This window comes from Panicum virgatum, chromosome 5N (assembly GCF_016808335.1).
Source record: "Panicum virgatum strain AP13 chromosome 5N, P.virgatum_v5, whole genome shotgun sequence".
NCBI classification, from domain to species: domain Eukaryota; kingdom Viridiplantae; phylum Streptophyta; class Magnoliopsida; order Poales; family Poaceae; genus Panicum; species Panicum virgatum.
Window position 1 is genome coordinate 26,948,359 of NC_053149.1, and position 70,377 is coordinate 27,018,735.

General features: G+C 48.6%; 3 protein-coding genes across 5 annotated transcripts; 1 reads left to right on the forward strand and 2 right to left on the reverse strand.

Annotated features, from left to right (window-relative positions):
• The first annotated feature begins 15,995 nt into the window (after positions 1-15,995).
• Positions 15,996-22,830, forward strand: LOC120676072. Of its 3 annotated transcripts, none has more exons than XM_039957293.1 (8): positions 16,142-16,277; positions 18,123-18,486; positions 20,784-20,832; positions 20,915-21,223; positions 21,596-21,644; positions 21,725-21,819; positions 21,934-22,058; positions 22,477-22,830. In XM_039957293.1, the coding sequence occupies exons 2-8, from the start codon at positions 18,467-18,469 to the stop codon at positions 22,532-22,534; spliced, it is 705 nt and encodes a 234-aa protein (XP_039813227.1). In that variant the 5' UTR covers positions 16,142-16,277; positions 18,123-18,466; the 3' UTR covers positions 22,535-22,830. The 3 variants fall into 3 exon arrangements, with proteins under 3 accessions (XP_039813225.1, XP_039813227.1, XP_039813226.1); XM_039957292.1 differs by having other exon boundaries at positions 18,123-18,464; XM_039957291.1 differs by lacking the exon at positions 18,123-18,486 and having other exon boundaries at positions 15,996-16,277.
• Positions 22,831-36,078: 13,248 nt separating this feature from the next.
• LOC120672089 lies at positions 36,079-38,326 on the reverse strand. Its single transcript, XM_039952383.1, has 5 exons — positions 38,023-38,326; positions 37,826-37,933; positions 37,422-37,711; positions 36,584-36,659; positions 36,079-36,446 (listed from the first exon to the last, which is right to left on the reverse strand). The coding sequence occupies exons 1-5, from the start codon at positions 38,107-38,109 to the stop codon at positions 36,336-36,338; spliced, it is 672 nt and encodes a 223-aa protein (XP_039808317.1). The 5' UTR covers positions 38,110-38,326; the 3' UTR covers positions 36,079-36,335.
• Positions 38,327-39,211: 885 nt separating this feature from the next.
• LOC120672088 lies at positions 39,212-45,617 on the reverse strand. The gene is made up of 4 exons (XM_039952382.1): positions 44,893-45,617; positions 44,268-44,803; positions 39,444-39,531; positions 39,212-39,367 (listed from the first exon to the last, which is right to left on the reverse strand). The coding sequence occupies exons 1-2, from the start codon at positions 45,403-45,405 to the stop codon at positions 44,612-44,614; spliced, it is 705 nt and encodes a 234-aa protein (XP_039808316.1). The 5' UTR covers positions 45,406-45,617; the 3' UTR covers positions 39,212-39,367; positions 39,444-39,531; positions 44,268-44,611.
• Between the last annotated feature and the right edge of the window lie 24,760 nt (positions 45,618-70,377).

The following is a 70,377-nucleotide window of genomic DNA, read 5'->3' on the forward strand; positions in this document are numbered from 1 at the left end:
CTCCAGCGCGCGACCTTCGTTCTGGGGACTCTCTCCGCATGTCAATCTCATACGCGCAGTGTCCTCAGCCTCTTCACCAGCACCTCTGCATCGTCTTCCACCTCTTCCACGCGCAGTGCCCTCATCCTACCGCTCAGCATCTCCGCGTCCTCCATCTCGGCCGCCGCCGGCCGCGGGCAGCTGATGCCCTCCCGGGGACGGCGGCGGCGCTTCTGCGTCTGGCAACATCCGCTCCCGCGCACGATGGCGTCGACGTCCAGCACCGCTCGCATCTCCTCCAGCGCCGCGCGCGCCGCGACGATCCCCTCGGCCTTGGGGCTCCTGCCGAAGCCGCCCGCCCGCACCATCTCGAGCAGCGTGGTCTCCCGCGCGATCGCCTCGTCCAGGAGCGACCGGACCGTCCGCACCGCCCGGAGCAGGCCCTCCGACGACGCGTCCGGCCGGGCCTCCGCGTAGCTCCAGGTGATCGCTCCCCGCTCCCCGGCGCCGGGGACAACGACGGCGCGGGCCAGGTGGAGCGCCCCCGGCGCGACGCCGACGCTGGCGCGGGTGAGGCCGGGGTGGTTCTTGAGAGCAGGCGCCGCGCGGCCGCCGCCGGGGGGGCTGCTGGTGACGACGCGGCAGTGCGTGGGGCTGGCCTCCACGCGGAGCAGCGGCGAGCGGGGGTCGGCGGGGTCGACGGGCGCGCTGGCCTCGAGGACGCGCTGGCCGCCCTCCGGCGGCGCGATCTCGAGCAGCGCGGCGTACGCCTGGTCGATCGCGGCGAGAGCCGCCTTCTCCAGGACCTCCGCCGGGCGGTGGTCGGCGAGCAGCTGCAGCACTCGCGAGGCACCCTGGCACCGGCGCCGCACGGGAGGAGTTGTACAAGTGGAAGCGGCCACTCTCCTCGCGGGTTGCTTGGCCGCCGCCGCCGCCGCCGTCTCGGCGGTGGAGAGGGTGATCGTGAAGAAGTCCGGGCTAGGCATGGTGGCTGGCGAACGGCGCGGCGGAACGCGAGAGTGGTGGAGGGCTCGTGCAATTTATAATCTCGCGTGTGGCAGGCTGATGATGGCCGCGGCGGTTGCTACCGTCCACGTCTGACCGCTATGTATCGGACATTCGGACTAGGAGTTTGTTTCGTGACATGCAAGCAAACAGCGACAAGAAGCGATGAGTCGGCAAGTAGTTAGCGGGCTTACGTGTTGTCACGTACAAATCTAATTTTTCCTTATTTGTGAGATATTCATCTCCTCAGTGTCACACCAACTATAGTGCTACTTTGATTTGTGGCACCGAACTTGAATTTGTACATGTTTGTTCTAATGCACAATTTGAATTAGCACCTTATATGTTCGCATATTCTCAATTTGGTGCCCTCCTACTGCTCACAGGGGCGGCTCAAATAAGACACAATTTGAATCAGCTGATTTTGTGTGATATCTATTCAAACAAAAGGCCTAGCAGACCAATATAAGCCCAAGATCAGAACACTTGGGCCATAAACAATAGTATCAGCTCGGGGCCAGGCACCGGAAATCCAATACTACAATCGCGCTAGAGCGCTTCGCAGCGCGAGATGTTACAGGCCGGACGCAGCTGTCTCCTGTCTGCATCCATATCCTGACATCCAGGATTCCAGGTATTAATTTGCTTTATCTCTTTTCCATCTATACTATATTATTTTTTCTATATATTTCATAATGAAAAGTGTTATAAACTATTGTTTTCTTTTTTATGTTTACCTTTTACCTTGTGTTATGTTTTATCTGGAGAAGTTCTCTTCACAACTATTCTATGGAAATCGTAATACAAAAACAACATCGAGGATGTAACTAGAAGTTGTAAGGTTAATATGTGTGTAAAAGATTGTGCGAGAATTCTTCCTGATAACATCTTCATATAAGTTGTGTCCAAAGATTATCCTTTATTATTTTTTATAGCTATGCATTATGTATCGTAAAATTTATATAAAAAAGTATACATTAAGAAAGTATTATGAAAAGTTATACATAAAAATTATGTGTATAGTATATGATGAGGATTCATCCTGTCAAAAATTACATGCAAAAGTTGTGCACAAAATCATGTTCATAAGTTACATAGTACCAAATATAGAGGTTGTGGAGAAAAATACTTCCAAAAAAAATGATGTAATGTGTTGTTGGAGATCACGCGCCGCGAGCGCTACCGGCGCGCACGCATTATCAACCCCTAGGAACCCATACAATTTTCAGATCCGCCCCTAGATGCTCACTACCATCCATTGAAAGTAAAGAAGGATGACAAAGAAAAGAGGGGAAAGCGAAGAAAAAAAGGTGAAATGGTGGAGATGGAGGAGGAGAAAGCAACTCATCCTGTCAGACCTAGGGCCATGAGATAGCTGACATGGTATATATCTGTACAAGATTTGGGAAGAGGCATATCTCATATCTATACGTCATGTAATGTACTCGTGTAGATTTAGGACTAGTTGGCCAAGAAAGAAACTGCTCGAGTAGTACTCAAGAATGACTCTTAGGCTCATATTGATCTAGGGTTTCATGTAACTTTGTACGCCATGCTATATAAGGGCGGGCAGGGACTCCTCCAAAGCATACCCACAACATGCAAACCTCAAGCACTACAAACCACCCAACAGGACATAGGGTATTATGCTATTCGCAGTCCGAACATGTTTAAACCTTATGTTGTTTGCACCATTGTGTTCCTGATCTCGGCGACTCCCTGCCTACAATATACTACCTTGGGGTATCCCTAGTAGGCTTGCCGGGAAAACACCGACAACTGGTGCGCTATTGACGGTCTCATTCAACCCATTTTGACCGTCAACTCCGGCATGAAAACCATGCATAAAAGTGGAATAAGTGGTAGTCTAGGATTATATATTGACAAATTCTACAAGTGCTGGTTTGAGAATGTACGCAGGTGAACTTAAGCTTAATTTAGAGCTAGATGGCAGGTCATCATCCAAGGTACAACTTTTCAGCAAATCAGACGACGACACATGTCGTCACATGGATCAAAGGATCCACCAGAGAAAAAAATCCTACGTGGCAGAAGCTTAGGCACGTGTCAAGGCCATAGGGACCCACCAGGAAGCTTTCTGGCCAAATGTGGTAGCTAGGGGTGGGCCCCACCAGTCGGCCGACCACCCTGGTCGGCCGAGCAATGGCACCACCGACCTCCAACCTTTGCGTGTAGCTTCCTGGTTGCTTCCTTAAGTGGTAGCTAGGGGTGTAGCTTCCTGGTTGCTTCCTTAGGTCGCCCGAGAAGACCTCATTGCTCCTCCCTATAAATATGAAGGGGGGGGTTAGAATAGGACACACACATCTCACACCCTCACCTCTCATTCTTCACTTGGAGCTTGGGAGTTCTTCCTAGGAGCTTAGGAAGCCTAGGAGGTCATGAGAAATAGGGAGAGAGAGTGGGGAGAAGTCGGGGAAAGTGTCGGGTTTGTCGGCACTCTTCTCCGCTTGTACCTCGACGGATGCTTATGGATCTGTAAGTGTTCGTGACTATTTCAGTTTCATAATTTATTTCAAGTTCAGTTAGTAGTTTTATGTTGTTTGCTGGATTGAGTGTCTACTAGTATTAAGTAGTTAGCTCTAGTCTAAGACTCTTGATAGAGACGGATGCTCTTGGCCAGGACTAGAGTCAGTAAACGATAGTGTAGGCGTGGTGCCTAAGCTAGATTTTACCATTCGTTTGTTGTGCCTCCCATGGTTTGTAGAGGTAGCTTGCCGGTGGTGACAGTCCTGTTTAGTACCATCGTAATCCTCCATGTTCGGTTGCATGATAATAGCCTATGTTGGAACTTCTAGTTTGACCAGATGAAGCCGACGCCTGACATAAACAGTTGATTCTTAGTCTGATCTTACCTTGAATCTAAGTCCTCTCTACCATTGATCCTACCAGTGCTATGTCCTTGGATGAGTCTGAACCTTAGATATCGTACTCACGTTCCCTTGGATTCGACAACCCTTGAAATATTCCAAGGTGAAAGCTACATTGGTATCCGTATGCTTGCGGATTTATTCATGAGGTTCAGTATACCCAGGCTGCTTTCTAGCACCGTTACTGGTTAATCTAGTAGCGACGTTAGGAAACACCAACATGCGCCAGGTTGGGGAGTTCACCGACGATTCCCCAATGAATTCGATGGTAATCCTCAAATCCACCGCTGTGCATGAGGAGGGCACAACCTATGTCTTCTATTGGAAATATGCCCTAGAGGCAATCATATTTTCTTGTATTCATGGTTAATAAAGTGTTCCTTGAATATTCATGGATGATAACTTGTATTGATTAATGCTTATGTGAAGTATTTGTGAAACTCTTTACTTGTATGAATATTCTAAAGTGTTCCTAGTCGGAGTTCATGTGAGGACACACATGAATATTAGACTAGCACATGTATTAGTTGATTGACTATGTTTCACAAGTCATGGACATGGGGATATCAAACTAATAATGTGGGCTCATGTGAGACATGAGATTGAACTGACACAATACGAGATGATGACTTCTCATTACACAATATGTACGCTGTATCCTAAGACCTGAGATCGTCGTATGTACTCAAGATGTGAACCGACTTACTTAGGATCCATCAAACGCTGCACCGTAACAGGGTAGTCATAAAGGTGGCTTTCGGTTCTGTCAAGAAGTATGTTGTGAGACATAGTCGGCCAAGATGGGATTTGCCCCTCTCTACAAGAGAGAGATATCTCTGGGCCCCTCGAGTGATTCGGATCAGAAAATGCATGGTCATGGGTTAAGAGTTAACCAAGAATTCCGAATCACAGGATCGAGAAAGAGTGGTCGGCTTCAAGCTAGACCAAATATCGTGAGGCAAAGGGAACAAAATGTATAAGATTGTGACGGCTCGACAGATATGATTCGCGCGTGCTTAAGAGTTGACACGTCTTGCTAAAGACCGCTATCAACTATTGGCCAGTAGGAGTACTGGGCCATGTCTATCCACGCGTGAGCCCATAGGGTCACACACTTATGGGCCAGAAGCCTAATGAGGATGAGATCCAAATTAGACTAGGCTTTGATGCACTAATGGGCCTTGAGAGGCCCATAGGGTTGGACCCTTGGTGGGGCCCATAGCAACCCACCAAAGGGGCGCCCAAGGTGGGGAAAAGGGCAACCCACCTAGGGCGCCCAAGGTGGGGCCCACTAGAGCCCATCTAGGGGCGCCCACTAGGCCCGCCTATATAAGCAAGAGGGGCGGGCGCCATCCCTCTAACCCTAGCCCCCTTTGTTGGCCGCCGCCCTTTCTTCCGTGCATCAAGCCCTAGTTGTTCTCGCGGATCTATCAATCCGGAGTGCGACGCTTCTTCCCGTACGTGTGGACTTCGTGGAGGTGCTGCGCTTGCTGCACAAGGACGAGCCGTTCGTGAGGTGGTTCACACAACTGCACTGCCGGCTTCATCTGCACTACACCAACGCACTACAGAAGTTCCGCAACCGTGCGTCTAGTGATAATCCCGTGATCTATAACTGCAGTAATCCTGGTTTATGCAGTAGAAAATTTTTGTTTTTGCTACCCCATATTCCTACAGCGGTATCAAGAGCCAGTGCTGTTTCGTTATAGATTTGGACATGTGCATATGGAGATATGCGTAGTTTCAGATCGATCTATGATCTAGTTTTGTAAACTTACTGCGAAGGTTGTGCAACGACATACTCCTACCGGTCGGTTTTCCGCCATCGGAGTTAAGTGATGCACATAAACCTGGTCACTGTGGTTGGAGATCAATGTGATTGGTTGAATCGAAACTTATGGCATAAGCCAGATGCATGAGATGCATAGGGCAGTAGATTGGATCTACTGCGAATTCCGTTTTGTTGCAAAAGCGTGTTTTACAGTAAAACAATCATAACTTTTGCATACGAACTCGGATTGAGGCGAATTTTATATCGATTTGTATCTACAGAAAAATTTAGAGCTGGTCCAAAATAGCCTTTCTATTTTTTTGAAATTTATATTTGTGAAATTCGGCCCAGAAGATAGAGGTTTTGGCGATTTAAGTTCGGACGTCGGAATCGCATAACTCTGTTTTGCAGGTTTATGGAGATGGAGATCACCATGAGAACAAGGGCCATACTGATTCACAATTATGTGCTTGCCGTTCTTAACATTTTACAACTACGTGCATCAAAGTAGAAGTAGAACGATCCCTCATTAATTTCGAGCAATCATGCCCTACCAACTAAACCTTGCGCTGTTCCATGTCTTGTACGATTGGTGGTGGGTCTATGAAATTAGGGCGCCACTGGTTTTCCTTGACTAGACAGGCTGTATCGGATACATACACGCGTAAAGGGTTGGTGAGCTTGACAAGGTCATCTTAACGGTTAAGGACCTTGGGGCATAAAGGTTAGGAGCGAGACATGGAGATGTCACCCAACAACAAGAGTCATATATTAGCAAGAGTTGCTTACCGATCTACCTCGTCTTCTAGTGGTGATGCAAAAGCTCACTAATGGACGTGTTAGTTATGGGTCTTGAATCATTAAGAATCAACAGAGGGATATTGATTTTAGTGAGAGTAAATTCTATTAAATTGTTTAATATCATTTACTCCATCATGAATACTTTTGTCTTAGTATTTTGCATTTATTTGTTATAGATCAATGGCTCAAAACCAACCTTTTGCTTTACGTTCCATACTTGAGAGCAACAAATTGAATGAGACAAACTATGCGGATTGGATCCGCAACCTGAGAATTGTTCTCAGGGCAGCTAACAAGGAAGATGTTCTAGATAAACCACTGCCAGAGGAGCCTGCTGCAGATGCCCCTACTGCTGAGAGGAATGCTTATAGGACAGCGGTTGATAAAGACTGTGAAGTGAGCTGTCTCATGCTAGCTTGCATGGAACCTGAGCTGCAGATGCAGTTTGAGAATAACCATGCGGCGCACGATATGATCGTGGCACTACGGGACATGTTCCAGACTCAGGTCAGGACTGAAAGGTTCAATGTGTCTAAGGCCTTTGCTGAAACTAAGCTAGCAGAAGGAGAACAAGTGGGGCCGCGTGTAATCAAGATGGTTGGTTACACACAGAGGTTGGAGAAGCTGGGCTTCCCACTTGGCCAAGAGTTGGCCACTGACTTCATTCTTGCATCCTTACCTCCGAGCTATGAAAACTTCGTCTCGAACTACCACATGCACGGGGCTGAGAAGGGCTTGAATGAGCTGTGCGGCATGCTCAAGATGGCAGAGAGTGACATCAAGAAAAGCACAAGTGGCGGCCATGTGATGGCTGTCCAGAATAAGCCTACTTTCAAAAAAAAAGGTTCTTCTTGGAAGAAGATGAAGGATAAGGCTAAGGTTGCGAACCCCAAGCCAAACCCTACACCCAAGGCTAAACCTAGAACAGCTACAGACAAGGAGTGCTTTCATTGTCACCAGCCAAGACACTGGAAGAGGAACTGCAAGCTGTACCTAGCCTCATTGAAGAATCGTTCTTCCACTTCAGGTACGCTTGTTGTTCATATTACAAAAATATTTTTCGTTGACTTTTATGTTAATTCTTGGGTATTTGATACCGGATCGGTTGCTCATATATGCAATTCGATGCAGGGAATGACAAAGAGTAGAAGCGTTGAAAGAGGAGAAGTTGACTTCCGCGTCGGCAATAATGCAAGAGTTGCTGCTTTGGCCGTCGGGACGATGCAACTACACCTACAATCAGGATTTGTCTTGGAGCTTAATAATTGTTATTTTGTTCCTAGTTTGAGTCGAAACATTGTGTCTCTTTCATGTTTGATGAAGGATGGTTATTCTTTTGCGAGTGAAAACAATGGTTGTGTGATCTCTAAGAATAATATGATTGTGGCTTTGGTGTCCATTAAGAATGGGCTATTCATCTTAAATCTTGATGATTCTCCTATCTGTAATATAAGTGCTAAAAGGCCTCGGCTAAATGATTTGAAACCTACCTACATGTGGCATTGTCATCTCGGTCATATAAGCGAGAAACGCATGAAGAAGCTCCATGAGGATGGACTTCTAAGTTCGTTTGATTTTGAATCATACGAGACATGCGAAGCTTGTTTGCTGGGCAAGATGACCAAGACGCCGTTCACAGGTTTTCCAGAGAGAGCATCAGATTTGTTGGGACTCATACATACTGATGTGTATGGACCAATGAGCTCGACTGCTAGAGGAGGATTCCAATACTTCATCACTTTTACTGATGACTTAAGAAGACATGGCTATGTCTACTTGATGAGGCATAAGTCTGAAACCATTGAAAAGTTCAAGGAATTTCAGAATGAAGTTGAAAATTAGCGTGGCAAGAAGATTAAAGCCTTGCGATCTGATCATGGGGGCGAATATCTGAGTCATGAATTTAGCGATCATTTGAAGAGTTGCAGAATTGTTCAAAAACTTACGCCGCTTGGAATGCCTCAAAGGAACAGGGTTTCCGAGCGATGTAATCAAACTCTGTTGGACATGGTTTGATCACTGATGAGCCAATCGGACTTACCATTGTCATTTTGGGGTTATGCTCTAGAAACAGCAGCTTTCACACTGAACAGGGTGCCATCAAAATTTGTAGATAAGACACCATATGAGATATGAAATGACAAGACTCCCAGTTTGTCTTTTCTAAAAATTTGGGGTTGTGAAGCATTTGTCAAACGACTTCAGTCTGACAAGCTTGCACCCAAATCAGATAAGTGCATATTCGTGGGATACACGAAGGAGACCTTAGGGTATTACTTGTACAATCGATCTGAGGGCAAAGTATTTATCGCTCGGAACGGAGTCTTCCTAGAGAAAGAGTTTCTCAAAGGAGAGAAAAGTGGAAGAACGGTGCAACGCGAAGAAGTTCGAGATGAGTCAATAGGACAAGACTCTACAAGTGATGCTAATGTAGCTGAACAAGTTGAGATGCCTATGGCAACAGAAGCACCTCCGCAACCACGAAGGTCAGCAAGGCTCCGCGCTGCGCGGGAATTATTATTGTTAGACAATGATGAGCTAGCGACATATGCAGAGGCGATGGCAGACCCTGACTCCGAGAGATGGCAAGATGCCATGAAATCCGAAATAGAATCCATGAAGGAAAATCAAGTTTGAAACTTGGTAGACACGCCTGATGGTGTGAGAACCATAGAGTGCAAATGGATCTATAAGAAGAAGAAAGATATGGATGGAAATGTTCACATCTATAAAGCTCGATTTGTCGCAAAAGGTTTTCGTCAAGTTCAAGGAGTTGACTACGACGAGACTTTCTCGCCCGTAGCGATGCTTAAATTTGTTCGGATTATTCTAGCTATTGCTGCATATTTCGATTATGAAATATGGCAGATGGATGTCAAAACAGCTTTCCTTAATGGAAATCTGACCGAGGACGTGTATATGATGCAGCCCGAGGGTTTTGTCGATCCGACCAATGCTGGAAAGATATGCAAGCTTCAAAAATCCATTTATGGATTAAAGCAAGCATCTCGGAGTTGGAATATTTGTTTTGATGAAGTAGTCAAAGGGTTTGGCTTCATTAAAAACGAAGAAGAAAGCTTGTGTTTACAAGAAGGAAAGTGGGAGCTCTGTTGCATTTCTAATCCTGTATGTAGATGACATACTACTGATTGGAAATAATATTCCTATACTTGAGTCCGTAAAGACTTCACTAAAAAATAGTTTTTCGATGAAGGATTTAGGAGAACCAGCATACATACCGGGCATCAAGATCTATAGAGATAGATCAAAGAGGCTTATAGGATTAGCCAAGATACTTACATTGACAAAGTGTTTAAGCGGTTCAACATGAAAGAGGCAAAGAAAGGGTTCTTGCCTATGTCACATGGCATACATCTTAGCAAGACTCAGTATCCTACGACGACTGATGAGAGAGAGCGCTTGAGCAAAGTTCCATTTGCCTCAGCTGTGATAAGTACACACCCAGATGTTTCTTATGCTCTAAGTGTTATGAGTAGGTACCAGTCAGATCCAGGTGAGAGTCACTGGACAGCTGTGAAAAACATTCTCAAGTACTTGAGAAGAACTAAGGATGTGTTTCTAGTCTATGGAGGTGAGGAGGAGTTTGTTGTAACTAGTTACACTGATGCTAGCTTCCAAACCGACAAACACGATTCAAAGTCTCAGTCTGGTTTCGTGTTCAAAGTAAATGGTGGTGCGGTTAGCTGGAAGAGTTTCAAGCAGGAGACGGTGGCCGATTCTACAACAGAAACCGAGTACATCGCAGCTTCGGATGCTGCGAAGGAAGGTGTTTGGATAAGGAAGTTCCTCATTGAGCTGGTTGTGTTCCCTAATGCCTCTAGCCCACTGGATCTCTACTGTGACAACAGTGGAGCTATTGCGCAAGCCAAGGAGCCAAGGAATCACCAGAAGAGCAAACACGTTATGCGGCGATTTCATCTCATTCGAGAGTTCATCGATCGTGGTGAGATCAAGATATGTAAAATAAAAACAAACCTGAACATTTCAGATCCGTTGACAAAACCCCTTCCACAGCCCAAGCATGAGAGGCACACAAGAGCAATGGGTATTAGATACATTCTAGATTGACTCTAGTGCAAGTGGAAGATAGATGGAAATATGCCCTAGAGGCAATCATATTTCCTTGTATTCATGATTAATAAAGTGTTCCTTGAATATTCATGGATGACAACTTGTATTGATTAATGCTTATGTGAAGTATTTGTGAAACTCTTTACTTGTATGAATATTCTAAAGTGTTCCTAGTCGGAGTTCATGTGAAGATACATATGAATATTAGACTAGCACATGTATTAGTCGATTGACTACGTTTCACAAGTCATGGACATGGGGATGTCAAACTAATAATGTGGGCTCATGTGAGACATGAGATTGAACTGACCCAACACGAGATGTGACTTCTCATTACACAATATGTATGATGTGTCCTAAGACATAAGATTGTCGTATGTACTCAAGATTTGAACCGACTTACTTAGGATCCATCAAACGCTGCACCGTAATAGGATAGTCATAAAGGAGGCTTTCGGGTCTGTCAAGAAGCATGTTGTGAGACATAGTCGGCCAAGATAGGATTTGCCCCTCTCTACAAGAGAGAGATATCTCTGGCCCCCTCGAGTGATTCGGATCAGGAAATGCATGGTCATGGGTTAAGAGTCACAGGATCGAGAAAGAGTCGTCGGCTTCAACCTAGACCAAATATCGTGAGGCAAAAGGAACAACATGTATAAGATTGTGACGACTCGATAGATATGATTTGCGCGTGCTTAGGAGTTGACACGTCTTGCTAGAGACCGCTATCAACTATTGGCCAGTAGGAGTACTGGGCCATGTCTATCCACGCGTGAGCCCATAAAGTCACACACTTAAGGGCTAGAAGCCTAATGAGGATGAGATCCAAATTAGACTAGGCTTTGATGCACTAATGGGCCTTAAGAGACCCATAAGGTTGGACCCTTGGTGGGGCCCATAGCAACCCACCAAAGGGGCGCCCAAGGTGGGGAAAAGGGCAACCCACCTAGGGCGCCCAAGGTGGGGCCCACTAGAGCCCATCTAGGGGCGCCCACCAAGCCCGCCTATATAAGCAAGAGGGGCGGGCGCCATCCCTCTAACCCTAGCCCCCTTTGCTGGCCGCCGCCCTCTCTTCCGTGCATCAAGCCCTAGTTGTTCTCGCGGATCTATCAATCCGGAGTGCGACGCTTCTTCCCGTACGTGTGGACTTCGTGGAGGTGCTGCGCTTGCTGCACAAGGACGAACCGTTTGTGAGGTGGTTCACACAACTGCACTGCTGGCTTCATCTGTACTACAACACACTACAGAAGTTCCACAACTGTGTGTCTAGTGGTAATCCCGTGATCTATAACTGTAGTAATCCTGGTTTATGCTGTAGAAAATTTTTGTTTTTGCTACCCCATATTCCTACATCTTCGACTCCTGGATTTGCTTTGCCGCCAATCTCAATGACTTCAATAGCCACCTTGACAACTCCAGGGAGTTCATGTCAGCTTCCATTAATGATGTTGGCAACCTTTCTGATTGTTGATATTTTCTAGCGTCACGAAAAATCCGCAAGCGCATGAATATTGTCGTAGCTTTTACCTAAAAGTATTCCAGGGTACCATATCCGCTGAGAAACGTGAGTATATTATCTAAGGCTCGAATTCATCCAAGGACACCATACTACCGAAGAGTTAAGGGGCAGAGAGGATTTTCTAAGGCTCAAAATCAAAGGTACAATAAAGCTAACTAGTTGTTTACTTCGGGCTACCAGCTTCCCTTAGAGAAGACCAACGAGTTTTGATAATACACTACTGCGATATACCTGGACATGGAGGATTACGCTGACCAAAAGAGGGCTGTCACCACCTGCTACCTATCTTTACAAAATGTGGGATGATACATCAACCAAAGGTAAAGTCTAAACTATATACCACGTCTACACCGTCTTTTTCCAGAGTCGTATAAGAACACCCATCTCTATCAAGAGTCTTACTCTAGAGGCATCCACTAAACTAGTAACCATGGTCCCGTAAACAACTAGGGTACCAGCACTACTTAACTAGCTAGGATGCTAAAGCATAAAACAAGTCACGAACACTTACTATGATTGATAAGCATCCATTAAGGTACAAGAAGGCGGATAACTCTGAGCACCGAAAAACTAGCGCCTCCCCAACTTACCCTCACTCTCTCCCTAATTCCTAAGCTTTACCTAGCCAGTACTAAGCCTCTAAGGAGAGCTCCAAACACCAAAAGTGAGAGAGGAGTAAATATGAATTGTCTTCATTTGAACCCCCTCTACTATTTATAGATGGGTGCCATGGGTTGCTCCGTCGGGGATTGAACTTCTTGCACCTTGAACCGCCTTGGAGAGCCAATGGAGAGCTTCCACGTGCAAAATGGAGGTTGGTTGCACCGACCTTAGTTCGAGCAAGCTAGCAGCTCGGCCGACCGACTTAGGTCGTAAACAAACATCCCCTTTGTTCTAAAGGCTACCTGGTAGACCCCAAGGTCAGTGCAAGCGTGCATGACACGTCTTCTTGTATTTAGATTGCTATGTGGGCTCATGAATCCTCATGCTCACGCCTAATTCACCCATAAGGTGTCACCTTGAATCCTTTCGAAAAAAGGTGTCACCTTGAATTGATAGTGCGTTTACTTGCTCTCATTGTGTGTTTTCATCTCATTTCCAAGGATAAGCAACCTGCACATAAATATTCACCAACACTCTGTGGAATTCGATAGTTATAACTCCTATCACTAATGTTGATGCTCATCTTTTATGCGCTCATGCAGGAGGTGATGGCCTAGATTTGGCACGCAGGAGCTGTAGACAGTGGCCCAGATGTGCGCCCTCTGATCCATAGGAGGCTAACAGGCGTGCTCGGACTGATCAGGTTTCGTAGATTGGAACCTGGAGTGTGTTTTATTTGCATTTCTACTCAAATTCCAACATAGCAATATTTTTCAAGGGAAAAGTCGAATTAGCCTTTTATGATAAAATATGCAGGCATAATGTTTCAATTCTCATAATTTTTAGCTCAAATTGATGCTTAAGATGGGTCAATCGAGCGTCAACAAGCTCCCACACTTAGTGCTTTGCTCGTCATCGAGTGAAGGATATGATTAAGGCGGATCTGAATTTCTTTCGATATGACACCTGCATACATATTATTCTAGGTCTCAACTTTATCTGTGAATTTTTCTATGTCTGCCATAATAGGTTTGAAAGTTGAAGAGTGGAACAGTGCTGACTTCAGTCTCATCTACTTTCCTGCTATATGACTTAGGTTAAAATGATTTTTAAAAAGACGAACCATAGTTTTACTTCTTCATAGGATCTCTCATGTCACTCAGTGTTTATGTATCCTCACCAAAACATTGCCTCTTTTCATCCTACTTCTAAAGATGGCTGATGTGGAGCTCGTCGTAGGAGAAATTGAACCATGCACTTGTGTCACATATATTGCATATGTGTGGATAATAGATGACGAAAATGACGGACTTCTTTTGTTAATCTCTCTCTTCTTTATTTGGAAGCGTGAGGGCATATCTATATATCTTTTTTCTGGGATATTTATGTGTCCAAATTTGTTTCATCGCTTGCATCTTCATCGGTCTTTTTTTCTTTTTCTCTTTTTTATATCCCATGCCACTTTTGAAGGATGCAAGAGAGAAGGATCAGTTCATGGAGTTTTATTCTATGGATAAATGGAGTGGAATAACTAACTTCCAGTGTAGAAGTTTAGTTTGTAGAGCGCACGTGATCTTGATCAATCAATTATGAAAGACTTCTCACTAAGGTCACAAGATTTGATTAAGCTTAATGCAACAATAAAGCTCATATGTGTACAGTTTATTTTATAAAATATATAGATTTAGTAGGACGAATACATGGAGTTGTAAAGCTATGGAGGGTTCTCTTTTCAAAATAAAATCTCTCAGACATATAAACTGATAAAGCAATGATTCTTTCATCAAAATATATCTCACTTTTCAACAACTTAACAGTAACGAATTCCCTAGGATATTACTCACAAATTTAGGCGCAAAGAATAAAATATATATAACCCAATCGTATGAAGCACGCTACTATACTATAGCCATGAGTTTTAGTGATCATTAATAAAGATTTTCATTTGAATTCATGGACTAGGAAAACTGAAGGGAAGAGTGTACAAACCATCCTAATGGAGAACGAGCAGGGCTAGTGCTCGTTGGATCAAACCTGGGTTCCGCGGATCAACACTAGCACATGTTCGTCTTAGGCCCTGTTTGGGGGAGCTTAAGCTTCTCCAAAAGCTCTACAAGGAAAAGCTCAACTTGCTTCCTTAGGAAGTTGCTTTTCCGAGAAGCTAACAATGTCTGTTTGGGGGAGATTCTCAAAATATGCTTGTGCTGGGGCGGCATCCGCCGGCACGAGAGGGAGCCGTGCCGCTCGGGACCTCATCCCCGGGAGGTCGCCTCACCGGCCACAAGTCCCGGCCGCGCCGCCCAGGGGAGGTCGACACCGTTAGCCCCGAGTCGCAGTTGTCTGGGGACCTCGCCCCGCCGGCCTCGGGCCCTGGCCGCGCCAATTGGGACCTCGCCCCAACAGCCCCGACCCCTGGCCGCGCCACCCAGGGGGAGCTCGCCCCCACCGGCCCTGAGCTGCGGCCGCGGAGCTCGGCCTTGCCGTCTCCGCTCAGGGGAGCTCACCCCCACCGAAGACAAGACGCGGCCGTGGAGCTCGGCCCTGCCATCTCCGCTCAGGGAGATCGCCCCCCACCGGTCCCGAGCAGCAGCCGTGCCGGAGATGGTGGCGCGGTGGAGCTCTGGCCGAGGGAGGAGTCGGGGGGATGCGGCGACAGCGGCCGGTGAGGGGCCGGGCGCGGCCGGCGGGGGAGAGGGTCGAGCACTGCGTGAAGGAGAAGAGGTTGGGAAGAATGAAAGAACAGTTTGTCCATAGAAGAAGCTCGGGAAGCTGCGGGAGATGAGCTTTTCGATTGCTAGTGTAAAATGAGCTTTTCCAACTTTTGCTTTTGGGAATAGCATACTCTGTTTGGGGAGCTTTTGGCTTTTGGAGCTTCCTAGAGAAGCAAAATCTCTTAGAAGCTCCCCCAAAGAGGGCATGTCTTTGCTTGCTAGTTCATCGGTGTTGTGCATGTGGTGTGGGTGATCTATGCGCGTCAAAGTTCCTGGAAATATCCCCTCATACTTGTTCTGCATCAGTGTTGTGAAGTAGAATAGTTGAATGAGCCGTTGTGATTTGAAGATAAAGAAATGAAGAGTGACCAACACATTATGGAGAGAATTTTTTCAAGAGAGTCCAATTGAGAGTCAAAAATAACTACTATTTTAGGATGTTTAGTTCTAAAAAATATTGAAATATGCTACGTCATCGCAAGTCGTCCTCCTTTTTTTCCATCGTCCGAGCTTTGTGAGTACAGTATCGTTGTAGCATTCCAGATTATACTAAAAAAATATTTGATATTCCATAAAAAAATACTTGATATTTATGTGTAGCATTGAAACTCTGAATCTACGAGGACCTTCCGTTCGCCCAACGGAGTCGCCTGAAACCTTCCCCAAAATTTCGAATTCTTATTAACGGTCGGCGGTACTGGGCGGTGAGGTCGCGGCGAGATGGAGACCAACAACACCACCTCCTCCTCCTCCTCCGGAGGCGGCGGTGCCGGCGCCGGCACCGAGCAGCGGGGCTTAGGGCTTGTGGAGGTGGAAGCGGCGGCGGCGGCGCTGCGGCGATCCGAGGTGTTCCATGTCGTGAAGGAGCTCGTCGGCTTCGTTCTCTACATGCACCACCAGATCCCCTCGTAATCCCCAATCTATCCCTCTATTTCTCTTGTTCAATACTAGGATTTGGTAGGATCTATGGCGGATGTAGCGGGTTCCCGTGTAAATTGTTTGCTCTGGGTCTAATCGGGCGATTGCCGCAGTCTAGATTGCTTTTTCGTCGGTTATATGGTCGAGCGGGGCTTTGAATTTGGTCAATTTCGATTGGATTGAACCTACCCTTGTGGCTGCCGAGAGCAACCTTCGTGCCTGATGATGTAATTTGGGTTTTGGATTAGCTGCTTTTGCGATGGATCAGTTCACGCGCTAATGTTTATGCTATGGAGCAATTTTCCAGTGTGCGGAATGCCAACTTAAGGGTTTGGATCGACTGGCTGTAGTGGATCGGATCATTACATGGGTTCGAACTGCCTCAGGAAATCCCAAATAATTGTATGTGATTTGGACGATTCATTGGGTGCTTACTTAGATGGGCTTTTGTTTGCTCATTTAGCCAGTCACTTCTATGCAATTTTGTGATAGGCCTTGATTTCAGATGTACTATTAGTTTACGCATCCTTATTAGCTCGATGCTTCTTGATATAGTCATATCCTGGCTGCTGAGGTCTTTTTTTTTAATCTGCTTATGGATCTATGCGTTTTTTCTACTCTTTGTTTTTTGGACCTGCTTATGGATCTATCTGTTACTTCCTACTCTCAGTTTTTGGTTTGTGCAAATATTTTCTTGTCTTTTGATCTTAAGCCTAAACTGTATTCATTTAGTTCTGTTTGGATAAATACTAGAAAGTAGGTGCGCCTTTGGCGCACCAGCAGTAGGACCAGTGAAATAAAATGATACCATTAGGAACTTGTTTCAGTTGAGAAATATAGCATAGTAATGTAAGAAGTTAGATTTCTTATAAGTAACGCAGATATTTTAATTTTATTGTATACCTATACTTGCATTTGTTAACTAACAGCCTAGATTTATCGATGCTTAAATGGATTTATTTAGGGAAAACGATGAAACAGTTAACCATATAGTGAAGGAGTCGATGGGAACTCTATTGTAGGTTGTCTATAAACTTTTGATCCATGAAAGAAGCTACTTTTGTTTTGGTTCAAGAGTATATGGAAATATCAATATTTTGGGAAATGACTTTTAGTTGGGATGTAAGGGTGCACGCAATATTTTTCTGAAATCCACATAGCTTTACTCAATTATTCATGTTCCAAAATGTAATACAATTTAAACATTTTGATTTACCAACTGTTGTAACGTGAAGTTACTTTTTTTTGAAGTCAGTGAATGAAACCAAAAAAGGAGCAAAGAGGAAAATCATTACATATACCAATCATGTATGGAAGTCCACGTATTGCTTCCTCCCACTGCACTCATTATGTACACAGCTCTTGGTTTTGGCTGTAATTGTAGGGAAACCATAAATCTCATAAGAAATACATTGCGAATATGAAGTCATGCTGTTTTTTTGTTGAAACAAAAAACAAAGACGATTCTCATATTTGAGAATTATACGAATCCAATGTGCGATATCTCTGGCAGCAAAGTGTCTTCAAATTAGAATTCAGAAGTTGCTTATAACTTAGAGAGGATTTTTAGTAGTTAAACAAGCACATCTCTGCCAGCAACAACAACAGCAGATATGCATGGTATCTTGTCTGAGATTTGGAAGCCAGCATGCATAATGGTGTGCACAACTGCATATAGACATAGAAAAATAAAATATAAGAATTGTTAAATTGAACTTGTGGATATAACACTTGCAGTTTCATATGTTGTTTTTAAACAAATTGTAAGGTAAGCTCTTGTATTTAGAGGACAAACTTACTTGGTTCACTCAAGCTGGAATTATTTGAATGTGCAGGTACTATCATCTGAAAATTGCAAGCTTTCGAAATAATTCCTGGAAACTTTAATGGAGAGGCTTGTACTCCAATCTACAAACCTGAATGGGAAGTGAAGGAATAAGGGTTTGAACTGCAAGAATCCATTCTGCAGTGATCTGCCCTTTCTTGAAACCTTCAATCCGAATGCTTGAATACAAATCTACTATAAGTTATATTAGTATTCAGGAGAAAACATTAATTTGTCTCTGTAGCTTTCTATTTTTGGTAGAGCAGTCCCAAGAGAAAAGCTGCTGAACTTTAGTTAGAATATCCCTGATGGTTGCTGCGATTAAAAAAAGGGTGCTTCTGTTAGCTGCACGGTATGGGCATGGTTAAACTATGGTTAGCTATCCTACTTGATCTAATAATAGCATTAAATTTTTTTCCATGCATCTTCACTACTTACAACATGTGTCCATCCACTATAGTATCAATCATTCAAGGGCAATAGAAAAAGGGAGTAGCGCATTTCAATACTTCTAGTCAGATACATTTTATCCACATCACCATGACTATTGGGTACGGACCTGTTGCTGCGTGGCTCTCAAGCCGCCGGCTTTACCGTGCCCACCGCTGAGCTGGCTACCTAGGAAATATAAGTTTGTTGGCATAGAATAGAATTATGGGAGTACAGGATTGTGAAGCTTCCTGTGTTAGGACATGCACATTTTGTCGAACATCTTGCAGACAGTGGAGGCAATGGCTGGAGATGTACCTACGTTGGAAGCCATGGCTGGAGCTGCTGATTGCGCTGGCATTGCATCGACCTGCAGCCGTGCGAGCTGCTATCCATGGTCATCTCCTTTGCTGCACTCTAGGAGCTCCGACAGTCTGTAGTGGGCAGTCCGGGAAAGGGAGGCCAGGAGGAGCTTATTTGCACAGCCATCACGTCGGTTTGTAGCTCGCGCGAGCTGCATATGGACGACGGCTCTGTGGCAACGGTGATGGAGGGGCAGGAGCGCTCTGGGAGGGGGAGCGGCGCACGAACACGGTCATGCCGTTCGTGGGCCTGGCAGCTCCAACGCCTGGATTGCTCCCCACATCGAAGTAGACGGGGATGGGACTGGGAAGGGAGAGGAGGGGGAGGGAGAAGGGAGAGGAGGGGGAGGTGTCTGGCGACGATGGCCTGGCGGCGGCACCAGCCGAATGGGAGGCCGACCATGCGGCGGCTGTGGCAAGGCCACAGCGGGTTGGGAGTCGGCGCCAGGAAGACGACGTCGGTGGGTAGGCGAAGGGTGGCAGGGGCAGGCGGTTGAGCGGGTTTCCGACGATTCGCGAGTGCCACGGATCTGTGCTTAACGGGCGTGAGTCCGGCACCTACCCGGATCAAACGGTTAATATCACGACTTCGCGAGATCCAACGGCTAGCGGGTTTGCGGGTGACATGGCACGATGGATTTGCCCGATTTGGTGCAGGAATCGTATTTAAGAAGATTGAATTTATTAGAGTATATTTGGTAGTTGTAGATATATGTATCGTAGACTGCCATATATATCCCGGGGAGTCTTGCCCCCCAAGTCATGTACTCTCATAGATACCGGCCGAGGCCTCAATGTAATACATCAATCAATTACACTAATTCTATTCCTCCTACATGGTATCGAGATTAGGGTTACAAGATCCTGACCTAAACCTTCCGCTGCTGCCACCCACGCCCCTGCCTTCCTCGCATCGCCGGTCGTCCTCCACGGCGCGCCTCCTGCGCGCCCCCTTGACGGCCTCCTAGCGCGCCCCCGGGGAGGTCACCCATGACCTCCGCCGAGGGCAGCACCCTCCCCGTCTGTGCGGTCAATCGAATCGATCCGCCGCCATCGTAGAAGGTCGTCCAGCAGCGTCCAGCAGCAACAGATCGTGAAGAACTCACCCGGTGTCGTCGTACGCTGGCCTCCCTTCTCCCCTGGCGGGATCCACCGCTGGCGGTCCGGCTCTGCCGCCCCTGCTTCCTCCAGCAACATAGTTTGCAGTTTGTTAAACACTGTAGGTTGAGTTTTGTTCCTTTTTTTAATTTTTCATGCTCAATTAGTTTCACAGTGTGCTCATATGCAAATTAAAATTTCTTGTGATAATCACAAGTTCTTGATGAAGTATCAAGTATGTACTCTGACACCATTTAGTAGCGTCGACACTCAACAACCCGCAACAACAACTACGAATACCACACTCAAGGAAAAACAATGTACATGTGGAACTTGAAGTTTTGATATATAGTCTGATTAGTATTTGACATGTCTTTGTGTTTTACTATCCAAACACACGAACACATATTCCCTGGCCATTAGCAGTTATCGTTTCATGGGGGAACTGTCCCAACAATTTGAGGAGTGATTGAAGTCATTATTCAGATTGCGTATTTGTCTGGGGCTACTTTGTTGATCACAAGGGAAGCCTTATATTGCATTGGTGCAGGGGATCTCATGATAGAACGTTGTTGAGTGTCTTTTTTAATACATCCACGCATACAATTGAACATAATAGTGTTTTTTAGTCAACTAGGGTAGGATGGTTGTTTGCTATGTAATTATCAAATGAATTTGGAGTGTATATTAAAGTTCTGTAACACCTGGGGCTCTTTGCCCCACCATTCTTCTTCTTAATATATTGATACACAGCTCTCCTGCGTGTTCTTTCCTCATTTCAGGGTTCTGCAGAGTCTTGAAAATGAATTTGCAAGTTTGAAGGAGGAAATGGTAAGTTCAGCATTCAGTAAATACTTTTCTACTGCCTTCTGTATTGGAAAGGAACCAATTTGTGAATTATGGCCATTTCTAGACAGAAATGACACTACAGCCAGCTGAACTCAAACCATCTGATCAGAGAAAGTACAATACACGAAAAAGGGTGGTTAGACGTAGAATAAAGAAGCACGAGAAATTGATGAATGGCATCTCTACCTTACTGTGTGCTCTTCAGCAAGCACTTGATGAAGTTTCTAGCATTGAAGGAGTTGTTCTGATCCTTGGAGGAAGCCTTGTACGACCCTTATTTGTGTATGACATTACAATTTCTCATGGTACGTTTGATTCAGGAAGTGCCAAAGATCAAGCTCTAACCAAGTTAGCTCAATCTGTTTCTCGGAAGGTGAGCTACTATTGCACCAACATTTTCCCTAAATGTAGAATGTCTCTGTTTATTTATGATCTGTTCTTGGCAAAGCATTGAAGTACTATCCACTTAAGATCTCAATATTGGTACATTATTCATGCTGAAATCAAAAACATGATACCTTTTGTCTCTAGTTGAATTTGAACAACAATGTTGCAAATTTTTGTTATCTTCATGTTGGATTTTCAATTTGCTGTTCGGCATATGGCTAAGAAGTTGAACCTTTTCATGTTTATTACCACATTTCCAGGCATGAATATATGCATTGGTTTATAATGAGTTCTTATATCATGAGCGTCTATTTTGAATTTCTCCTCATCCAATGATAACACAGTTGCATATTTCTAGGCTATCCGTGCTCTTGTATCATGTGGAGCAGGGAGTTTGTCCTACACAGGTATTCTGCCTTTTGGTTTACCATATATATTTGGCTGAGGTCAGAATCCTTTAACTTCATTTAGTTGTATTCTCTTCAAGGGGCTAGCAAGTTGTTTTTGCTGGTAAGATGTCCCAGTACGTTGAACTTACCACTGGATTTCCTGCCAAAGCGTGATTTTCGTTACAGCAAGAAGGTAATGCTCTTTTGTTAACGTTAATTTACTTAACACATTTGTGTTTATCAGCCTTCCTTTGGAACATATCAATTCCCCAAGATTAATTCCTTGAACCTAAACTTTTCACCTCAGGTTATACCTCTTCAAATGCATATAAAGTGCAGTAAAGCAGGCTGTCAATGGAATAGCCAGCACCATATATCAATTGCTAATGCCCCATGTGCCACTTCAGAATCTTCTCCTTCAGATGCTATCTGGTAATTTTCTTTTTTATTTGTGATATCATCTTGCCATTGATTCAGTTGTGGGATTCTTGTCCCTTTTACAGTGTTGTATGTAATGCCTTCTTGTAAGTTCATCAGGCTGTTTCCTGGGTTATGCAATACAGAGTATTTTTGGGGCTGCATTGTGAAACTGCAAATTTGTGCCACGGATGAACAGTGTTTTGCTGTTGAATTCTTTGATCATGCATCTATATGAGCCTAGTTGCTTGCATAGTTACTTAACCCTTACTTCTATTGTTTTGGTGGTTCTGGATCAGGAAAACCACATTGCTCAACTCTTCTTATTAACCTGTTACAGATTACTGACCATATACCTTTGTTCTAGCTACAATGAACCTTTTTTGTTCTGAACGTGGTCAAACCTTCTAGTGAATTCATGTTATCCTTACAGGTTCCAGTGCAAGCATACAATAAGAGGTTTGCCAGGCAAGGCGTCACTAGAAGGGTGATCTGGCTTCAAGATAGCAAAGTAAACCAAATTTGCCCTTCTTGTTGTTGTGAATGATATAACATATGTACAGTAAAGAATGCTTACCATCCTTTCACCTTAGCTAATCAGTAGCAATGGTTGCCCTCCATGGTTCCAAGTAATCCAGGATGGAGCTTGCTGTCATGATGTTCTAGACGTGTCCGCGGCCGTTGGATAGTTATGGCTGTGAGGTCGATGGGTTATCTGTTGTCGTTGGCTTCAACGAAAATGCACAAGGGTTTCTGATTCCCGCTAGTCCTTGGCCTGGCGCTGTTCCACCGTTCGACGCTGAGTTAAATGATGGTGTATTCACACTGTTACAATGAACTTTTTTTTCATTGTTTGTGGGTTTATCGCGAGCTGAATGGTATCATCCGGCATGATTTTCTTCTTATAGTAGTGTAACAAGCTCTCATGCCCCTCGCTTGGCAGGTCATGTTCGGTTGATGTCGAGTATCTACATTTTGGTTGGTCCGCGTCGAGTCCTAATTGAATTAACCTTAACGAACGGAATCTGGTCGAACCTTTCTGTACAAGAAAATGCTAGCGTGAACCTGTTGGGCCCAATACTCGAGTGACTAGTCCCTGCCGGGCCTAAATTTAAAATGATGAGAGTACAATGCAATTCCTCCTTCCACCAATTGTTGTTCTTCCAACTCCTAATCTATCCCTTTCAAGAAAAAAAACTCCTAATTTATCCGGGCACCACGGCACTCGCCAGAGCCATCTTTCTTTGTGGAGTGTCTATTTATCGTGCGCGCGACTAGAATCGCGCGTGTCGCAAAAGCTCCGGCGGAGGCAGAGGCGAAGAGGCGGCGGCGCAGGCGCTCCGGCGGAGGTGGTTCCGGTGGTGGAGGAGGCTGACCAAAACGGAGGCGGCGGCGTAGACGGAGGCGGCGTGGGAGATGGAGGTGCGGCGGAGGTGGTTCCGAGATTTCAGGCACTTGAAGAGTAGGAGTAAGGTCACTCAGTCGCTTTTAGTGTGTATATTTTGAATGTTCAAAAATCAATCTTTGACGATAACTTCTTTCTGTAGTTATTTAATTAATAGTTGCAAATTTATAATAACCAGAGAAGTGTTTGGATAGAAACCAAATTGTATGAAATTCGTCCCACATAATCCAAATCGGAACTCAAGATATCTAGCCCTGTTGGTGTAAGACGCTCTCCGGAACGAAGAGGTCACAATAGCCCAAGTAGTTGGAGGCGAAGCCTTTCGAGAAATGAAGGCGGACAATAATGACACAAAAATCAAAACAATAGCAAGTTTGCTCTGTATTCCATAATGATTTGTACAATTACATGGGGTATTTATAGCCCAACGGCTCACCTACCCACTTGCTACAATTCCCACATTACCCCGTAACTGCCCCAAATACAGAATATTCCATGGGTTATTTGGTAATATCGAATATGCAGACCCAATGGATTACAGCTGGCCCGACATGTGGGTCCTAGTCTTGTTCCAGATCCTTCGCCGCCCGACATCTTCGATCGGGGCTTCGGAACCGGGCCTTCGCCGGCTCCTTCGCTTGATTTCCATCCGCCATTGTACCTTCGCTTGGGTACCTTCGCGACTTCGCAGGATGGGACGCCGTCAGCAGCGACGGCGTGCGGGGTCCTCGTTGAGGCTACTTCGCTTTGAGGTCTTCGCCGGCGCCTCTTCACGAATCGACATCTTCGCACCCCTCCGAAGGTGGCTTCCCCAACAGCAGCCCCTCGAGGCTTCGGCTGCTCCTCGGGGCATTCGAAGGCTCGATCATCCGGCGCGTGGAACGCAGCCTTAAGCACCACCCTTCGGGCGTGCGAGCGTGCGAGGACGTGAACCTGTGGAGTCATTAGAAGAGGCCAAAAGAAAACCTGTTGTCGAAGTCAGGTATTGGTTATGTATTTTTCAAATAATTGATTATTTAAACTTGAAAAAAGATACGGATAAATCTTTAGGGAAAAGACACTACTGCCCCGCAACTCTTCGGATTCTTTCTGATTTGTGCAAGGGCAAAATCGACATTTCCCGCTGGCGGCGGGCTCTCCCACGTGCCACGGCTGGGGGGCCGGCACTATATAAGCTGACCCCCCAGGGGGCGAAAGCTCACCACCCCCCAATCTTCAGCCCCCCCAGCCCCTGGCCTCTCTTTGGCTTTTGCTCTCCAAGACCTTCGCAAGGCACGGATTGACTGATTCGCTTCGGCTTCCTTCTTCGGGTGCGACGGATTCCTCTGAGGAAATGGCGTCCCGCGACAGGACTCACTTCCTTCCAATGAAGATTCTCAGCAAGAGCTACATGACCCGAGGCATGATCGAAGACCTGGAGAGGCGAGGCATTCTCGAAGCTGGTATGGCGCGGCCTCCTCCAGACGGTGAGGTTGAAGCGAAGCCTCAGCCTGACGAAGTCGTTGTCTTTCGCGACTTCTTCATTGCGGGCCTTCGTTTCCCGCTTGACCCAGTGGTGGTGGAGATCTTCAAGCTCTTCGATGTCTACACTCACCAGATGATGCCGACAAGCTTTGTTCGGTTGAACTTGTACATGTGGCTGTCGAAGACCTATAAATTGAAGCCTACTGCCATTGGCTTCGCCCGTCTCTTCAGGTGCCACTTTCAACCGAAGACGGTGTTTGTGAAGCCGAGCGAAGACGCTGAAGCTTCGGAGGCGGACCCCCAATTCGGTGTGTACACCTTCGCTTTCCACACTCAACTTTCGAGCCCGGTAATTGCTTATCGCAACAGGTGGGGCGTATGGACAACGATGTGGTTCTACCACAAGGTCCCCCTCGATGGATCCTCGCAGATCCATCCTCTGGTGGTGAATGAGATTGGATTGCTTCCGGAGCAAGCTCCATCCGTGGAGGTTGACGAAGGGACGGAGGAGGCGAAGGCTCATGTCGCGATGCTTCACGAGGTGTCGAAGTTGTTTTCGACTCGAGATATTGTCGAAGAATATGTTGTTTGCAAGTGTTTTCCCGTTCGCGGAGGTTGGTCTATAACTTTGTGGGCGGGAAGGGAGAAGCGTGTGGGTGGTCTACCGATGCCCAACTTCTCCACATCTTTCGGGATTACGAAGGACGGTAAACCCCTGGCTTTTTTTAATCTCCTTCGCATGTTTTGCGCAGGTGTTGATCCCGTCACCATTGTGACTCTTGCTGATGAAGCCATTGGGGCGGAAGCTGCGAAGGAGCGGACTCTTCTTGAGTCCCGGCTGGGGGGCACTCGGACCAACCGGGTGTTCGCATTTTTCAGGATCGAGGCCCCTCAGTGCGCAGCTGACGCTCGTTTGGCTGAGGCTGAGGAGAAGAAGAAGGCGAAAGTGGAGCCTTCGAGTGTCGGAGGAGGCAAGCATAAGAAGGCGTCCAAGGGCGTCGGTAACACCGGTGCCCTGGAGAAGAAAAAACGCAAGACCGAAGGTGGGGGGGCACTTTCTAAGAAGCGTTCCCGGCTCATCGATGCTGTTCTCGCGCCGGCGCCGGCGTCAGCACCATCACCTCTTCAGAGTAAGGGGGAGTCTGAGGACAAGGGGGAGTCGAGTGGTGACAGCGCAACGGCGCCGCGAAGCCCCGCTACTCCAGCTAAAACCGCTCCGGAGCGGGCGATGCCCGCCTTTTCTGTCCAATTCAGCGAGCCGGAGACGGAGAGTGACGACGAAACTGCCCCGAAGACCCACGCTGCTGCTGGCTCGACTACGGAGGCTGAGATACGTGCCGAGAAGACGGCTTCATCTTCCTCGGGCGGAGACGAGGAGGAGGAGGATGTCAATGTCAATGTCAATGTCGTGGATTCTGATGCGGCTGCGAAGGGGAAGCAGTTTGTAGCCGAGGGTAACTCGGACGATTCGGACTCCTTAGACAGCATCGCATACTTGATCAGCCAGTCTGTCCACTCTGAGATTGCGGAGGCCCTCGGGATGAGACATGCGAAGCTGATTGGTGGCCAAGTTGTCGGGAAAATCCACTTCAAGAGCGGGCAACACGAGCGGGACTACCTTGCCGAAGCTGGCAGCTCATTTTGCTTTCCGCTCATGGAGCGAAGGCTCATGCTGACCGATGCCAGGAATGCTCTGCAGTGTGCCGAAGACCTGGCTCTAAAAGTCATTTGTTGTGGCAAGGTGTGCCAGCCGTGTGTTGGATGCAGAGCGTGATCAGCCTCTCCGCATTGCCAGTCTGGAGCTGAAGGCTCGTGGCCTTGAAGAGGAGAAGGCTTCGCTGGAAGTTGAGCTAGCAACTGCTCGCGCCAGCGCTGAGACGGAGCGGTAGGCCGCCCGCCTCGGAGTCGAGACCGCCAAAGCTGAGGCAGCTGAGCTTCGCCGGTCGCTGGAACGAAGGCAAAAGAGCTACGCAGGCGGTCAACGCCTATCGCGAGGCTGTTCGTACTAGTGCAGAGCCCCTGCAACGCGACATTGCTGCCTTCCTTGAGACCATGAGCCTTTCACCCCCCCCCCCCCCGATCTTTCTCCGACGGCCAATTCTATTTCGATTTCTGAGTGTTCCGGTGGCTTCGCGCCTAGGTGTCCATGGCTACCTGCGGTAGTTGCGCGATGGACAGCTTGAGCGCCGCGGTGGCAGTGCGGTCCCTTAGCGCTGCCATCTACAAATTATTCCCCGAGGGCAGCGGTGCCGAATCTTCTCTGATGAAGACCCAGCTGCGCACAATGCGAGGGCAGCGGTGCCGAATCTTCTCTGATGAAGACCCAGCTGCGCACAATGCGCGATTCAGCCTTTGTGTGGCCTTCGCCAGATGAGGTTCGGCCCGAAGCTCTGCCTCCCCTTCCCAAGAATATTGCGAAGAACTTTACTTCAAGCTTTTTCAAGACACATGGGAGGGACCTTGTCCGGGGCGAAGCAGAATGACTTCGGAGACAGGTTTGATTGCATCCTTCATTGCGAAGTGATGTTTTGTTTCGATTTGTAGTTAAATTTTTGCTTCTTGCTCAGCTTCATGACAATGCGGAAGCCTTCGCACGCGCCTTCCTGGGACCTGCCGATGCTGGCAATCTTCGCGGTGCTTCGGCAAGTGGCGCTGCAGTGGCTGTTGAGGGCGAAGGTGGACATGATGCTTTCCCCACAGGCGAATTAAATGCCGCAGAACAGTGATTTGTGGATGTAATTATTTTGGGACAAGTTCTTTGTAAGAAACTAATGCCTTCGGTGTCTGCGCAGCACCCTGCGTTGGAACCTGCGCAGATCACCGAAGGTACCTTGCCTTTATGGATGTGTTTTGGGTTCTTTTCATGTCGCCTGTCAAGCCTGCGCTAAGTATCATTATGAGCATCCCTGGGGCTCTTTTGCGGATTGGTTGGAATTTTTGGAATGAAGGTATGATAGGGAGAATGCGGAGTCCAAACAATTTTGGGCTGAGTTTTCGCGTGATCCGGAAAAACAAGCCAAAATTCTTGCTGATAGGTCGCTTCGTCGCGAGACAAAGCGCATTTTGGACACAGAGCATCCTTATACGCCCACGAGGGGCCTTCTTGAACCTAAACCGGAGCCCGTCGACGAAGTTTCTGACGTTGGGTGCTTCGCCTACCGGCTGCGAGGGGACATTATGTCTAAATGAGACTTACGGCGAGCTTCGCTCGTTTTCAGGCCCTGAATTCGAAGCATATCTGTGGAGGACGGCTGAAGAGATAATTGATCGTGCGGTCCGCATGGTCATCGAAGATGTGGAACGCACTATATTCAAAGAGGAGGTGTGAGTGTGACTGTGTGATTAAATTGATTGCCGAAGCCACTTTTTTGTAAATGTGACTGTAAATGTAAAATTTTGTTGTACGATTGGAAAGTGAGTCCCTTCGAGGACAATGTTGACTTTGTGAGCGAAGCGGCACCCCCCCCCTTCGTTGTGCTCGGAGGGTGATATTTTTCAAAGTGTGGGGTCTTCGGCTGCGCGAAGTTCCACTTTTTTCTTATTTTGCAAAGCATCGCCCGTATTGAGGTTATATGCGAAGCCAAGACGGCTCCTTTGTCTCTTCAAAGACACACTTCGTTTTCGAAGCGCCACCCCCTTTTGTGTTCTTAGATGGGCATTTGTTTGTACAGACGTATATATACTTGCGAAGCGCCACCCCCTCCTTTTGTTTATTTTGGCGGCATGTGACTGCAAGGACCCAACACGTTTGCTTGCGAAGCGCCACCCCCCCCCCCTTTTGCGTTCTTGGAGGAGTGGAGTGCGCTCTTCTTATAGGTGCTTTGGGAATTTTTGTAGGGGGACCTTCGGCACTTTTGCTCGCTTAGGTGACCCTAGCCTTCGGCTTCTACACGATAGGACTTTCCATGCCCTCGGCGCTTCGGCGCGGAGGGACTTTCTATTGGGGGCCTTTAGCTCTCTAGCCCGTCTAGGCTAGCCCAGTGCCTTCAGCTTTCGCACGACATGTCTTTTCTATGCCCTCGGTGCTTTGGCGTGGAGGGACTTTTCGATGCCTTCGGCGTTCTGCGCGTAAGGTCTTTTCCATGCCCTCGGCGCTTTGGAGCGGAGGGGCTTTCGATGCCTTCGGCGCTCTGCACGTAAGGTCTTTTCCATGCCCTCGGCGCTTTGGAGCGGAGGGACTTTCGATGCCTTCGGCACTCTGCGCGTAAGGTCTTTTCCATGCCCTCGGCGCTTTGGAGCAGAGGGACTTTCGATGCCTTCGGCGCTCTGCGCGGAAGGTCTTTTCCAAGCGTGAAAAAGTAAGAACTGAGGCCCAAGGATGCTGCGGGCCGTTGAGCTTCGCTAGCCCTGGGCTCATTTCTAGAAGTGTTAACCACACTCAACGCACCGATGACTCCCCCCTTCGCTGCGACGAAGGGGGAAAGATTCTTCGGTGCCTTCTCACAGGCTAGCTTTTTGTGGGGTCCTTATTTATATTTCACAAGGGGTTATCTGGGGTTGTCGCCTCGTTAAAAACCTCACACCTTCGACAATCATAGCGATTGTGCGAAGGCTTCCCCTTTGAGGAAAAGAGTACGGGCCCTTGAATACATTGTTCTAATAAACTAAAATAATATTACAATTTATTACATAAATGAAATCAACATGAAACTAGACATAGTAGCGCTGGAGCATGTCTTTGTTCCAGGAGCATGGCTCTTCGTCTCCTTCAAGTGTGCGAAGCCTGCGGGCTTCAGGTCTTGCCATCGAAACAACCAGGAATGGTCCTTCCCATTTACTGTGCATTTTCCCTTGTTGCTTGCTCTTCGGAATATGCCGAAGGACGAGATCGCCTTCCTTGATTTCCCGAGGTCTCACTTTCTTGTTGCGCCACCTTCGGGTTTCCTCTTGGTACCTGCCAAGGTTGATTGCCGCTTGGGTCTTGATAGCTTCGATCGTATCGATCGTTGGCTTGATGTCTTCGTCAGGTGATTCGGTCCTGTAAGACCCGTGGCAAAGTTCTTCTGGAGTCATGGCCTCTTCGCCATAGAGGAGCTTGAAAGGAATGAACTTTGTGGCCCTTGACTCTGTTGTATTATGAGATCAAATTACTTTTGGCAGCTCATCGACCCACTTACCCTTCGGCTGCTCTGTGATGTTCTTTTTGATTCCGGAAAAGATGATTCCATTTGCTCTTTCTACTGCCCCATTCGACTGCGGATGGTACACTAAGGCGAAGCACAGCTTGGTGCCCAATTGCTGACAGAACTCTCTGAATGTTGTGCAATCAATCTGTTTGCCATTGTCTACTGTGATTTCTTTGGGTACGCCAAAGCGGCATACAATATTCTGCCAGAAGAATTTCTGCAGTGTGGCAGCCGTGATGTCGCGAAGCGCCTTGGCTTCGATCCACTTTGAGAAGTACTCTAGAGCGACTGCTGCATACTTGAACTTGCCTGGAGCTGTTGGCAGGGGTCCCACAATATCGATGCCCCATCTTACGAGGGGCCAGACTGGGGGTATGAGATGGATTTCTTGGGGTGGGAATTTGCTGTAGTGGGCATGCTTCTGGCAGTTTGGGCAAGTGCGCACGCTTTTGTGGGCGTCTGCCACGGCCGAAGGCCAGTAGAAACCTTCGCGGAAAGCTTTTCCCACCAGAGCCCTCGTTCCGATGTGCGAAGAGCACATTCCTATGTGAATTTCTTGCAGTAGCTGCTTGCCTTCGACTTGTGAAATACATTTCAACAACGATGCACAGACACCCCCTCGATAAAGTGTGTCATTGATTATTGAGTAGCTTCGTGCCCGAAGGGCAAGTTGTTTTTCCTCTTTTTCGTCTTCTGGAACAAAATGTCCCCGAAGGTAAGCCATTATTTTTGACCTCCAGTCTTTGCTTGAAATAGCGTTGACAAACTTCGCTGGCTCTTCGGCGCAATTTACTGACCCACTTCTGATTGTTTCAAAGAATACATCCAGAGGCAATGGATCGTTTTCTGCTGCTGCCTTTGCTAGGATGTCTGCCTGCTTGTTCTGTATTCTCGGGAAACTTCGCACACTAAAACCTAGAAAATATTTTTCCATGCTTCGGACGGATGCTAAATACTTCGCTAGCTCTGGTTTGAGTGCTCTGTATATTTTGCCAATGTGGTTGGTGATGAGTTCGGAGTCAGACTTGATGGATAGCCTCCTCGCCCCAAATGCTCTTGCCTTGCGAAGGCCTAGAAGCAAGCCTTCATATTCGGCGACATTGTTTGTGCATCCTGGAAAATCCAGTATCGCTGCATATTTCAACTGAGTCCCCGAAGGTGCTGTGAGGATTGCTAAAGCGCCTGAACCGTTCTGGCAATAGGCTCCGTCACATTCTAGCTGCCAGATTGCTTCAATGACCGGAGGTTTCTGCGAAGGTGTTGATGGTGTCCAGTCAGCCACGAAATCTGCCAAGACTTGAGACTTGATTGCACTTCGCAGGACAAAATCAATCGTGTGCGATGGCAACAGTGTTTCCCATTTCCCAATTCTTCCTGAGGCCTCTCTGTTCTCAAACATGTCCCAAAGAGGGAAAGATGTTGAGACTTTGATCTTAAAACTCTGGAAATAATGGCGAAGCTTCCTGGCTGCCATTACCACTGCGTAGGCCATCTTCTCCATTTCGGAGTAGAGCAGCTTTGATCCATTTAGAGCTTCGGATACGAAGTAGATTGGTAACTGCTTCAAGGTGCCTTCGATCGTCCTCTCTTCGACTAACGCTGCACTCACCGCGGAGCTTGAAGTTGCGATGTATAGCAAGAGCTCTGCTCCAGGCGAAAGGCTTGTCATTACCATCAAATTTTCTAAGTACTTTTTCAGATCTTCGAAGGCTTTGTCTTGCTCAGGACCCTAGTGAAAATTCTTTGTGCCCTTCAACACCTTGAAGAAAGGGAGGGATTTCTCTGCAGACCGCAATATGAACCTGTTTAGCGAAGCTAGGCAGCCTGTCAACTTCTGCACCTCTTTCTTTGTCGAAGGGGGTCGCATTCTTCTGATGGCTTCGATCTTTATCGGATTTGCCTCAATGCCCCTCTCAGTGATCATGCATCCCAGAAGCTTTCCCCTTCTGACTCCGAAAACACACTTTTCTGGGTTCAGCTTGAGCCCATGCTTGCGATTTGCGAAGGTTTGAGAAGGTTTCTCGAAGGTCCGCGATGTGGTCTTCGCATTTTTTGCTTCGCACGACGACATCGTCGATGTATGCGGAGATATTCCTGTCCAGCTGAGTGTCCAGTACTGCTGCGATTGTTCTGTTGAACGTGCACCCTGCGTTGTGAAGACCCTCGGGCATTCTTACATAGCAGTAAGTGTCGAAAGGCGTGGTAAAGCTGGTTTTCTCCTCATCTAACTTCTTCATGAAGATTTGATGATAACCGGAAAAGCAATCTAACATGCTTAACATCTCTGACCCTGCCGCCGCATCTACCAGAGTATCGATGCGAGGCAAAGGAAACTCATCCTTCGGGCAGAACTTGTTCAGTGTGGTGAAATTGATGCACATTCTCCAATTTCCATTCTTCTTCGGGGCCATAACTACATTCGCCAGCCACTCCGGGTACTATACTTCGCGGATTACACCCGCATCAAGTAATTTCTGAACTTCGCTTTGTGCGGCTTTTTTGCGGTCTTCGGACATTGTGCAAAGACGCTGCTTGCGCGGCTTAACCTTTGGGTCTACTCTTAGCTCGTGCTCCATAACTTCCCGACTGACTCCTCGCAGGTCCGAAGATGACCAAGCGAAGACATCTTGGTTGTTTCTTAAAAACTGTATCAACTTGGACTCTTCGGCTTCTTCGAGGCCTTTGCCAATTGTCACTGTGCGATCTGGTACATCTTTGCAGAGCAAAACTTTTTTGGTGTGTTCAGCCGGCGTGACCCCTTCTTTTTCGGTCCGCTCAGAACTAAGTGGCTTCGCCTCCTCGTCTTCGACATCATTGTTGCTGGCTTCGATGGCGTGCACATTTTTCATGGCGCACGCTGCATTATCTTCGCATCTCCTGGCTTCTTCTTGGTTGCAGAGGATCATGATGACTCCTCCAGCAGTTGGGATTTTCATGCATAAATAGGTTTGATTAATGACTGCCGCGAACTTGATGATACTGTTGCAGCCGAAGATGGCATTGTATGGGTAGGCGATGTCTCCCACATCGAAGGTTATTAGCTCTGTTCTCTGGGTGTTGCCTTCACCAAATGTCACATTCAGCACTATTTTGCCGAGGGCTTCGATTCTTTTGCCCCCGAAGCCAATAAGTGGGTATTGGGACTTGTGTAGGTTCTTCTCTGTGAACCCCATCTTCAAGAAGCATTGCCAGGTGAGGACATCTGCGGAGCTGCCATTGTCGACGAGGATCCGACCTACGTCGTTTCCCCCGAAGTGCACGGAATTTCTTCCAATGTTTGCTCGGATGACGAGGGGGTCATTGTGCGGGTAGTGTTGTAGCCTAAGGTCGGCTTTGGAGAAGGTAATTGGGTTGTGGGACCAGGTGGTGCGGATGCCTTCGCAGACATGCAAGACTGTGCGGAGGTATTCTTTCCTCTGACGCTTCGTCTCATGCACTGGCTCATTTGATCCGCCGGAGATGGCGTTGATGACATTCACCGTGCCTCCGACCGGATCATTGACTCTCTCTGGGATTGTGCTGGGTTCTAGCTTCGGCGGTGGAGGGAGGTAGTTGGGTGCTTGTGGCTGGGGTTGTGGGTGCCACCCTTGATGTGGTGCCGAAGGGGCTTGGATTTGTGGGAATTGTGGAGCCGAAGGCCCTGGGAGGGCTGGAGGGGTGTAGGTGGGTTTATAGTGGAAAGTTGGGAAGGATGGTGAGAGGGTGGGATATGCCGAAGTCCAATGAGGTTGGTGCGAAGGCTGCCATTGAACTTGCGATGGCGGGCCTTGCGGTTGGTTGGTGTGGGTATAGTTGACAGGCTTCGGCGGCTGCTCAGTGTTTGTGGCTCGCTCCAACTCTTCTTTTTTTTCCTTGACGAGGGGGCACTCACTCGTCCAATGACCTTTGTCTCTTCCATGAATGCAGCAATAAGGTATTTTTTGTTTTCGGCCGGAGTTTTCCCTCCGTCCCCTATTAGAGTTGCTTCGGTCGCTCCTCCCTCCTCTGTTGTTCTGAGGCCGGGAGTCGCGGGCTTCGTCACCAGAGACCGTGTTCACGGCCTTTGGTGTCTTCGCTTGCTTGGTCTGATGATGATTCGGTCGGTTGCGATTGCGTGATCTCTTCACATTCATCTCTTCGATTCTCCGACGCTTTCCTTTGTCAGAGACACAGTCTCTTGCATAATCTCTAAGAGCCTGTTCAGAGTCTTCGGCCTCCGGCATTCGAGGTACTCTCCGCATGGGCCGAGACTCAAACCGGCGATTACGGCGTCGATGACGGTCTTCTCATCTACATCCGGAGCCCTTGCGTGAAGTTTGTCGAGACTATGCAGATATTCTTGCAATGTAGATCCTTCTTGCTTCAGATTGTGAAAGGCACAAGAATTGACTTCTTCATGCTTCGGCGCTCTGAAGGCAGTGGTGAGCTCTCTTTGGAGCCGGTCCCAAGTGTGGATGTGTCCAGCCGGGAGATTGGAGTACCAATGCTGAGCGAGGCCCTTATGAGAGGACGAACGCTTTGACTTTGCAAGCCGCGCCGCCTCCGGATGCTTCAATGGCTGCTTCGTACTTGAGGAGGAAATCTTTTGGATCGGAATCACCATCGAACTGTGGGAGGATGGTTGGGTTGAAACGCGGAGGCCACGGGAGCTCTTCGAATTCTACGGAGAGGGGTGTGGTGGGGTTTTGTTGTGGATAAAGCTGTTGTGGGCGAAGCTAGTTTGGTATCACGTACTCGCCTTCCTCTTCATCCGAGTACTGATCTTCAATGAGGACAGGTTCTCTGCGAAGCCTTTGAGGCTGAGGCGCCTATTGCACGGGTCTGGGGTCTTGGCGAAGAGGCTTCATCATCACCAAATGATCTCGAATGGCTTGACGCATCGCCTTGCAGCGAAACTCTTGTTCTTTTAACTTGTTGAGTTGATCCTCTATCTCTTCGGCGGTGAGCTGGTGCCCTTTTCCCTTTGCTCCTGCAGCCGCTGGCACATTCGATGTGCCGGCTTGTGCTTGTTGCGCTTGATGGAGCCGCTCTGCGAGGCATGCCTCTATTCTCTTCATGGCTCGGATGTCTTCGGCGGAGATGCCGAGGTCGTGGGGATTGACCTCGAGGCCCCCGTCAGCGAGGTCTTCGACCTCGTGGTCTTCGATGTTGTCGCCGTTTGTCGTGACGGTGGTGTTGTTGTTCAAAGGCAGGGCTTCGGTCGAGACGTTAGCCTCCGAAGCCCGGGGTTTGGCTTCTTCTTCGCTGCCATGTGGTTGTGTCGAGGACGAACCACGGGTGGGCGCCAAAACTGTTGGTGTAAGACGCTCTCCGGAACGAAGAGGTCACAACAGCCCAAGTAGTTGGAGGCGAAGCCTTTCGAGAAATGGAGGCGGACAATAATGACACGAAAATCAAAGCAATAGCAAGTTTGCTCTGTATTCCATAATGGTTTGTACAGTTACAGGGAGGGTATTTATAGCCCAACGGCTCACCTACCCACTTGCTACAATTCCCATATTACCCCCTAACTGCCCCAAATACATAATATTTCATGGGTTATTTGGTAATATCGAATATGCAGACCCAATGGATTACAACTGGCCCGACATGTGGGTCCTAGTCTTGTTCCAGATCCTTTGCCGCCCGACATCTTCGATCGGGGCTTCGGAACCGGGCCTTCACCGACTCCTTCGCTTGATTTCCATCCGCCCTTGTACCTTCACTTCGGGACCTTCGCTTGGGTACCTCCGCGACTTCGCAGGATGGGACGCCGTCAGCAGCGACGGCGTGCTGGGTTCTCGTTAAGGCTACTTTGCTTTGAGGTCTTCGCTTAGGGGTCTTCGCCTGTGCTTCTTCACGAATCGACGTCTTCGCAAGGTGGCTTCCCCAACAAGCCCTAATACCAAAATTTTTAAGGCAACAAGAAAAGACGAACAACTCGTTTATTTTTCAATAAAATTAAACCCTCGTACAAGTGTTGTTTATCTTTTTACAGTTGGGGAAAACGGAGTTGGAGCCGGTCTAAGAGCGCATTTGTTAATTGGTGTAGCCGCATGATATAGAAAGAAAGACATCTAAATTTGGGATTGACATTTCATTATATTGTTGTACGATTGCCACTGCAGATATCATTACAGACCAAGTCTGGTTACCACAAAATATAGACACCGCACACCATACAGGTGCAACATCGTCATCAACTCGATGTACATTCAGCATCTGCCATTTTAACTAGGTGCCTGCTATTCCTCGATGTAAATTCGCCATCTTCATTTTTTTCTAGGTGCCTGCTATTTTGTAGGTTCATCGGCACCGGCCCCCAAGGCCTAAGGATCTCTACTCAAGGCGGTTGGGTCGATCACGTATAGGTAAGGTTGGCGGAAGGCGGCCGGTGTTGCTGCCCATGGTGAGAAGCTCATACAAGAGGTCCCTCCTTAGCTCGCCAATCTGCATTTGTGCATAGTTTCGGCAGGTAAATATTTGACAACTAATATGCATATATGACAAGAAGTACTGGAAAACAATGCATGAGATGAGATGATTGCGCAGAGATTGCACACTGACACATATGCCGATCAGGTTACCTTGCCAACTGACTCCAGCTCTGTGCCAGCGAATTCTCTTGTGAAGTGGAGCATGTATATTCCCGAGTTATAACTCCTACATGCAAATGAACATATAACTTAGTGGCGAGTACGGAATTAACTAATTATAGGTAAATAGTTTCATAAGCACAAACAATAGCATGCATCTGAGGTGTAAATAAGCTCATGGGTCCAATTCAGATTCAATTTAAGTCTTAATCGCACAAATTATTAACAAGTTATGAATTTTGTTGCATATATCTTACTTTGCTATTGTGTCATACTAAGTTTTTGTTCAGTATGCAGTACTGTAGTACCGACAGGGTATGCCAACAAAGATAAATGGCACTATAAGACTTACAACAGCTGCCTTTAGATTTCTGCAAGTGGCTGACAGCCACTTGATCAAAACTTTAGGCTGTAATCGTAAATGTTGTCTATTCTAATATGTTCTACAAATGAGATAAACTTGTGCAGTAAGGGTGAAGAAATAAAATCCTCAACCATATTACAAATAAAACACCTAACTGTTCTACATCTAAATTGGGCCTGCAAAGCATCTCATTCTTGGTTTTACTATAGCACCACCGGAACTAATAATGCATTAACCATGATGCTAAACCCATGTAAATAAAGCTAATTTTCTAGGATTTGCAAACTTAATCGTTAACTCCTAGCATAAAATAGGAACATGAATGTACTATTACGTATACCATAATGGTTACCAAAATAGATATATTATAGGTTGGGGCTTTAACATGTCCACGGCCGAGAGGGCCTCCAATGAATGTTTAGGGTGCGTAGCAGTAAGAGCCAGGCTACTAAATGAATAACTTACCTGAATACATGTTTCCCTCCAAGACCTTGAAGAAAGATGACAGACCACTCGTTGGAGCTAGACACTTGGTAATCCGTATCATATCCATGTGATGAGTTATAGTACTTCGATCTGCAGACAATGAGAGCTCCATGGAGAACATCCTTGATAGAGTCATGCCTGCTTTGTACATCCTGCTTGTTACTACCACCCTGATTAATCAACGGATCCAGGATGTTGAGTCTTTTCTCCTTGAAATCCCACACGTAACATGACCACTCGCCCTTCCAACATTGCACTGGCGCGATAACCTGAAGGTTGTATATGGAGATTACATGCACACGTAACTTCACAGTGCATAATAGTAAAATGAGCATACAAGGTTGCAATTGTAAATTACATCACTTGAGTGGAATCAAACTAACCATTCTGCAAAGCTTCACATTGTAATTGATGTGCGGACCAGAGAACATGGATCGAACTGCAGGTGATGATTCAGTGATCAGGTTGCTTCCATGCTCCAGGGCCAGTGTCTGCGTGCATGCAAGATGAAAATATAAATAGCCAGATATATCATTTACATGAACACGAACTATGGAAGCAACTACTCTTAGGAACTTACAGCCCAGTCAGCTGGCAAGAAGTGGCGCAGCCTTGGCTCACTGTTTAAATAAATCTTGTCATCCAGCTCCAGGAACAGGCGCATCATCAGGTTGCAGATATCTGGTTTGAGGCTGCCGCCACAAACAAACTGTGACCGAATACTCTCTCCAGTTACTTCAATAGGCCAAGGATTATTGTGAACAATCCATTTCCTGGTCGATCAGACAGGAAATACATCTCACATGAGCAGCACCAAAAATTAGATAAGAGGGTTTGCTTCAGTAGTCCTCCAAAAAAGTGTGTTTGAATCTAAAGAGAAAAAAAAGCTAGCGATGATCAAAGCAAAAACTGTACATATAGTAGTTGAATTTTATGCAAATTTACCCAAACTAGGACACAGATGGATGTCTGGATATGCATCAAGCCATCTACATCACTACGACCAATGTGAATTCCGAGCAATACAATTAAATGAGGTCTAACTAAAAAAAATACAAATGTTGTGGCATCTTTTGCAGTGCCATCTGTCATTTAATCATGACAATCACAATTAGATGGAACAAAAAGAGATTGTGATCTAGGTATTAACATCAGAACAAACACATTCCAATACACTGGTATTGAATCTGTCTAAAAGTTTGCTATATACTTTATAGGGAGCTGATCTATGAATAGTGACATTGTAATATACCTACACAATAACCATGATAGATTTATCCTTGGCTATTGATAATTCACATTTTTCATTGAGAGGACTGCTACAGCAAGACCTAACCAGTTACCTAGAACTACTGCATATATCAGAACTTTACTCACCATTTGAGTTGCTCATTGTCTTTTGTGCACGACTTCAACCACCTGAGGCAAGCATTGGCATCTTTTTCGGGTTGCCTGGGATGAACTCTCTGCCTCTTGTTGCTTGGTTTGTTATCTGCTTCATAAACTTCATCCTTCTTATTCAAGCTCAAGATCAATGACAACATTACCAGATTGGTGCAAATTACTTGGGGAATAAGTGGGTTGAACCACCTGATGTCTTCCTGCATCAATATGTGCAAGCAGTTGGTATGTTTGGGTCACATAGAATGCAACTAATATCCAACATATATGGTTGCGACCCCCCAATATATGTGCGAGAAAGCCAGCTATTAATATCAACTATAACAAATGGAATGCATAACGAATGAAGTTAGTTCAAATAACCTGTAGAAGGAGAATCTGACTGCCCCTGGTCGTGAGAGGCCTGTTGGGTTATTTCTTCAATGTGAAATTTCCATTTCCTTATTTCCTCGAGAGGTAGCGTCAATCCAGTTCTTGGTTTCCGAGGAATGGGAATCTCTTCCAAATTCAATCCCCCTTGTACACTTTAAGTTACAATGTAGCTATTGTTAAAAATCTGAAGAATTTTGTAATAAAAATATGATTGTTAAGATCACATACTGTTGAGCAGGGTTGGAAGCCAAATCCACAGAAGGTGAATGACTGACTTCCCTGAGGTTTTTTCCTTTACCGTCTCCACCTTCTTCCGCTGGAAAAATTTACTTGAGTCTTATTATGAGACGATGAGCACAGAATTAACTTCAGCTAAAAGGTAATACATATAACCACAATTGCCTCTGCATTGGCACCACAATAACTAAGGTCTAACGTATTGGAATCAGCAATCCCTTACGGTGCCACAGTAGAGCTATGCTCTTGTCTGTACAATGCTTTTCTCATAGGTGGTTAATTCGCATATTAAGTATGAAAAGACTCAAAATGAAAAATAATATAACTGACCAAGCAAATTGTAGGAGAGGACAATGCTTGTATTCATCCAACCCTAGAAGGGTGGGTATATATAAAACCTACACATGGGCCTCTAGATGAGCCTTTATACACATGGGCTCAATATACTCCAACACCTCCCGCAATCTGAACTACCGGCGCAGCGGTATTCAAGACTGGACAACAAGAAAGCCAACACCCCCCCGCAGTCTGAACAACCGACGCAGCGGTGTTCAAGACTGGACAAGATGAGAGTACAAATAGAGTACAAAGGACAAATACCCCCCGCAGCCACAACTAACCACCGGCTACGTTGAGGCTGGATCGAAACTCCGAGAAGGTCGACGAGGGCAGCCCCTTGGTGAAGATGTCAGCTAACTGGGAGGTAGTCGGGACATGGAGTACCCGAACATCGCCGATGGCGACTCTGTCGCGCACAAAGTGTAGGTCGATCTCCACGTGCTTCGTCCGCTGATGTTGGACGTGGTTGGTGGAGAGATACACGGCGCTGACGTTGTCGCAGTAGACGAGCGTGCTCTTGGCGAGCGGACTGTGGAGCTCCGCCAAGAGCTGTCGTAGCCAGGACGCCTCCGCCACACCGTTAGCGACAGCTCGGTACTCCGCCTCGGCACTGGAGCGGGAGACAACCGGCTGCCGCTTGGACGACCAGGAGACCAGGTTGCCGCCCAGGAAGACAGCGTAGCCGGAAGTGGAGCGACGAGTGTCCAGGCAACTAGCCCAGTCAGCGTCGGTGTAGACCACCAGCTCAGCAGAGGACGAGCGGTAAAGCACCAGGCCGAGGTCCACAGTGCCACGGACGTACCGGTGGAGACGCTTCAGCGCAACAAGGTGTGACTCCCGGGGATCATGCATATGGAGACAGACCTACTGAACAGCGTAGGTGAGGTCCGGCCTGGTGAAGGTGAGGTACTGCAAAGCGCCGGCAGTAGGATCAGCCACCGGATCACCCAGATCAGCAGACAGCTTCGCCTGAGTGTCGACAGGAGTGGAGCAGGGCTTGCAATCGGTCATCCCAGCCTGCTCCAGGATATCGAGGGCGTACTGCCGCTGGTGAAGAAGAAGACCAGACGGGCGAGGCTCAACAGTGACGCACAAGAAGTGGTGGAGCTGACCAAGATCCTTCATAGCGAACTCCTGCTGCAGAGAGGAGATGACACTGAAGTAACTGCTGACTGGAGGCTGTGAGCACAATGTCATCGACGTATAGCAGCAGATAGGCAGTCTCATTCCCACGGCGGTAAACGAAGAGAGACGTGTCAGACTTGGCCTCGGTGAACCCCAGTGTCAGCAAGAACGTGGCGAACCGAGAGTACCAAGCCCGAGGAGCCTGCTTCAGACCATAAAGAGACTTGTTGAGCCGGCAGACCATATCCGGACGACTCGAGTCCACAAATCCCGCTGGCTGAGATCAGTACACTGTCTCTGACAGAGTGCCGTGAAGAAACGCATTCTTCACGTCCAGCTGGTGCACAGGCCAAGAGCGCGAGAGCGCAAGCGAGAATATCGTACGCACCGTAGCGGGCTTCACCACTGGACTGAATGTCTCATAATATTCCACACCAGGCCGCTGAGTGAACCCCCGGAGAACCCAGCGAGCCTTGTATCGCTCCAGTGTGCCATCAACTCGACGCTTATGCGTCCAGATCCACTTGCCGGTGACCACGTTGCAACTAGACGGACGCGGCACAAGGTCCCACGTCTGGTTGGCAAGAAGAGCCACGTACTCCTCTTTCATCGCGCGACGCCAGTGAGGATCCGCCAGGGCGTTGCGGACAGAGGGTACCGGAGAGACCTGCGGCTCCCCCTCGGTGGCGGAGAGAGTCGCGGCCTGAGATGCCATCCGCCGAGTCACCATGGGATGGATATGCCGAGGATCCCTATGGACGACTGGCGGGTGGAACACCTCCGGCTCGGCTCGAGAGGGAGCCGGAGGAGGCTGCGGCGGCGACGGCTCCGGTGTAGGCGTCGCAGGAGCCTCCGGAGCAGGAGGCGGCGCAGGTGTCGGCGCCGAACGACGCCGGTACACCTGAACCGGCTGAGCGTACTGCTGCGGCGCCGGTGTCGGCGCCGAGCGACGCCGGTATACCTGCACCGGCTGCGCGTACCGCGCAGGTGCAGGGGTAGGCACAGGGGCCGCGCGTGGCGCAGCGGGAGACACCGGGGCCGCGCGCGGCACGACCGGAGGTCCGGGGGCTGCGCGTGGCGCGATCAAGGGCACCGGGCCCGCGCTCGGCGCAGCAGGGATCACCGGAAGCGGAGCCGGTGCACCGGGAAAACCTGCAGGGAAAGGACAGACAGGCAACGGTGGCTGAACCACCGGGTCAGTCGGAAACAGGGACTCAAGCTCGGGGTCAGGAGAAGGAGTGGAGGAGGTGGAGTAGGGGAAATCCGACTCGTCAAAGACGACGTGTCGGGAGATCAGGACGCAACGAGAGTTGAGGTCAAAGCATCGCTACCCCTTGTGGTCAGGGGAGTAACCGAGGAACACACAACGAGTCGAGCGGGGCGCCAGCTTGTGAGGAGCTGTGGCGGAGGTGTTAGGGTAACACGCACACCCGAAGACCCGAAGGTGGTCGTAGCGAGGAGGGGTACCGAAGAGAGCGTGGTGTGGAGTGGGGGCAGGGGTAGCAGTGGACGGAAGACGGTTAAGCAGGTAGGTGGCGGTGTGGAGGCTCTCAGCCCAGAAGCGCGGGGGCAGAGGCCTGGATCAAAAGGGTGCGCACGACATCGTTTGTCGTGCGAATCATCCGCTCAGCCTTGCCGTTCTGAGGAGGTATACGGACAAGACATACGCAGCTAAACACCCCGAGAGAGGAAGAAAGAACGGGAGGTGGAGTTGTCGAACTCCCGCCCGTTGTCGCACTGGACGGCCTTAACAATGAGGCCGAACTGAGTGGACACCCAGACAAAGAAGTGGAGGAGGGTGGGGAAGGTCTCCGACTTGGCACGCAAAGGAAACGTCCAAGAGTAGTGCGAGAAGTCGTCGACCACCACCAGATAGTACTTGTAGCCAGAGAGGCTGAGTACAGGGGACGTCCACAGGTCACAGTGAACAAGGTCGAATGCATGCGTCGCATGCGAAGAAGAAGAAAGAGGAAGTCGAACATGACGACCGAGCTGGCACGCATGGCAGAGGGGCTGAGCAGGAGCTCTAGTACCAGGAACATCGGTACTACGACTGAGCTGAGCCAGAACGTCGCGGCCAGGGTGACCAAGACGACGGTGCCAAGTGGTGGAAGACGGCGTCGCGGCAAAAGCGGCAGACCAAGACGGCCAGGGCGAAGAAGACGAGAGTGGTGCAGCGGAAGAAGGAAGGTGAAGGGTGTAAAGGGGCTCCGTGCTATCACACCGGAGTAGCGGACGCCGGGAGGCCGAATCCTTTACAGTGAGGCCAGAAGAATCAAACTCGATGGAACAAGGCCTTGTATGGTGTGGATCCTAGCCTGGGCATTGCTCCAAGAATTCCTGATGAAAATGACACAGAAGCCTCATCATTCTTGCAGGATAGACAGCTCTTGTTCTCTAGATTGAAGGACAATCTTAATCGTGCTCAGACCAAGATGAAGCACTATGCTGACAAAAACAGATCTCCTCGACAGTTCCAAGTGGGTGATTCAGTCTTTCTAAAGCTCCAGCCATACGCTCAGTCTTCTGTTGCCAACAGACCATTTCCCAAATTGGCATTCAAGTACTTTGGGCCATACAAGATCCTGGAACGGATTGGTCAGGCAGATTACAAACTTGAACTCGCTGCCCATGCTCAAGTCCACCCGGTGTTCCATGTTTCTCAATTGAAGCCCTCGGTACCTGACTTTACTCCAGTATTTGATGATGTTAGTGTCATTCCTAACCTAGATACTATGGATGTCTTTCCTGAACTCATTCTTGACCGTCGTCTGGTAAAGAAGGGGAGTTCGGCTGTTACACAGGTGAAGATCAAGTGGAGCGGTCTGCCTCTCCAGATGGCGACCTGGGAAGACTACTATGTGCTGAAGGAAAAGTTTCCTACTGCACCAGCCTGGGGACCGGCTGGTACTCAAGGCGGAGGCATTGTCACGGTCGATGGCAAGACACAGGATTAGTCATTTCTTTAATCATGGGTTGTAATTTTCAGCATGGGCCTTGGGCCGTTATCGGGCACGTGTAGCCCAGCTTCGTTGCTTATATGTACTCGGATTCGCTAGGGTTGAGCTATGGAAAACATGAAGGAAAACTATCCTAACTGAATCTCTCTCTCCTTCCCGAGTTCCCCTCCTCCCTCGGTGCTTATCTTCCCTCGAACCCTCTTCGATTCCTCCTTCTACCTTCCGAACCCGCTTCCCGGATTCTCCCAGTAGCCATCGCCGTCTGGACACTACAGCTCCATGGAGCAACCATCCCTATCTTTACCAAATATTTTCCGTATCGCATTCGCATCGCACAATAATAAAAGAAACAAACAAATTTACGGCAGCCACAGGGGAGAAATTTGTATACCTCGTGGCTGGGGCTGCGTTGATGACCCCTGGTGGCGGTGCTGCTGCCGGAGACCTCGGTCTGCGTCACCGGACATCTCCTCGGCAGTTCCTGGGGATCCTTGTGCGGCGCAAACTGCAGGTGATATATGAAACAAGTTATGAGGTTTTGATAGAGCATGCATCCTTCCGGATATCGACTGCTCACAGGGGCGAATCCAGCGGCGGTAGGATAGGAGGGGCATGGTGCCCCTCCTAAGCCCCCCTATAATTTTTTTATATGAATACACTGCGATGAAATGCTAAAGTTGTTTAGAAGTAGAAGAGAACCCTCCTCGTAATTATCCTGGATCCTCCACTGACTGCTCAAACTGCAGTTGATAGTGCTTGGTATGTATGTGTACCCTGAGCTTGCCGAACGGCTTGAGGCCACCCTCGCGGCGCACGGGGCGCCGGTCCTCCTCGATGCGCGCGCGCAGTCTCGTTGTCGTAGGCGGCAATGCGAGGCCGCCGCTGAGGCTGTGGCCGTTCGGAATCCAATCTCTCCAGGTAGAACACCTGCCCATGCCGTCGCAATTGCAATGGAAAATTAGCGCGAAACTGAGGGGGAAAAATAGCATTTGTGGCCCAGATTAGATTATATATACCTGGAGGAAGAGGAGGCATCCGGAGAGCTCGATCTTTGAACAAGTGACACCACCGGCGAGCTGCCGCTGCCGCTGGACGCGGCCGGCACATTCGAGCAGCTGCTGCAAGACGTAGCCCGCCCAGTCGAACTGGCGGACCTCGGTTGGGCTTGGGTTCGCGAGGGCGTGGAACACCTCCGTGTTGGTGTGCTCGCCCAGGCCGCGCGGGGCCAGGAAGTGCCCCACCACGAACAGGACGAAGGCGACCACGAACTTGTCGCGCTCCGACGGCGTCATCGGCCGCCTCGAACTCGAAGGCGGCGGCATCAGGCCGTCGAGGACCATCCTGGCGTACTTGAGCGTGACCTCCTGCCCTTGGCGTGGGTCCAGGCCGAGCGCCCGGCGCACGGCGGCCGCGTCCGCCTCCGTGGCGCCGAGCCCCGCCACCACCGGCCGCGGCCCGTGCGGGACGCCCAGGATCTCGTGCACGTCGCGCGCGGTGATGCGGACCGTGGCGCCGGAGCCGTCCGACATGGACGCCGGTGCCTTGGCGCTGGTGATCTGGTAGAACAGCCAGGCGGAGAAATGGCGGTCCAGCTTGTCGTACTGGGGCAGCTCGAGCAGGCCACCGAAACCGATGGAGCGGACCAGTTCTTCCTGCTCCGGGGAGAGCTGCTCGATGAGGTGGAAAACCTTACCCGGGGAGAACCGGTACTCCACCGTTAGGGTGTCGCCTGCGTCGTCGTCGCCGCCGCCGGCCGACGTAGCACCCCCCCCCCCCCCCGGATGATGCATTCGCTCGTTGGGGGCGGCGCGGCATGGCTTCTCCTGGCCCAGGAGAAGGGGCCAATGGCGGCAGTTGTGGCTTCTCTCTTGGCGTAGAACTAGAAGAAGCGGGGGAGAGGAGCCGAGCCCGAGCAGCGAGGTCGAGGCTTCCATTAATGAGCAGCAGCCACACGACAATATTTTTCTCTCACACCATTCATATAACAGTTTCCAACCACCAGCTAACTAATAGTATTTTTTTCTCACACTATTCCAGCAGCAGCCTCCAGCACCAGCACAACGAAAAGACCCTGGAAACGACGACGGCTCTTGAATTTACTGTTCTACCCTCATTAGGGCTGGCCACATTTTTCGCTTATACTTTTATCACTTTGCTGATTAGCCAGCTAGCGGTATTTTTATTCTTACAATAAATCAGCATCGACTACCAATCTCACAATAAGGCTCTGTTTAGTTTTTTACACGTAAACGCAAAAACGCCGTAAACGCATTATTTTACGAAGGAATCTTGCTAGTTTGAAGTACTAAATGAAGTCTATTTATAAAACTTTTACATGGATGGACTGTAAATCGCGAGACGATTCTAATGAGCCTACTTAATCCATGATTTGCAACAGTGATACTACAGTAACCATTCGCTAATTATTAATTAATCATGAATTAATTAGCATTATTAGATTCGTCTCGCGATTTACAACCCATCTATGCAAAAAGTTTTGTAAATAGACTTCATTTAGTACTTCAAATGACCAAGATTCCTTTGCAAAAATTTTTGCAAAATGAACTAAACAGGCCCTAAATTAGCATCGGCCATCAATCAACCAATCACAGCCAACCGAAAAGAGCATATATAGATATGTAAACACACGTATTTTATGTCTACAGTAGTTTTCTTTCCTCCCATCCTCGTACACAACGCGAATCATCATCATATACACTAAAAGTTTCCAAAATCAGCCTACTAGAATCAAAATTTAGATGGGTGGTTTATATAATCACGGGTTGTTATCAACAGGATTACTTTCCTTATTTTTTAGATACATGATGTATGCACCAAAGGTTTCTAAAATTAGTGAGATGAAATTAAGGATTGGATTAGATTTATCCGGATTCCTTTCCTTATTTTATAGATGTATGTCATATGCACAAAAGATATTTTCAAAATCAGTGAGCTAAAATTAAAGATTGGATTGGTGATTTATTCAATATACATCAAAGGTTTCCTTATTTTGTAGATGTATGCAATATACATCAAAGGTTTCCAAATCAGTGGTTTGAAATCAATGATTGGATTAATGAATTATAGGAAATTAAAGATTGATACTTGATCAATTTTACTTGTTTTCTAGATATATGTCATTTCTACCAAAGGTTTTCAAAATCAGTGGCTAAAGTTAAGGATTAGATTAGTGAGTTATGCAATCTAGAATTGATACCTGCTTGGATTACTTTTGTTCTCCGATTAACTGCCTTTAATAATAACTACTTTTTCTATTTCCCGCACCTATATAAGTAAGGTCGCAGATTTACCTCAAATAGTCTAACACATAAAACATATCTCCCTTATCTCTATTTGTTTCTACGTCTCCTTTGCATCCTTTGCACATACCATCTGTATAAACTCTTTCTCAGATGAATTGTTTTACAGATGTTTTCAAAGATCATGGTTGCTAATTTAATTTGTCCAAATTTATTCATTAAACAAAATTAAGTGTTGGATACAAGAGTTCATCAAGTAAGGTTATTATTATTTAGTTACGAGAGAACGCAAAAAGAGAGGAGATGAGACTATGATTGGGGTGATTAATTACTTCCATCAACAAAAAGAGCCGCTTGAAGTATCCTTCTCAGGCCGCAATAATTAGTATAGTATTTATGGTCTGTAGATGTACACACATAGTACAGCACTTTGGTTCGGATAGGAACGAGGAATGAGAGGGCCATAGGGGGCGGATCCGCCGCCCCACGCGCTCCAACGGCGCCCCCCACCGCGCACTCCAAATTGGAAGTATTAAATGAAGTCTATTTATAAAAAATTTTTACATAAATGGGATGTAAATCGCGAGACGAATTTAATGATGCTAATTAATTCATGATTAATCAATAATTAGTTGATAGTTACTGTAGTATCATTGTTGCAAATCGTGGATTAAATAGGCTCATTAGATTCGTCTCGCGATTTACAGTCCATCCATACAAAAAGTTTTATAAATAAACTTCATTTAGTATTTCAAATTAGTAAGATTCCTTCGCAAAATACATGGTAGTTGGAGTTGGTTGGAGAGAGAAATATAAAATATTGGATGGTGGGGTATATGGGGTTTGGTATGGGATGTATTGTTGGAGAGAATTTTGATATGGAGTGCGGAATCTGTTTAGAGAGGGGAGAATATTTTTTTAGAGAGTGGATTTTAGATGTTACCATTGGGATCAGCCTTAGGGACGAAGGTTTCGCCGTGCAGAGACTCAGGGACCCATTGCTAGTAAAAATTGTAAAATACTAGCGCGCATCATTTCACTGCCTCCACGAGACCATGACTAGCAACAGTGCCTGGTAACGTTTGACCAGGTAGTGACGCCAGCTCGCATTAATTAGAGCAAATTGCAGGAGAAGAGTGCACTTGCCTTGGAGATACATCCGATTAAGTTATAGAATACAAATATAGTGAAAATTTAGATACAATTACTATTTTTCCATTCTTTTAAAGATGCATTAGTATTTTTTTCATCTACTCTGTTTGGCTGGCCGTGACTAGTAGCTAGTGCTTATTTATTATGAGAGAAAAATACTGCTGGTTAGCCACTGATTCCAGCTGATTTGATTTAAAAGAAAAGTAGCTAATTGTCTGAAAAACCATCCGAACAGAGTCAGCAATCTTGTTTGGTTTGTGTTATAGAGATTCTAAAATAGGGTTTGACCACTAATTAGAGATGTCAAACAAATCAGTTTACAAAACCAACTCCAGAACATCTGCGCTAGGAATCCTGACGAATCTAATGAGATCTTTGACCACACGATTAGATGATGGTTACTGTAGCGTCACTGTAATCAATCATCAATTAATTACTATCATTAGATTGTCGCGAAAAGTTACACCCATCTCTGAAGAGGTTTTGCAAATAGACTTCATTTAGTACTACATGTATCTGAGATTCTCTTCACGGGAAGCGTGTTCTATAATTCTAGAACGTATCCAAAATAAGGTACTTCATGGGATGTTTAGTTGGTGAAAAAGTTTCGGTTTGGCTATTGTAGCACATTTCGTTGTTATTTGACAATTAATGGCCAATCATGAATTAATTAGCATCATTAGATTCATCTCGTAGGAATCAATTAGACTACGTAATTAGTTATTTTTTACAACTGCATTTAATGCTCCATATATATATTCGAAAATTCGATGTGATGAATACTGCATAAACTTTTTTGGAAACTAAACGCAGCCTCACAGAAACAGAAAGGATGAGAACTGAGCGGGGGCTCAGTTGGTCAGGTGAGCTGGGGCTCACGCTGCCCGCCGCGGTTCGAGCGCCGGCTCGACGCGGCACCTCATCTCCTTATTAAACGATCTGCCGGTGCTCCTGGCTTACTTAAAAAAAAAAAAAGAGAGGATCAGAGGACGACCAGAGTCCTACCCTGTGCTCTTTCCTGGCGAGAGTGCACACAAGGCTTGGCAACCAAGTTTCGGGTGTGTTTAGATCTTTTAACAAGAAGTTTTGAAAGAGAATCTTGCTAATTGAAGTACTAAATGAAGTCTATTTATAAATTTTTTTGCATGGATGGGTTGTAAATCACGAGACGAATCTAATTGTCGTGGGATTTCTAGGATACCCACAGCCGGGTGGCGGAACACATCTGCCTATTCCCAGAGGGGGAGTACTCGGGGAAGTACTAGGCGATTGGACTAATCTAACTCTGAGGCAAGAACACAAAAACACAGCAATCTAGAGTGGTTCGGGCCGCCGGAGCGTAATACCGTACATCCACTGGGAGTAGTATTGCTCTTGGCTGTGTGTGAGTCTATCCTCTGCCTCAACTTGGCTTTTTTTTAGCGAGCGTCCCTCTTTTATAGACCAAGGGGGGCGCATACATAAGTGTGAGGCCCCGACAGGTGGGCCCAACGTGATTGTATAGTATATTGCAGAGAAGGCTTGAGTGGAGCTACAGTGGTTGAGAATCTCTTCTTAGATACGCTTCGTCGTCCTGTAGTCCCTCTGGTCTTCTCTTGTCCCATCGGCGAGGCGCCCGTTGGGGCAACGTAGCTTGCGGCGTAGTCTGGCGAGGCTATTGTGTAGGCGCCATAATGGGCGAAGCCGAGCCGTTGTGTCCAACTGGCATAGCAGACTGAGCGTGGCATGGGCGGCGCCAGCGGCTACCCTGTGCGCCTTGGTAACACGCGATCAATAGTGCACCTTGGTCAAAAATCGCCTCGGGCTCTGTTGTGGCAGGGCGCACTTCCACCTACCGCAGTGAATGCAGTAGGTGGGCGAGTCTTCCCGCGGAAGCCATGCGGCCCCGCGTGCGTGCCCGTGCTTGCAGACACGTGGCAGCTCCGGACCACTCCCAGGCGGGTCGTTGGTTCAACACCCTATTGAGGGATCCAGTCAGCATATACGGGGGTCCGGAACCCGACAGGGGTCCGGTGCCCTGTGGGAGGTTCGGGACCCTCAGCCATTCGCGCCTGAGCGCTTCCTCCTTCGAGACACGTGGCGTTACCAGACCCATCCTAAGCGGGGATCGGGTCCGGGGCCGTTTGTCAGGTGAGCAGGGCTCCGGACAGGAGTCCGGATGCCTGGCTGCCAAGGTGTAGTTAAAGATAACTACGAGGCTCTTGCCTTAGACACAGCAAGAGAGGGTACCTCAGTCCTGAGGTACCGGCAGTGGCCCCCGGGCCCACCTCGGGAGAGGTACGAACCTGTGGGTGGGGCCACTTTCGTGATGTGTTCCCACCCAACTTGGCTGCGTCGGCGTGCTTATGACGAGAGCGGGTGCTCCGGACCCCTTGGTGGCCGAAACACCTGTTGCCAGGTTTAGGTACTAGAGCGCTTTCCACAGGGCGGCGAAGGTGTAGGCTTGGGGTACGGAACCAAGCCAAGCGGCTACACAGACCTCGGACAGCCCAGGGAGTGAGCACCACTTCCCCGGACCTGACTCCTGATGATTCCATGAAATATGTTACAGGATCTCGCAGTAAGGTGTAGGAAACCGGCCTTATACCAAAAAAGAGACCGGGACCTCTAGGGACAACAGTCTCGGATACTAGAGTACTTGTAGCAGGGTAGAGAAGTACGTAAGCTTAGGGCACATTACCAGGCTAAGCTACGCGGAGCTTCTCTACCCCAGGATACGAGCACCACTTCTCCTGAGCAGGTCCCTAGGGGTCCGGTCTATCTTCCAGCTAGAAGGGGTGTCCCCACCTGACTACAAGCCAATAACTCAACTTGGATCGTTAGCCACAAAGGAAAAAACTCTGATTGGGAGAAAGAAATAGTTAAACCGAGACAAATCAAGGTGGAGTCCAGATAAAACTGAGAAAATAAATCTCCTTTATTATTTAACTTATGTGGTTATCATGGTGCACATCAGAGGTCGGGATTACGAGGTCAGACCTCTACCGCTCCGGACCATTTGTTGCCTGTTTGTGCGATAGAGCCAGAGGTCGGGTTTACAAGGCCGGACCTTGACCTCTCTGAACCACACGTAGGCGCCACGTTATTACAAAGGACAAACTTTCTTAATCCTATCTAGGGTAACCTATAGCCGCCATCCATACAGTATGTATTTCCCCGGCCGGAGTGGTACTGCCACCTCTGGATTCTTCATAGTCGTCGGAGGTGAAGGCGCCCTGGATGTGCCTGAACTGCATCATCTAGCATCACCTCGAAAGCTCGGGGGGCCACTCCTTGCCTAAGAGCTACCATATGCCTAGGTAGCATGGAGACAAATTCTTTGGCTTTGAATGGGAGAGGCCCCCAGCCGCCGCCGTCTGCCACCGGAAGCCAGCCCGACGGCTGCTCACGGTTGAACCCGGCTCTCCACCCTGGCACAGCAGGAGAATGGGTGCTCGTTTTAGCACGGAGCGTGGAGAAGGGCGGTCGTTCGCCGGCTCGACCTTGATGCTGACGTTGGGGGCCCCCGCGCCTGGTGGCGGGGTCCTGTCTCCAGCAGCACCAAGAGAGGTCCGGGCCTGGCAAGGGCGGAGACGACAGTCAACTTCCCCTGGGCCACAACGTTCGGCTCCAGACTTCATGTTGAGAGAAAGCCTTGAGCCAACGCCATGCCGCCGCAGGGGAGGCCTGATAGTTGCTTGAGAGAAAACCTTGAGCCGACGCAGAGGTGGCGACGCACAGCGGACGTCTCCGCTGTGCGCCACCGCGCCGGCTCTGAGGTGTCGCAGTGGTGACGCACAGCAGACGCCGCTGTCGTGCGCCGCCGCACCGTGGGCCTCGTCGCCTCGGGTCGTGGCATGCGGCATGGGTGACGCCCTGCCTCTCTTCATCTTCTTGTCGCCGTTGCAGAGGATGAGCTCAGCCTCAAAGGCCTGAAGATCCAGCCAGCGCCTGTCCCTCCCCACGGACGGCCCCAAATGTCGTGGGATTTCTAGGATACCCACAGCCAGGTGGCGGAACGCACCCGCCTATTCCCAGAGGGGGAGTACTCGGGGATGTACTAGGCGATTGGGCTAATCTAACTCTGAGGCAAGAACAGAAAAACACCGCGATTTAGAGTGGTTCGGGCCGCCGGAGCGTAATACCCTACATCCACTGGGAGTAGTATTGCTCTTGGTTGTGTGTGAGTCTATCCTCTGCCTCAACTTGGCTTTTTTTAGCGAGCGTACCCTTTTATAGACCAAGGGGGACGCGTACATAAGTGTGAGGCCCTGACAGGTGGGCCCAACGTGATTGTATAGTATATTGCAGAGAAGACTTGAGTGGAGCTACAGTGGTTGAGAATCTCTTCTTAGATACGCTTCGTCGTCCTGCAGTCCCTCTGCTCTTCTCTTGTCCCATCGGCTAGGCGCCCGTTGGGACAACGTAGTTTGCGGCGTAGTCTGGCGAGGCTATTGTGTAGGCGCCATAATGGGCGAAGCCGAGCCGTTGTGTCCAACTGGCATAGTAGACTGAGTGTGGCGTGGGTGGCGCCAGCGGCTACCCTATGCGCATTGGTAACACGCGATCAATAGTGCACCCTGGTCAAAAATCGCCTCGGGCTCTGTTGTGGCAGGGCGCACTTCCACCTACCGCAGTGAATGCAGTAGGTGGGCGAGTCTTCCCGCGGAAGCCATGCGGCCCCGCGTGTGTGCCCGTGCTTGCAGACACGTGGCAGCTCCGGACCACTCCCAGGCGGGTCGTTGGTTCAACACCCTGCTGAGGGGTCCGGTCAGCATATACGGGGGTCTGGAACCCGACAGGGGTCCGGCGCCCTGTGGGAGGTCTGGGACCCTCAGCCATTCGCGCCTGAGCGCTTCCTCCTTCGAGACACGTGGCGTTACCGGACCCATCCTAAGCGGGGATCGGGTCCGGGGCCGTTTGTCAGGTGAGCAGGGCTCCGGACAGGGGTCCGGATGCCTGGCTGCCAAGGTGTAGTTAAAGATAACTACGAGGCTCTTGCCTTAGACACAGCAAGAGGGGTACCTCAGTCCTGGGGTACCGACACTAATGATGGTAATTAGTTCATGATTAATCTATAATTAGCAAATGATCACTGTTGCAAATTATGATTTGTCTCGCGATTTACAGCCCATTCATGAAAAAAAATTTATAAATAAACTTCATCTACTACTCCATACATATGTCCAAATATTTGATGCAATATTTTTGGATGTGAAAATTTTGGATCTAAACAGACCCTAACGGAACCGCCGGCCGGCGAGATCAGGTCAGCTCCCTCTCTCTAGCTCCATGGATATGGAGCCCGGATGAAGCAAAGTCTCGATCAGTCTCCATACCACCGCTTTTATATCATGTCTTGTCACCACCGGCGTCTGTAAAAATACCAAACTCCTTTTTTTAAATACTTATTATATTTTCTATAATTTTATTTGTCAAAAAATTTGGCACTTCACATTCTCTGAAATATGATTTTCCTATTTTTACAACTAAAAAAACTAGGTTTAGTATCGGTTGCATGAGCGCCGATTGCCTCGACCAGTAACGGCTAGCCGTACTGATTGCATTGCAGCAGCCCGTACTAAATCGCCACCCAAGACACTGAAAAAAGAAAAAATGAATGCGATTGAGAGGATTCAAACCCACAACTCTAGTCTCGTGTGTAGCTTTATTGTCATCCCATCTATACATCATATGTGACTAGATGCGAGATGTTTTCTTTTGGAAGCAGCCATAGAGATCTATTTTGTATCAAACTAAGACACTGACCTGTACTAAATGTCTTCCTTCAGTATCGGTCGGTATTATTAACCGGTACTAAATGGCGACACCATTTTAGTACCGAGCTCAAACACCAACCAGTACTAAAAAATGACTTTTTAGTATCGGATTGTGTTATGACCCGGTACTAAATGGCATTAGGGGGCGTTTAAATTTAGAACTTGTACTAAATTCACCTCCAAAGCTATTTAGTACCGGTTCTAAATGTGATCGGTACTAACACTTATGGACGAACGACTAGTTTTCTGGTAGTGTTTGCTCTCACAATAATATTGTGTGAATATTCTAGAAATACTAGAAGGTACCTCTAGAAGAGTGTTTTGGTTATTTCATGCTTAAAACGTGAATTGCTTTTCTTGGTCCAAGTTGCTAAGTATTTAGAACCAGAGGTTAGTATCTATGTAGTCAAAAAAAAAATTGAACGCACCGAGCAGTTGGAAGAGCGGCGGCCGACTCATACCATCATCGACCCATTGAACTCTCTCCGTTTCAAAAAAAATGCAACTCTTACTTTTCGAGTAGTCAAATATTTTTAATTTGATTAAATTTATACGAATAAGTATCATTAAATTAAACATATAACATATTTTCATACTAAATATGTTTAAAATATAAATGCTTAATATTATTTAACTTAAAAGTAATAGAGAGTTTCATTATTTCTGTAATGAGGCAGCATACGCATTAGGCAAAAGCAAGGATCTCGGCAAAAGATTTGACTCGTACCCGGACTCAGCAAGGACGTCGAGACCAGGGTTCACCTTTTCGTTTTTTTATCGAATCCCGCCAACTGCCGGAAACGAAATTTCGGCCGAAATTTCGCCAAATTTCGCTAATTCCGAACGGAAAGAGAAGTCAAATTCAAAAAACGAAATTTCGGTGATTTCGACCGAAATTCGGTGATTTTCCACGGAAAATGATGTCAATTGTGATTTTCCTACTGTTTCGGAGGTCAAAAGAAAAACTTTTGAATACTAACTTTGTTCAGTTTTTCGAGATCTACAACTTTTGTTTCAGGAACTTTTTCATTTGAGCAATGGTTTGAAAGTTATTTAATTATTTCAAAAACTACCAATTAAAAGTCTTGTCATTTCATGTGACAACTTCCATTTTCTCTCTTAGTCCTCAACTGGACTTTTATTATTCTTGTTATTGCGGATATGCCTATAAATTTTCAGGGACATTGGTTGATCCAATTAAAAGTTGGTTTAAATCCAGGACAAACATGATTTGAATTGGTTATCAATTCATGTGACAGTGTTTGAAATATTTTTTGGATTCAATTTATATAGATAATTGTTAAAGCATTATGTGGACTCACTGCACACAACACCCATGTTCATCATTGGAGTAGACGAGTAATACTTGCCATTCTATTCTTTCTTTTCAAAAAGAATTGCTCTTATTTCTATTCTTCCAGGGCCTAGGAGCACATGTAAGATTGGACTAAATTGAATCTAATATTTTTCATTTAGAATTGCATCTCTGTGATAAATTTTGTATGCTGAGAAAAAAAGGAGAAATAATATTAGAGGGTAGATTGGACTAATTGAAATTTTCAGGGGAGTAATTTGAGCCTAAATTTTATTCGGGAGGTTAAGTGGATAAAGTGAATTGGTGAGGAGTAAAATTTAGACATGTTGCGCATATCACAGTTCAGAGTGCATATTATATGTTTCACACACAATATATCCAACACAAAACCATATAAGCATGTCCACATAGCATCCACAACAATCCAAAGGTGTTAAATAACTTTTAAACCGATGTAGGTATGCATATGAAATTGAATAGGTACCTCATTAACATCATGATAAACCAAAGTCTAGTTGAAGTCGAGGGAAGAAAACAAATTTTTGCATATGAAATGACGAGTCATTCAAATTACGATTCCAAATGTTAATTTTAGCCTAGCAAATGATCTTATATTTGAGTGTGTTCTAGTCATATTTGCTTAGAAAAACACCTAGTTTTTTATCATATTTTTTTCCCAATTTTTTACAATTTTTTTTGATTTTTTCAAATTTAAAATGAAAAATATCGAAATATACTGAAATTTTTTTCCCGGTAACTAGCGGAAACGGAAAATTTTTCGAAATTTCGCCGAAATTGTTAACCCTGATCGAGACACAACACTAGCGTGCTGCAGTGTAGCAAGGACTCGGCGCGGACGCCTATCGCACGCACGCCACCTCCACTCCACAAGTCGGAGGTGCGGCGCCGCCCCCCGGTCGGAAGGTTACCGGGCCGTGATGGCTGCCCTGCCACTGCCATGCATCCGTCTAAAAATACTAAAAGAACAAAACAGCAGTTCACTGTATCTTAGAAAAAACAGCTGTTCACTGTCAACCAATCGCGAGTTTCAGATTCAACAGTAGGTCAATTCTGGCTTCCACAGTACGTACGTAGGGTAGGACGGAGTGGTGGTTCCCACGGGCCACGTCTACTCAAAATAAAGGCATACTGCTACGTGAATTTACATCAGAGATTGTCGGGAGTAGATTTCTAGGACCTATTCGCTGTCCTGGTGCTGAAGGCGACTGCTGAAATAGTGTAAGAGAAAAATATTGTTAATTAACTGATATTATTACTGAAATAGTATGAGAGAAAATACTGCTGACTAGAAACCGGCCGGAGCGGTGTATGTCTCTCTCCGCCGTGCAAAAAGTAGTGACGCCAGCATGCATGAGCACGGGAGATAGCAAGAGGACCAGAGGAAATACCTCTCGCCGCGTTCGTTTAATTTGATGCATGCTGCAATCTAATTAATAACCTGGCACAAAAACAAAACTAGGGTGGGACGTGCGATACTTCACTAATCTAACCGTGCCTGTATCTGATAGTTCAATATTTTCTCTATACTACACCTATATCATTTTTCACCGTATCGATATCACCGTACCGGTATCACGTATTGGAGATACATGCGTGAGATCTAACCAAAAGATATGCAATCTGAATTAAAAAAATGCAATCAAACGCAGCAGCAGGCAGCAGCGGCTGCCCTCTGCACCGCAGTAACCGAGACGAGGAGAGAGAAATCCTCGCCAGGCCAGCCTTGGCGACGAAGCAGCGGCCGTGTTTGGTTAACACACCAAAAAAATTTCAACAAAATAAATATACGTATGGAGTACTAAATAAAATTTATTTACAAATTTTTTTTATAAATGAGTGTAATTTTTCAAGACGAATTTAATGTCGGTAGTTAATTAATGATTTGCTACAGTGATACTACAGTAACAATCCTCTAATCATGCGGTCAAAGATCTCATTAGATTGGTCTCGCGAATTTACTAGAGGTCCTGTAGATAGTTTTATAATTAAATTTTATTTAATACTCTAAATTAGTGATTAAAAATAAAAAAAATTTGTGAAATTTTTTTCAACCCTAACCAAACACGGCCGCGTTCTCTCTCTGGCGCGCCACCGCTATCGTACGTGTCAGAACTAGCGCGCGCAGTGGCTCCGTACCTTGCTGGCGATCGTCAAGATCGAGGTGCAACTGCGGCCGGCTGCGCGAGGCAAGCTCAGGTTGTGAAACGAACCGAGTTGTCGAACGGGCAACCCGACTCCCTGTATCGTCGTGATAGTCCCTGGATCAGTAGCTATCACATACAGAACTTATTTCAATTACATATCACAGTCATACTTCGCGATAAAACACCTCAAAGGTTTATTTATTACATAATCCAGCGGATTGTTGTACGAAATTCTGATACAAGCCCATTGGTCTACAGGCTTGGCACCACACTTACTAGCCTTGGACCGGATCCACCCGCATAGTGGATAAGTGGTGTGCACGCTCACAAAGTCCCACTAATCATAGTTACACCAACCGGTTCCTTATATGCTGGGGCGAGCATCTCCATCCTCATGCGTATCCGCCACAGCGGTCCGCGACTGGCACCCATTACAGGTAAGGCCCACAAACACCTCAAAAGTCCAACCGTGTCCAACGACACAACATGCACCCGCAACAGGTGCTCGCAGGGTGTGCCCAACACACACCCCCAGCAAAGTCAACTTGCTCGCCCTCTGCTAAAAGCCCTAATCACCAACTCCTGATATGGTGGATCTCCACACACGCTAAGGGCCTATTCGTAATTACGAATTACTAAGGGGGCCAAAGTGCTAAAGTGCACAAAAGTATCCAAATAAGATCCAAATCACACCAAAACCTACTCTAACGGGTAGATCATGATTTTAGAAGAATTATGAAACTAGTTTCATAATTTTCGGAGCTCTGGTTAATTTATTATCAATTTTTGAAGACTAAATCTATTTCTGGAATTAACAAATGATTTTCGGAAAAAAGGGAAACACACAGTCAACGGTCAAAGTCCAGGTCAACAGGGCCCACGTGTCAGTGGCCCCACCTGTCAGCCTCTCATTAGAGGATGACATGTGGGACCCGCGGGTTAAAAAGGTTAAAGGAAAAAGAAAAAGAAAAAGAAGTCCAAGGGTGTTAATGGGCTCAAAAGGAACCCGGGCCGGCTCGGCAGCCCAACTACTCGGCTCGGTCTGGCGGCTTGGCGGGCTGGCTTAGCTCGGCTTGGATTAGCAGGCCGGCTCAGGTCGGCCCAACTTGGCTCGGATTGGCAGGCTCAAAGCAACGGGCCGGCTCAGGTTGGCTCAGCAGATCGGCTTGGGCTCGGCTTCACAGGGCAGGCCGGCTCGGACCACGGCTTGACTTGCTGGGCCGAAAGCAAGGCCTGATCACCCTCTCATCTCTCTCACTCTCTTACAGGCCAGGCCCGCGGGGCTGGTGCGGACGGCGAGGGTTTGGCGGCGACGGCGAACGTCTCTCCGGCGGTGCATCCTTCAGGCGGAGACGGCGGGGCTTCCGAAGGTGAAGCGAGCTCCTGGTGGTGGCGCCGAGGTGGAACAAGGCAAGGGCCAGGCAGCGGTGGCGGGTTCGCGACGGCATCCGTGCTCAGCGACGCGCGCGTGCGCGGGAGGCCGCGACACGGCTCGCCCGTGTGTCCGAGGGCGTGGTCAGGAGCAAAGCAAGGCCGGTGGCAAGGCAGGGTCTGTGCTGTGGCGAGGCGTGTGCGTGTGGAGCGCATCCGCGGTCGAAATGCGGCGGCGCAGGCGAGGCCAGGGCAATGACGGCGAGGCACGGAGATGCAAGGGTGGCTAGGAAGGGGGGCGCACGCGCGCGGGCACTCGTCTTCCCGAAGCCGTGGCGTGGCCGCGCGGCTCGTGCAGGTGTCCGGCCTTCCGGAGCTGCAACGGCCGGCGGAACGGCGATGGCTTGGAGGCGGATCATGGCGGCAACAGGAAACAAGGGAGCGGTGTACGGCAGGCTCACCAGCGGGTCTGGGGAAGAGGGACTCGGCGCCGTGACGGGTCGGTGCAGGCGATGGTGGGGCCGTGCAGTGCCGCGCGGCTTCGTTGGTGTAGACGTTCAGGCGCCGGCGCCGTGAAGCTCCCTGTGGCGGCGTGGCATCGTGGTTCGGGTGGCGTCCTCCTCCTCCTTCCTGGCTCCGGCTCCTTGGCTCGGCAGCGACGTCGAGCTTCCGGTGGAGCTCCTCCTCCTCTTTGCAGCACTCCTCTTCTCCTCCCTCTTGGCCCTCACTCTCTCTGCTCTATTCGTGGCGGCGGCAAAGGGGAGAAATTCCCCATGGCTAGGGTTTGGCGCGGCCGATTGGGGGCTTTTATAGATAGAGCGGCTAGGGTTGTGCTCCATGGCGGGCCCGGACGCCGAGGGCGTGGATGGGGTGCGCACGCCGGGCTTGGACGCGTGGCCACATCAGGGGCCTCCGCGGTGGGTTCTTGGCGCGCAAGCAAGGGGACAGGGCAGGCAGGGCTTTTCAGCGGGCATCGCGGCGCGGGGACCGGGCGGTTCGTCGCCTTGTCGCGACGCGGGGACGGGCGCGCGCGCGCGGCGCCATCGCCCGCGTGAGGGGGCGGCGTCGTGTGAGCGAGCGGCAGAGGAAGGGGAAAGGGGAACAGAGGTGTGGGGCTGACGTGCGGGGCTAGGTTGTCAGTGGCACAGAGCGGGTGAGGGGAGGCAGCGTGCGGCGTGAGGCTGGTTTGGGTCGCGCGGGCGCTTCTGCGCACACGTGCGAGGCGGGCCAAGCAAAGGCGATCGGAGCAGGCCAGCTAAGCGGGGCGGCGAGCAGGCCACGAGCGCAGGTTGGGCCGGCGGGAGGTGAGCGGGGCAGGCCGGGGTAACGGGCTGGGGCAGGAGAGTGGTTAGCGGGCTGGATTGGTTAGGTGGATTTGTTAGCAGGGTTTCAGCCCAAGGCAGGTTAGGGGTTTTAGTTAGTAATTGCATTTGATTTGAATGGCTCAATTCAAATCAAATGCCACCCAAATTCAAACAAAAAAATTCAAAGCCAAATTTAAACAAGGTAGATGCGAATAAACTCCAACTCCAAATATAGCACACTAACATTTATATCCTTATATTTGTTTTGGTTTTAATTTACTAGGAATTTAAGGTGGAGGAGAGATCAACCTTATATTATTTCTACCTAATTACACATGCACACAAAATTTTTTTGAAATTTCACATTTTTGAACTATATAACATTCCGTAAAAATACCAGATGTTACAGTCTATCCCCCTCACAAGAATCTCGTCCCCGAGATTAAAGGTTTACCAGGGTTTCGAAGAGGTGAGGGTATTTCTCCTTCAGATCAGCTTCCTTCTCCCAAGTGGCTTCTCGTTCTGTGTGATTGCTCCATAATACCTTGCAGTACGCAATGGTGGTCCTTCTAGTTTCTTTTACTGCTCGGCCCAGTATCTTCATAGGGTACTCCACATATTCAAGAGTTTCTTGGAAATCTACTACCTCAGTCGGAACTATCTTTTCTGGTACTCGCAAGCACTTGCGTAACTGAGATACATGGAAAACAGGATGCACCCCAGCAAGTTCTTCAGGTATGTCGTGGGGGTTCTAAGGGTACCCACAGCCGGGTGGCGGAACGCACCCGCCTATTCCCCGTGAGGGAGTACTCGGGGAAGTACTCGGCGATGGGGCTGAATCTACGCTGGGACTAGGACTCAAGAACACACGATTTAGAGTGGTTCGGGCCGCCGGAGCGTAATACCCTACGTCCACTGGGAGATGTATTGTTCTTGGTGGTGTGTATGAATCTATCCTCTGCTGGCCTTGGCTCTTGCCCAGCCTGAGGTTTTCTAGCGGTGCCCCCTCCTTTTATAGATCAAGGGGGAGCGGATACATAGAACGTTGATGCCCCGACAGGTGGACCCAACGTGACTGTGGCTACAGTGGTAGCGAATCTTTCCTACGATATGTGTACTGCTGCTCCTCTGACACAGGGGGGTCTTCTCTTGTCCCGTCAGCTAGGCGCCCGTTGGAGTAGCGTAGCTTGCGGCGTGGCCTGCTGAGGCTATTATGTAGCGTCATAAAGGGCGAAGCCGAGCCGTCGTATCCATCTGTCACGGCAGACTGGCAGACGCGGCGTGGGCGGCGCCAGTGCCCCCACTACCTTGGTAATACGCGATCAATAGTGTCCCCTGGCTAGTCAAACGCCTCGGCTTCTGTTATATCAATGCGGACGTCCACCTACCGCAATGAATGCGAAGGTAGGTGGACCTCAATATGGAGACCAAGGGCCTCATACACGTGTCAGCCCCGGACCATCCTGAGGCGGGACGTCGAAACCTTCCCTTGGAGAGGGGTCCGATTGCTATGCGGGGGTCCGGGACCCTATGAGGGGTCCAGGACCCCGCGGGGGTCCGGACTCCTCGGGAGGTCCGGAGCCCTGGCTGTTTGCGCTTGAGCGCCTGTCTCTCCTGGGACACGTGGCGTCCCCGGACCTTCCCCGGCCGTGGAACGGGTCCGGACCATTTGTCGGGAGGACAGGACTTCGGACCGCAGGGGTCTGGCTGTTTGGTTGTAGTCAAGGATGACTACTAAGGCGCCCAGACACAGCAAGAGGGGGTACCCCAGTCCTGGGGTACCGACAAGGTAGCTTCAGCTTGTATGCCAATTTCCCGATTCTCTGAATGATTGGATACGGTCCAATGTACCTAGGGGCGAGCTTCCCCTTCACATGAAACCTCTTGGTACCTCGGAGTGGTGATACCTTCAAATACACATGATCCCCAACTCTAAACGAGAGTTCTCTTCTTCCTTTGTCGGCGTAGCTCTTCTGCCTGCTCTGGGCGATTTTCAAGTTCTCCCTGATCTTGGCCACATTCTCTTCGGCCTCAACAATGGCATCTGGTCCGAAATACGACCTTTCTCCAGTTTCTGACCACATCAGCGGTGTTCTGCACCTTCTGCCGTAAAGAGCTTCAAATGGTGACATCTTCAAGCTGGCTTGAAGCTGTTGTTGTATGTGAACTCGGCATAGGATAGACTTTTCTCCCAGTCAGATCCATATGTCAGTACACATGCTCTCAACAAATCTTCTAATATCTGGTTCACTCTTTCAGTCTGACCATCTGTCTGAGGGTGATAAGCGGAGCTGTACTCGAGATTAGTCCCATTGGACTTGTGCAAACTCTGCCAGAACTTAGCGGTGAACTGTGGTCCTCGATCTGAAACGATGCTTTGCGGGGCACCGTGGAGCTTCAGGATATTGTCTATATAAAGCTCTGCTAGCTTACTCACAGTGAATGCCGTCTTGACTGGTATGAAATGAGCGACCTTGGTCAAACAATCGACGATCACCCAAATAGCATCATGTCCTTTCTGAGTTCGGGATAATCCCACAATGAAATCCATGCTAATGTCATCCCATTTCCAAACGGGTATATTCAATGGCTTCAACAACCCCGCAGGACGCTGGTGTTCAGCCTTGATTCTCCTGCAAATGTCACATTTAGCCACATACTCGGCTATGTCCTTTCTCATGCCTCTCCACCAGAAATGATCCTTTAGATCCTGGTACATATTTGTACATCCAGGGTGTATTGAGTACTTGGAGTTATGGGCCTCGTTCAAGATATCCATTCGGATCTTCTGATCTCGGGGTACACATATACGGTTCTCCAGCCAAGTGGTACCTTGATCGTCGACTCGGTAGTCGGGGGCCTTTCCATTTCTCATTAACCTTCTCAATTTCTGAATTTCTGGGCACTGCTTCTGAGCTTGTCTGATTCGATCTTCAAGATCGTACTTGATCATCAGCTCATTCAGCTGTCCTTGCTCAACAATCTCAAGCTTCAGCTTCTCCATTTCGTCACACAACTTAGGTTGTTCTTCGCGAACCATCAAATTGCTGCAATAGCTTTTCCTGCTCAGGCATCTGCCACTACGTTGGCCTTCCCGGGGTGATACTGGATGTTCAGGTCATAATCCTTGATCAGCTCTAGCCATCTTCTCTGTCTCTTGTTCAACTCTGCCTGAGTGAAGAAGTACTTGAGACTCTTGTGGTCGGTGTAGATATCGCACTTGTTGCCAATCAAGTAGTGCCTCCAAATCTTCAAAGCATGCACAACTGCTGCTAGCTCGAGGTCATGAGTAGGGTAGTTCTCTTCGTGTTTCCTCAACTGTCGCGAAGCATAAGCAACAACCTTGCCTTCTTGCATCAGTACACAACCAAGTCCTTGACGAGAAGCGTCACAATATACCACGAAATCTTTTCGGATGTCTGGAAGCGTGAGAATTGGGGTGGTGGTGAGTCTGGACTTGAGCTCTTGGAAGCTTGCTTCACACTTTGCTGACCAAACAAACGATACTCCATTCTTGAGCAGTTCAGTCATTGGCTTAGCAATCTTGGAGAAATTCTCAATGAAACGCCTGTAATATCCTGCCAATCCCAAGAAACTTCTGATGTCAGTGACATTCTTCGGCTGCTGCCATTCTGATATGGCTTCGATCTTTGCTGGATCCACTGCAACTCCATCAGCTGTCAACACGTGTCCTAGAAAGGCAACCTTCTCTAGCCAGAATTCACACTTGCTGAACTTTGCATACAGTTGGTTCTGCCTCAGCTTCTCGAGAACGATCCTCAAATGCTCGGCATGTTCTTCAGTAGTCTCGGAGTAGATCAAGATATCGTCGATGAAAACCACGACAAACTTGTCTAACTCTTCCATGAACACCTTGTTCATCATATTCATGAAGTATGCAGGTGCGTTGGTTAGTCCAAATGACACAACTGTGAACTCATACTGCCCATATCTTGTCACAAAAGCTGTCTTCGGGATGTCACTCGGTCGAATCTTCATCTGATGGTAGCCGGATCTCAAGTCTATCTTGCTGAAAAATTTGGCCTTCCTTAATTGGTCCAGTAAGTCATCGATTCTGGGCAAAGGATACTTGTTCTTGGCAGTTACCGCGTTCAAGGAGCGGTAGTCGATGCACATTCTCATAGATCCGTCTTTCTTCTTCACGAACAAAACTGGTGATCCCCATGGTGAAGCACTAGGTCTGATGTACTGCTTGTCCAACAAATCCTTCAGTTGCTTCTTCAATTCCGCAAGTTCTTCTACTGACATCCTGTAGGGTCGCTTTGCAATAGGAGCTGTGCCTGGCACAAGATCAATCACGAACTCGATATCCCTATCAGGTGGCATTCCTGGTAGATCTTCCGGGAATACATCGGGGTACTCACAGACAACTGGCACGTCAAAAAGTGTCTTCTCCTTCAAGTTGCTCAAATTGCACACCTGAGGTACATCTTGGGACTTCAAAGGCTCTACTCCTATCATCTTCCCACTGGGGTGTTCTAGAATCACAAGTCTGGGTGAACACGAAATCACTCGTTTGTGTGCAGTCAACCAGTCCATTCCCAAAATGACATCTATCCCATCTGATTTCAGCACTGTCAAATCAGCTAGGAATGGTAACCCATGCATCATGATCTTCACTCCTTTACAAATGTGAGTGCATCGGAGATCTCCCAACGGAGAACTAGTGACAATGGGATGACTTCTGAGAGTCATCGGGAGTGCATTCTGTGCAACAAACTTAGTAGAAACATAGGAGCTAGTAGCTCCTGAGTCAAACAAAACCAAGGCATTAGAGCCATTGATAAGATACTTACCTGTCACAACATCAGGTACATCACGAGCTTCTTCTTCTGTGATGTGTGCGAGACGAGCACGATCAGTGGTGTGCGATGTCTTGCTTGTAGAGTTGGAAGCTTGAGCTTTGGTCTGCGTCTTCTTCTCGGGGCATCTGTAGGATTTGTGCCCGGGTTGGTTGCAAGTGAAACAAATGACTGTCGGAGTCTCAGCATTAGTTTCTTGCATCAACGGTTGGTTGTGGTCTTCACCTTCTAGGGTCTGTTCTTCTTGATCTCTATCGTCGGTGAGCTGGTGGCTTCCTTCACCTATGTTCTTGCTCGGCTGGATAGGGCCAAGATGGGAACTGTTCCTTGGTGGAAGTGGTGGTACACTTCTGGGCTTCTGAAGGATCCGGTTGCGAGGCTGGTGATTGGCCTTTCTCTTCTTCTCGCGCTTGCGATCCTCCCATGCTAACCTTTCAGTCTCCACGGCGATAGCGCAGTTGACTAGATCGTGATACGACTGATGGATGCTTCCCGCCAAAATCTGACGAATCCCATGGTGTAGACCGCGGTGAAACCAGAACTGCTTCTTCTCATCGGTGTTCACATCCTCGAGGGCGTATCTCGTCATCTTGGTGAAGTGACGTTCATACTCCTGAACCTTCATCGTCCCTTGGGTCATAGTGCGAAACTCTTGAGCCTTCTGAATGAGAAGTTGTTGGGGCACGTGATGGTCACGAAACGCCCTGGCAAACTCCTCCCAAGTGATGCTCGCTGGGTTGGCGTGAGAGTTACAGTAACTGTCCCACCAAGATCTGGCGGTCCCTTCGAGTTGGTGTACTGCGAGTGCAACGCACTCCTTGTCGGTGCAGTCGTTCAAATCCAGCTTGGACTCGATCACTCTTAGCCAATCGTCGGCATCCATAGGATCCTGAGAGTAACTAAAGGTCGGTGGCTTCAGACGAATAAACGTCTCGATCTTGCGAGGTAGACTCTCTGCTTGTAGGTCTGGGTGATGATCCACATTGATCTGCTGCTCGGTCGCCTCGGACAGGCGCCGAAGTAACTGAGTCTGTGCAACTATGCTCTCAGTGATGTCCGGTGGTGGTGGTGGATCTGCGTTGATCTCCATGTTGACTCCTTCCTTGTCTTCTCTTTCATCCACCTGTCCATTAGGACTGTTAGGAGCTCCAGCAGACAGGTCTGCACCCCTGCTTTGCTCCGAGGATGGAATAGGTACCTGAGCACGTCAAGGTGCTGCGGCGGTAGCTTCCTCTTGAGCAGTTTCCTTGAATCGCGCCATCGGGCGGCTGATTCTTTGATCTGACATCTTCTGCGAAGGATTGACGAAAGGATGTACTATTTAATGTAGGTCACTCACCAGAAAGAGCACACAATCTAGACCCTACACTCAATAGTAAGAACCATAGAAACAGACAAAATCCAATCAAGAATCAGGCACTAAAGGCAATCAAACATCTAATGAAGACTATTTCGCATAGGTATTAGTGCACGGACTTCTTTGAAAGGGTAGTATCTACTTTAAGGAACTCAGGGTCACTTGTCTGTCGTCGAGATCATCTCGATCTCATCCTAAGGGCTTCGTGAGAAGTTCGATAAGCGCAGGTAAGAGAATGAGTCGGGAGTGAGGAAAAGAATCAAAAAGATAGAATTTATAGTTCAAGGGGGTATATAAAGAAAACGGAAGCATTTAGAGAGTCCTAAATCTAACGACCATTGCTATGGCTCGTGCTACGGTCAAGCATGGCTCTGATACCAACTGAAACGAACCGGGTTGTCGAACGGGCAACCTGACTCCCTGTATCGTCGTGATAGTCCTTGTATCAGTAGCTATCACATACAGAACTCATTTCAACTACATATCACAGTCATACTTCGCGATAAAACACCTCAAAGGTTTATTTATTACATAATCCAGCGGATTGTTGTACGAAATTCTGATACAAGCCCATTGGGCTAAAAGGAAACAAACAGAACTCGGAAGCGGTAGCTAGACTTCTGGGGTATCCTCCATCTTGACGTCTTCCTTCATCCACAGGCAAACTTGAGCGAAGCACGAGTCGTCCTTAATCCTTCCTTCAAAGTCATCGTCGATCCTCGAGTCGGATCCTGCATCTACCAAACTATCCCCAAGGACGGGATAGGTTCCCGTCACCATCCGTATGCAAGCTTTAAGTGGATGCATTATGGTATAAGAAATAGTCAATGGATAAGGCTAGGGTTTCCTATGCGTAGCATCAACAAAGTATAGCATCTGCCAAGTCACCTGACGCGGGCCATTCCGGCATCCCGGACTCCATTCCGGCATCCCGGACTCTCGGTCAACTCACACCTCCGAGACTCACCCAAGTCCCTGATAACCAAGTCGGTGCGAGAACTCCCTCTCCTCGCACCTCAACTGCTATCCAAGCAGGAAAGTAGGCTAGAGGGGGTAGAAAAGTATCAAGTCACACTAACTAATGGTAGTAACAGAAGAGTAGGGATGTACTTGACTAAGTACGCGGCTATACGTATAGTTTTCACCCTGCAGGGGTTGTACACCTGTACCCACTCGAATCGCTGCCAGCCGGAGGCCAGCCGACTGACATCGAGACACCGGTCTACTGAGAACAAGACAAGCAGCCATGGCACCATCCTGCTTTCCCGGGTTTGGGCGCATTCTCTGGCAAGAGATCGCCCCGAGACTATGAAGCCATCTAGAATAGGATTCCCATGAATCCCGCGAATCGGGGAACGTCAGGTCCACACCTGCTCCCGCTGCACCGATACTACATCCCCCTACAGGCTTGGCACCACACTTACTAGCCTTGGACCGGATCCACCCGCATAGTGGATAAGTGGTGTGCACGCTCACAAAGTCCCACTAATTATAGTTACACCAACCGGTTCCTTATATGCTGGGGCGAGCATCTCCATCCTCATGCGCATCCGCCACAGCGGTCCGCGACTAGCACCCATTACAGGTAAGGCCCACAAACACCTCAAAAGTCCAACCGTGTCCAACGACACAACATGCACCCGCAACAGGTGCTCGCAGGGTGTGCTCAACACACACCCCCAGCAAAGTCAACTTGCTCGCCCCCTGCTAAAAGCCCTAATCACCAACTCCTGATATGGTGGATCTCCACACACGCCAAGACTATCATATCACGAGGAAATCCCACACATACACATGCAAGCATATCAACCCTTCAAACATGGTTTATATTACGAGTTCAAGGAATAAGGGCACACAATTGGCTATGCAGGTTCATCTCATAACAGTAATAAAGCGATAGCAGTTCTAGCAAGCAATGCCTAATAGGTATTCAAATCATAGATGGGCATGAACCTGAGACTTCTCGTAGTCGTCCTAGGTCTTCGGAGTCTTCTCGTAGTTCGGTACGTCCTTCTGAGTCCTCTGGGTGTCCGGGGCGTCGATCAGCTCCTCCTCGCTAAGGGCCTATTCGTAATTACGAATTACTAAGGGGGCCAAAGTGCAAAAGTGCACAAAAGTATCCAAATAAGATCCAAATCACACCAAAACCTACTCTAACGGGTAGATCATGATTTTAGAAGAATTATGAAACTGGTATCATAATTTTCGGAGCTCCGGTTAATTTATTATCAATTTTTGAAGACTAAATCTATTTCTGGAATTAACAAATGATTTTCGGAAAAAAGGGAAACACACAGTCAACGGTCAAAGTCCAGGTCAACGGGGCCCATGTGTCAGTGGCCCCACATGTCAGCCTCTCATTAGAGGATGACATGTGGGACCCGCGGGTTAAAAAGGTTAAAGGAAAAAGAAAAAGGAAAAGAAGTCCAAGGGTGTTAATGGGCTCAAAAGGAACCCGGGCCGGCTCGGCAGCCCAACTACTCGGCTCGGTCTGGCGGCTTGGCGGGATGGCTTAGCTCGGCTTGGATTAGCAGGCCGGCTCAGGTCGGCCCAACTTGGCTCGGATTGGCAGGCTCAAAGCAACGGGCCGGCTCAGGTTGGCTCAGCAGATCAGCTTGGGCTCGGCTTCACAGGGCAAGCCGGCTCGGACCACGGCTTGACTTGCTGGGCCGAAAGCAAGGCCAGATCACCCTCTTATCTCTCTCACTTTCTTACAGGCCAGGCCCGCGGGGCTGGTGCGGACGACGAGGGTTTGGCGGCGACGGTGAAGGCCTCCAGGCGGCGACGGCGAACGTCTCTCCGGCGGTGCATCCTTCAGGTGGAGACGGCGGGGCTTCCGACGGTGAAGCGAGCTCCTGGTGGCGGCGTCGAGGTGGAACAAGGCAAGGGCCAGGCAGCGGTGGCGGGTTCGCGACGGCGTCCGTGCTCAGCGACGCGCGCGTGCGCGGGAGGCCGCGACACAGCTCGCCCGCGTGTCCGAGGGCGTGGTCAGGAGCAGAGCAAGGCCGGTGGCAAGGCAGGGTCTGTGCTGTGGCGAGGCGCGTGCGTGTGGAGCGCGTCCGCGGTCGGAACGCGGCGGCGCAGGCGAGGCCAGGGCAATGACGGCGAGGCACGGAGATGCAAGGGTGGCTAGGAAGGGGGGCGCACGCGTGCGGGCACTCGGCTTCCCGAAGCCGTGGCGTGGCCGTGCGGCTCGTGCAGGGGTCCGGTGTTCCGGAGCTGCAACGGCCGGCGGAACGGCGATGGCTTGGAGGCGGATCATGGTGGCAACAGGAAACAAGGGAGCGGTGTACGGCAGGCTCACCAGCGGGTCTGGGGAAGAGGGACTCGGCGCCGTGACGGGTCGGTGCAGGCGATGGTGGGGCCGTGCAGTGCCGCGCGGCTTCGTTGGTGTAGACGTTCAGGCGCCGGCGCGGTGAAGCTCCCTGTGGCGGCGTGGCGGCGTGGTTCGGGCGGCGTCCTCCTCCTCCTTCCTGGATCCGGTTCCTTGGCGCGGCGGCGACGTCGAGCTTCCGGTGGAGCTCCTCCTCCTCTTTGCAGCGCTCCTCTTCTCCTCCCTCTTGGCCCTTACTCTCTCTGCTCTATTCGTGGCGGCGGCAAAGGGGAGAAATTCCCCATGGCTAGGGTTTGGCGCGGCCGATTGGGGGCTTTTATAGATAGAGCGGCTAGGGTTGTGCTCCACGGCGGGCCCGGACGCCGAGGGCGTGGATGGGACGCGCACGCGGGGCTTGGACGCGTGGCCACATCAGGGGCCTCCGCGGTGGGTTCTTGGCGCGCAAGCAAGGGGACAGGGCAGGCAGGGCTTTTCAGCGGGCATCGCGGCGCGGTGACCGGGCGGTTCGTCACCTTGTCGCGACGCGGGGACGGGCGCGCGCGGCAGCATCGCCCGCATGAGGGGGCGGCGTCGTGTGAGCGAGCGGCAGAGGAAGGGGAAAGGGGAACAGAGGTGTGGGGCTGACGTGCGCGGCCAGGTTGTCAGTGGCACAGAGCGGGTG

What these genes read in the sequence shown, in the direction of transcription:
- LOC120676072 (XM_039957291.1), top strand. Translation starts at nt 16,090, where the DNA reads ATGGAGACCAACAACACCACCTCCTCCTCCTCCTCCGGAGGCGGCGGT. An exon ending in CTCAATCTGTTTCTCGGAAG is followed by an intron (nt 21,224 to 21,595) that starts GTGAGCTACTAT and finishes GCATATTTCTAG; the next exon opens with GCTATCCGTGCTCTTGTATC. An exon ending in ATTTTCGTTACAGCAAGAAG is followed by an intron (nt 21,820 to 21,933) that starts GTAATGCTCTTT and finishes TTTTCACCTCAG; the next exon opens with GTTATACCTCTTCAAATGCA.
- LOC120672089 (XM_039952383.1), bottom strand. Translation starts at nt 38,109, where the DNA reads ATGATGCGCCTGTTCCTGGAGCTGGATGACAAGATTTATTTAAACAGT. An exon ending in ATGTGAAGCTTTGCAGAATG is followed by an intron (nt 37,712 to 37,825) that starts GTTAGTTTGATT and finishes TACAACCTTCAG; the next exon opens with GTTATCGCGCCAGTGCAATG. An exon ending in AGCTGGAGTCAGTTGGCAAG is followed by an intron (nt 36,447 to 36,583) that starts GTAACCTGATCG and finishes GCACAAATGCAG; the next exon opens with ATTGGCGAGCTAAGGAGGGA.
- LOC120672088 (XM_039952382.1), bottom strand. Translation starts at nt 45,405, where the DNA reads ATGTCGGACGGCTCCGGCGCCACGGTCCGCATCACCGCGCGCGACGTG. An exon ending in GATGCCTCCTCTTCCTCCAG is followed by an intron (nt 44,804 to 44,892) that starts GTATATATAATC and finishes CGGCATGGGCAG; the next exon opens with GTGTTCTACCTGGAGAGATT.